The sequence below is a fragment of the Castanea sativa genome, chromosome 9 (genome assembly GCF_040712315.1).
Source record: "Castanea sativa cultivar Marrone di Chiusa Pesio chromosome 9, ASM4071231v1".
Classification (NCBI taxonomy): domain Eukaryota; kingdom Viridiplantae; phylum Streptophyta; class Magnoliopsida; order Fagales; family Fagaceae; genus Castanea; species Castanea sativa.
Genome location: NC_134021.1, coordinates 15,470,275 through 15,541,877, shown reverse-complemented (window position 1 = coordinate 15,541,877; position 71,603 = coordinate 15,470,275). Strand labels below are relative to the sequence as shown.

General features: G+C 33.6%; 5 protein-coding genes, 1 long non-coding RNA gene and 1 other non-coding gene across 9 annotated transcripts in view; 3 read left to right on the top strand and 4 right to left on the bottom strand.

Moving 5' to 3' along the window:
- Positions 1-6,543, bottom strand: part of LOC142609538 (uncharacterized) — a 9,209-nt gene extending 2,666 nt beyond the window's left edge. The window contains exons 1-3 of one of the 2 annotated variants that reach the window (XR_012839623.1): positions 6,266-6,543; positions 5,885-5,943; positions 1-3,039 (exon numbers count right to left, since the gene is read on the bottom strand). The exon at positions 1-3,039 is cut by the window's left edge and continues 2,666 nt beyond it. This is a non-coding gene — a long non-coding RNA (uncharacterized LOC142609538). The remainder of the gene's footprint in view (positions 3,040-5,884; positions 5,944-6,265) is intronic. The other variant, XR_012839624.1, reaches the window with a different exon arrangement.
- Positions 6,544-29,151: 22,608 nt separating this feature from the next.
- On the top strand, positions 29,152-30,894 carry LOC142609477 (uncharacterized). Its single transcript, XM_075781070.1, has 2 exons — positions 29,152-29,282; positions 30,246-30,894. The coding sequence occupies exon 2, from the start codon at positions 30,253-30,255 to the stop codon at positions 30,625-30,627; it is 375 nt and encodes a 124-aa protein (XP_075637185.1). The 5' UTR covers positions 29,152-29,282; positions 30,246-30,252; the 3' UTR covers positions 30,628-30,894.
- Positions 30,895-37,252: 6,358 nt separating this feature from the next.
- LOC142608612 (protein ZW2-like) lies at positions 37,253-38,564 on the top strand. The gene is made up of 2 exons (XM_075780307.1): positions 37,253-37,267; positions 37,408-38,564. Exon 2 carries the CDS (start codon positions 37,410-37,412, stop codon positions 38,142-38,144), a length of 735 nt encoding a protein of 244 aa, XP_075636422.1. The 5' UTR covers positions 37,253-37,267; positions 37,408-37,409; the 3' UTR covers positions 38,145-38,564.
- A 3,538-nt stretch (positions 38,565-42,102) lies between these two features.
- On the bottom strand, positions 42,103-48,726 carry LOC142610342 (acyl-coenzyme A oxidase 4, peroxisomal). The gene is made up of 13 exons (XM_075782148.1): positions 48,448-48,726; positions 48,201-48,305; positions 46,943-47,049; positions 46,684-46,761; positions 46,481-46,604; positions 46,266-46,339; positions 46,099-46,158; positions 45,875-45,984; positions 44,499-44,658; positions 43,383-43,459; positions 43,122-43,293; positions 42,949-43,041; positions 42,103-42,436 (listed from the first exon to the last, which is right to left on the bottom strand). Exons 1-13 carry the CDS (start codon positions 48,473-48,475, stop codon positions 42,305-42,307), a joined length of 1,320 nt encoding a protein of 439 aa, XP_075638263.1. The 5' UTR covers positions 48,476-48,726; the 3' UTR covers positions 42,103-42,304.
- A 5,653-nt stretch (positions 48,727-54,379) lies between these two features.
- Positions 54,380-54,452, bottom strand: TRNAA-AGC (transfer RNA alanine (anticodon AGC)). Its single transcript has one exon. It is a non-coding gene; the product is annotated as a tRNA-Ala (tRNA).
- Positions 54,453-54,750: 298 nt separating this feature from the next.
- Positions 54,751-67,057, top strand: LOC142611099 (lethal(2) giant larvae protein homolog SRO77-like). 2 transcript variants are annotated; one of them, XM_075783128.1, is made up of 24 exons: positions 54,751-54,895; positions 55,485-55,615; positions 56,200-56,284; positions 57,196-57,249; positions 57,755-57,846; positions 57,944-58,047; positions 59,054-59,129; positions 60,042-60,498; positions 61,124-61,456; positions 61,600-61,806; positions 61,899-61,997; positions 62,081-62,153; positions 63,221-63,348; positions 63,469-63,763; positions 63,851-64,083; positions 64,165-64,289; positions 64,507-64,624; positions 64,766-64,821; positions 64,938-65,031; positions 65,125-65,314; positions 65,539-65,610; positions 65,694-65,797; positions 65,900-65,962; positions 66,531-67,057. In XM_075783128.1, exons 1-24 carry the CDS (start codon positions 54,848-54,850, stop codon positions 66,639-66,641), a joined length of 3,348 nt encoding a protein of 1,115 aa, XP_075639243.1. In that variant the 5' UTR covers positions 54,751-54,847; the 3' UTR covers positions 66,642-67,057. The 2 variants fall into 2 exon arrangements, with proteins under 2 accessions (XP_075639243.1, XP_075639245.1); XM_075783130.1 differs by lacking the exons at positions 54,751-54,895; positions 55,485-55,615 and having other exon boundaries at positions 56,247-56,284; positions 57,168-57,249.
- Positions 67,058-68,534: 1,477 nt separating this feature from the next.
- On the bottom strand, positions 68,535-71,287 carry LOC142609875 (selT-like protein). Its single transcript, XM_075781600.1, has 4 exons — positions 70,871-71,287; positions 70,645-70,724; positions 69,176-69,494; positions 68,535-68,954 (listed from the first exon to the last, which is right to left on the bottom strand). The coding sequence occupies exons 1-4, from the start codon at positions 71,048-71,050 to the stop codon at positions 68,835-68,837; spliced, it is 699 nt and encodes a 232-aa protein (XP_075637715.1). The 5' UTR covers positions 71,051-71,287; the 3' UTR covers positions 68,535-68,834.
- Positions 71,288-71,603: the final 316 nt, after the last annotated feature.

Here is a 71,603-nt window from a genome sequence, read left to right as displayed (position 1 = left end):
ATCAAGTTACTTATAATCAATTAATAAAGGCTTCAGAAATTTCTAAATATTACTTTCAAGTTCTGTGGTTTTTCTTTTCAAAAAAAAGAAAAAGAAAATGCAATGTTCAATTGCTCTACATATTTTTATTTTCTTCTTCCCTATACTTAAAACCGGCATCCTGCTACTCTTGTAGCTAATCATACCATTACAAGACCTTTTTCCTATGAGTAGCTAGAATACATGAATGTCAACATTGTAAATATATACAATTTGAGAATACAAAGAAGAATAGAATTATTACTTAAATATATGGACCATTTCATATGCAGCAAGTTCTATGATGCAAATGAGTGACAGTGACCAGCACCACCACTTAGAGATATCTACATGGTTAGGTCAACCAACTTAGAAAAAAATAATTCTTACACACTAGGACTTTGGAAATGAGACGAAAAGGATAGATTTCTAGATATTAAATCACAAACCTAATATGACCTAAAAGACTAAAACCATCAACAGTTACAATGGCAAGTTTGGGGGATGTGCCACCCCCAGTCTTCCCCAAAGTTTTAATACTAGTATTTAAATCTCAAGCATAACCATTTTCAGCATGACTTGTATTTTCCCGTTCGAAATTGTTGTGTTTCTTGCCCCCAACCAGGGACGGAGGCATTCATTGACCAAGGGGGGCAGTGGCCCCCCCTAATTAAAAAAAAAAATTATATATATATATATATGCATTAATTTTAGCAATTTTGTTCTATAAAATTACATTTTACCCTATTAACAATATTATTGAATCTTTTTAGAGTAACGTTAAAGATACAAACTTATTTACAATATTTTTATAAACTGTTGAGGTACAAATTCTTATTGGTTCGCATCTGGGTATATTACTTGCATAACTTTTTTACTTATCAATAATTACTCACTATATCATCAATATACTTCTAGCACTTTTCTCATTTTAAAGGCCATTAAAATTTTATAGATCTAAAATCTAAAACAACATATACTAGCCCAAAAACATTTGTGCAACAACAAAAATCACCAATAGCAAAGCTAAAAAAAATTAAGTCTAATTAACCAATTTTACTCAAATAAATAATTGCCCTTTAAAAAGTTTTAAATAGAATAATTTTGTTTTTACCTAGCAAATGCACACATTAAAAATTTAAAAAAAAAAACCTCCACAACTAAGAAGCTGCCAAACTAGAGGTCAAAGTCGCCCCCCTTAACTTAAAATCTTGGCTCCGTCCCTGCCCCCAACACCCACACTTTGAAAACAAATGTTTACTATACCACGTATATGCCCTAGCAGAAAAAAAGGAAAAAGAAAAGAAATTTAAACATTGAAGATTTGTCCATAAACAATTCTATGACAGGCACAAACATGGAAAAAAAAAATCAATATAACAATAGTGGCAGTCTGGTAGTAAATATTAGGATATGGCCAAACAAAGCCTTATCTCTATTGAGAACCCTATAGGCAAGACGAAACTTACAATCTTCTCATTGTTTGCAATCCCTCATTGTCTCATGTGGTTATTTAGAGGGAAGGAAACACTCAGAACTTCAAACAATGTGAAAAAATACCAATTTTAGACCTGATATTATTCCTTAGATCCTCATCTAGATGAAGGCAACAAGACAATATTCATTTTCAAATTTACCTGAACTTCATGGGTTGTGCCCTCCCCAATTGCACTTTCTTAGTAAACCCTTAATAATAAAAATAATAAAAATTTTAAACTAGGGTGTTTGTAAACTGTACAGAGCCCCTCTAATGCTTTATAGAGTAGTTAGACATTATAATGACACAACCATTGCATGGCTAGAGAGAATGTGTGTGTGTCCTCTATAAAGTCCAACTATTAAGGAAAAACCCAAGAGATATCAGAGCCCTTTAGAGCCTCTATCAAATATTCTTTTTGAAGTTCTAAACCATAACTTACCTAAATTCTAACCCACCACAAGGACAAGTAAAAATGGATTTTTTTGGGGGGAAGAGGAGAGGGGGGGGGGGGGGGGGTTGGTGTTAAAACATCATGCATCGATCTTTCTTAAAAGGATCACCAGGTAAAATACTTTTTCTGCCTATTCAAAAATATAAAAAAGGCTATTACAAAATGCACATTAATATTTATAAAAATTATAGCCAATTAACAAGCTGTAGCCCAAAATGGGATTTCATCTTTGACAGGGGGTTCGATCAATCCCACTTGGGTGTGAGTGATCTTACATAAGCCCATATGTATATGGTAAAGATCAAATTACACCAAAGTAACATTTTGACAATGTTACACCTTAAATTGAATTGATATTTTTCAAATCCCACTATTGGATTACATGTTTAACATGTACACCAAAATTATATGGTAATCAAATATTATTTACTATCTAATATATGACCTCATTTTTTTTTATAAGTTTAAAATAATACGTGAGAGAGAGAGAGAGAGAGAGAGAGAGAGCTTGGTTAGTTAGCATATATAAACTTATATTTTGTGCGTGATTTTTAAAAAAATGTTATAGATGAAATAGTAATTGGTATTTAATCATCTTGAAACTTTGTAATATTTTGCAAGCACAAGTTTATAAGAAAACAATGTAATCCAATAATGAATTTTTTTTTTCAAAAATATCATACAATAAAAAGTGATTTAATATTAACAAAGCTAACACTAGGTATAACTTGAACTTAACACCCACATATACACATTCTTAATTGCCATATAGGCATTATAGATATAAATTTATATGTATTATATTTTTTGAATTTGTATATTCACACAAACATTCTTAATTTCCACATAGGTTCTATAGACCTAGAGTTATAAGTATTCTATATTTTGAATTTGTGTACATAAAAGATCAAACAACCTGCTACCCAAATGCCCAATAACAAGTATACAGACTAAAGAAACCTGCTGCAGTTGGGAAATTGTATGACAACGAGAAAGAGCACGCATGTACACAGTCACGACCATTTCATGAATGCTTACAAGCGTGCTCTCTCTCTTCGTCAACCAATTATATGTCAAAGGTTGAAGAAATCTGCAAAAGATAAGAGAGAACATATAATAGCAATGCATAAAAAATGACTATAGACAAAATAAATCCAACTACTATGTCATTTTTACCGAGAAAATAAGGGACAGCAGAAGATATCTACTCTAAAAACAAATAGACATGTATGTTCCATGTAATCTGTGACTAAGTTATACTCAGCTAAAAGCCTTTAGATTGTAAAGCATCTCTACAAATTTCTAACTTGACATTAACTCTCAAATTTCATCAACTAAAACTATATCATCTACAAAAGGCATACACCAAAAGACTTCATATTGATATCATCCAATGAGATAGCTAGTTAACCTACATCAAACATAAAAACTTTATTAATTCCATGGTCTTAATTAATTTAATCTAATCTAAAGGAACTCATTTCTATTTTAAAACAAACCACAAAAACTCTCATAGGTACTCTATTATACGCTTCCTCTAGGTCAATAAAACCCATATAAAGATCTTTATGGGCTTCTCTACATTTTCTCTATTTTTACATTAGACATATAATAAAATAACTTCTATGACAGATCACCTTGGAATAAAATCAAAATAAATCTCCAATATTGTTATTCTCCCAAAAGTTCATAGTGTGACTCATAAGCTTAGTTGCACATTAATTTGTACAATTTTGAATATTTTCCTTATTCTTGTATATGGATATTTGAGAGTTTTTCTCCACTCACTAGACATTTTGTTATCACTTAAAGATCTTTTCATCTCATCACCCAAGCACTTCCAAACAACAATGGTTAATTCATCAGGTCCACAATTCTTCCTGTTTCCATCGTCCTCAAAGCGTCCTTTACCCAATCATCCTAATTCTTCAAACAAACCTATGATTTCTATCCCCAGTTGGGAAAAACTAGGTGTGCTCTAATCTTTTGTGTGGCTTCCATTAAAGAATATATCAAAATAATTCTCCCATCTCTCTTTAATCTCTTATTCCTACTAACACACTTTGATCTTCATTTTTAATATATTGAACACATTCAAGTCGCTTTCATTCCCTTGTCTTAACAAATCTATATTCTTTTCTACATCTTTCGTCACTAACTTGCTCTATAATGCATAATAAGCCTTAAATCTAGCCTTTTTGACAGCTTTCTTTGCTTCTTTGCCAATTCATAATATTCACAAGCGAGTCACTATCTATATCTAGGTAGGTTTCTCTCTCTCTCTCTCTCTCTCATCTAACAACTACTTAAACCACCTCATTACACCACCAAGTCTCCTTAATCAGCTGGCTACATATTTTTCATTCTCCAAGTGCTTCTTCAGCCCCCTTTTAATGCTATTCATTCATTATGCATCTTATCAACGCCTTTGTCTAGACTCCACTTCCCTTCTTTAATTAAAAATCTATAAACACTTGTTTCTCTCCCTTCAAATCCCACCACCAAAATCCTAAGTCCCTCTAACATCTCCTATTTTCCACGTTATACTACAAATGTCTAGTACCACGAATTTGTGTTGTGGTTATTCTCTCTCATAAAATCAACTTATAATCTTTACAATATCTACTATTAACTTTTCAAGTAAAGACCAAATCTATTTGACTAACGTATGTTCCACTTCTAATAGTAATTAAGTGTGTGAATCTCGTCTTCACCATTTTAAGAAATTTCCTTAGTGAAACTAAAATTTATTGGAGTCTAGCACAATTTTTCTTTCTTTGTTTAGAAAATTGGGAGTCTAGCTAGCTATTAATGTAGAAGCTACTACAACATGAAAAAGTGCAAGTAATATTTTTCAAACATTATTAGACTTTATTAAATTTTGGGTGTTCTAAATTGAAGTTTAAAGCAATGATCATTTGAGTGTTCCTTTCCACTTAGTAAACCTCCAACGCCCTAAGCCTACAAAATTTACAACCTATAGCAGTTAACTAACTCTTTTAACCGAGCCATCAGTATAACTTTCTTTGTCATCAACTTATTCCCTCAAGTCCCCAGCTACTCTTTCAAGTTTTAACCTATTCAAACCTTATCCAATTTACAAACTCCAAGCATCTCAATATATCCCTAAACTTATTCATATCCTAACTTACAAGGTTTTCTTTTCTCTTCCCAGAATTGGCTTTTACTGTTTCTTCCCTTTGTTCCACTTTGATAACTCTTCCCTCCAACTACTGAATTATTTACTTTCATACATCAAGAACGGATCATTTCTAAGCCTGATGTTCTAACTATGTTATAATGCCAATACTCAAGTAAAAATAAACTTATTTTAAGTTTCAACTTCAAAGATTAAAGACTGAAATTTTCGTTTAGAGGGTCATAATCTGAACACTTCTTACTCTAGACTTTATCCCACGCTAGTATTCCATTCTCAACAACAACAAGATCTTTCTAACACTAAGCCACAAACATGTACAAAGAAGTATCACATGCAATTAAACCCTTAAACCTTAACCAAAACCCTTGAAACTCCAAACTAGGAGTACATCTTGAACACTAAATAACCAAAACTACCAAAAATAGAAACAACCAAAAAAGACTAGACTCCATCTTAACCTAATACATACCTTCAACTATTCATCATAAAAAAACCAACCACCAAATCAGTACCAATTCATTCCATGAACCGCATAATAAACTCAAAAACAAGGTAAAAAATGATACCCATATTGCAAAAAAGAGTATACTTACCAACTCTTCAAAAATCTAAAGATTTTGCAACCAAAAAAATAAACGATTCATTTTAAGTATACCAAAAAAAAAATCAGTGTTACATAATAAAGCCCAAAGAGATCTTAAAGTTTCTTTTGTTGGGAAGAGAGAGATTAATAGACAAATCAAAGCAAATTAAAAAAAAAAAAAAAAAATCTGACCTTTTCAAGGTAAGATTCCTGGGCTAATTAACCATTGAGACATGCAAATAGCTCCTTTACTACACATAGAAAAACAAACATTTTAAACCAAACCAAAACACCCCACATCATTTTATATGGTTTCCTTGGGATTTAACTGAAACATTTTTTGAAAAACTGATAAAAAAAAAACCCCCAAACAAATTAACAAAAAATCTACAAGAAATCCAAGAAAAGAAAACCCTTTAAAGCAAATAAAGTCACAAAGACAAGGTATGATAAAACAATAGAACTAATATTAATAATCCAAAGCATAAAACGCAAAGTAATGAAACCAGGAAAAAAAATTTGAGAGATAAAGAAAGATTCAAATTGCATTAGAAAAATATTAGCAAAAACAACCTTATATGTAACATATCCACGACCATACCAGATCTAGACCCGAATCCTCAGACGAAGTATAAACTCAACAGTCAACCCCAAGAGAAAATAAAGGGGATTTGAAGGAAGAACGAAGAAGATAGAATTATAGAAGAGTAGAAAAGGGCACCCACTTCTTCTTTTTTCTTTTTTTTTTTGGAAGAGGAAGAGAAGACTTTCTGGTTTCCATGGAGAGAGGGTTATATTACAGACTTGTTTGGGACCAAAAGTACAATAATGGGTTTAGTCCTTTGGAAATCTATACAGTGGTATTATTATACTTATCCACACACTACGAGGACAGAACAACGATAAAAAAGGACAAAAAAAATTGTGTTCAAAAACTACTTTGGGAGTCTCTCTTTTTATTTCTTTTTGCTGGGTTTGGGAGACTCTCTTGTACTTTAGTTTAGGTGTTATACATGATCATTGTTTTTGTTTTTTGTTCTTTTTTTTTACAGAGATATTACTATTAATATTGACGCCAATTAATTTGTTGTGTAGCCAAAAAAATGAACTTCAAATATATTAATTTTTTATCATTTATAAGAAACAAAAAATTTTCATTTAAATGAGAATAAAAGTCAATACATCTTGAGCAACTATACTTTTTTTTTTTTTTTTTTATACAAGATATAATTTTTACTTTAACCTAATCTAAATGTATATGTGTGTGAAATTTCCTTTTGAAAACTTGAACCCCAGCTTTTGCCTCCCACACCCCACAACTATACACTTAATAATAAGTAGAGTTTCCTTTATCTAAGTGACAAAATGGTCCTTCTGAAAAAAAAGTGACAACATAGTAAATGTCACTAGCATATTTGGGTAGAACATGAGCTAGTTTGTTTCCGTGAACATGGAATATCTAAGTACTTCAAAATTGCTAGAGTTGTATCCGAGACTTAGAGATGTTGTTTGAAATACTCAGAGGAGAATTTGCATTATTGAGCATGGAGTTAATAACCACAAATCTCTTATTCTATGGCAATAGATTTTACCAGAGTTTTATTTTTACTTTTTGGTTTTTTTTTAAAGCTTATTAAAAATTGTGTTGACATATATAACTGTAAGGACTTGATTTGATCCACAACCCAAGAGATTTGGACAATAGTCTAATAAGCTCAAAATAATAAATTTGATAGAGAGTGGGCTTGTTACTGAACGTTCAATGAGTTCGAATGTAAATCAAAATAGGATAGTTGGCGTTATAATGAGTAAGACAAACAATTTGAAAATAAAAGATATTCCTCGGTTAGGTCTGAGGATGGTATGTTCTTATATATTTCTTCTAGGCTAATACAAATATTCAAGTTCTTAGTTACACAATGATTTCTTTTCTGGATCTCTGATGCCTTTTCTATAAGGGACTCTCTTCTCTTTTATGCTTCCCCCTTCCTCTCATCTTAACCTTCCATCTGTTGATCAAATAGCTCATCCTGTTGATACTTGTCACATTGGAACCTTTTTGAAGTCATTGGTGGGTAGCTGTAAGGCTAGAAGTCACTATTCAGACATCACCTCCACATAAATGCAGCTAGGGGGTAGATGCAGAGCATTCAATGCGGTGGTAGCAACTTTCTTCCCAGATATTTCTCAATTCTCTGTTAACTCAATTCTTTCTAAAACTTATCCTCTCAGCACGATTGCCTATTGCCCAGTACTTGATGGGTGGTTGGACTTTAGGCTTCCACTCTGTTGGCCGAGGAGGGATTGCTCCTCGGGCAACGTCACCTGCTCATCATGATCAGACCTCTTCCTCGGCCTAGTAGTCTACTTGTCTTCACTAATACGGGCTAGTCATCGGGCTCTTTGATGTCCTCGGGAGCAGCCCACAGTCCAATATCCTTATCTGGGCCCTTCATCCCTACAATAACAAAACTAATTTTATATTTCCACTAAAAAATTAAATATGAATACAACCACGTAGTTGAAGTTAATTGGAAAATTTAAGATATATTAGCTACAGAATTGTAGTTGTATCAAGAGTCTTTTAATTCAACTTATACCTCCTAGTATTCTTAATGAAGGCATTCAAAGTTTAAATCTCTCCTCTCCCACCTATCAAATTATCACCCCAAAAAAATGTACTAGAATTTTACCCTTCAAAATTTAATAAATTTTTTTATCTATGAATTTAATTTGTTTATATTATAATAAGGTTATTATTATTGTTTATTTTAGTTTTTATTTTTTTCAAACCAAGCTAATTTATTGGGCATATTTTGAGTATCAATACGATTGCAATTTGAAACCCATGTAAGTTTGTCATTAGGGTGGAGTAGGGAGAATAGGACAGAAAAATTTGATTCTGAAGCTAGAGTGTTGGTTTTCAAGATTTTAAGTACAAATTCTATTAGTTTTTGGTATAAGTACAAATTGAACCTTAGATCTTTTATTCAATAACAAGAGACGTTTTCAGTTTAACTAATTGAAACCCACTTTTTTTTTTTTTTTTTAAAGATGTAGAATTAACTGAAACCCACTTGATTGGTTGAAAGTTGAATATGCTTATTTTATAAAAAATACAGCTCCTGAGGGCCTGAAATTGTATTGGTTATCTATATATGGCTAGCTTTATTGTTTTATTATTTAGAGTCATAATATACCATTTCGGTTTTAATGGTAAAAATGTAATTTAGTGTGTATGTATGTATGTATAAAAAATTTAATTTATTGTGTATGTATGTATGTATGTATGTGTGTGTGTGTGTGTGTGTGTGTGTGTGTGTGTGTGTGTGTGTGTTATATATATAAAGAGGCATAAAAATCGAATGGTATGCAAGGCAACGATATCTTTCATTCTGAAGGAAAAAAACCAAGATTCGTTGCAGGGACGGACCTAGTAGGGGGCCCGGGCTCCCCTTGGCTCAAAAAATAATAAAAAAATTTAGTTCTATATACTACTTTAAGCCCAACAAACCCTTACTGAGGCGCCCCAGCCCAACCCTGACTGGCCCTTCCAAGCCCAACCCAATTTTTTTTTAAAACCCATTAACACTTTTAACCCTAGAAACTTATTCAAAATTTTTTTTAAAAAAAAAAAAAAGTGAGAGAGAGAGAAAGTCGAGAGAGATAGAGAGTCAAAGACCGAGAGAGAGTGATTGGAGTGGAGAGTTTGAGAGAGTACTGAGTACTAATTGGAGTTAGTGGTCAGCCACAGCGCCGCACAAACCGTTAGCCTCGTACAACGTCGCCACAAGCCACCATCACTCTGCCTAGCCTCAACCGCCACAAACCCATGTCACTGCCACTACCCTTAGCGCCTCCGGCAGCTTGATTTGTCCAACCCACCATTGTCTCTAGAGGCTGTAGCCTCCAACCTCCATCCCAAAATTCCAATCTGCCCTTTTAAGTAGTTTTTCTCTCTTTAAACTTCAAAACCTAACATAACATTGATATAATGTTTGTGTTGTAAATCTGTGATTGACTGATTGTGTTTTTTTTTTTTTTTTTTTGCAAAGGATGATTGTGAATTGAATTTGAATATGTGATTGTGTTTGGGAGTCTCTGTCTGTCTCAGAATTATTATTTTTTTATTTTTTATTTTTTTTGCAACTGATGAGTGGGAGAGTCTGAGTTGAGAAAGTGAGATGTGAGTTGTGATTTATATATAGTTTTTGCTAAAGTAGTTGATTGTGAGTTGTGATTTATAAAGTGATAATATATAAAGCATCTGATTGTTTGACACTTTGACTGTTTGTTCGTAGTGGGGCAATATTGGGAATAGGCAATAGAGATAAAGAGAAAGGAGGTAAATGACATATAATGCATTATAAATTAGTAGTGGGGGTACCATTGTGTTTGGGCAATGGGTGACAAAGATAAAGAGACAAAATGACAAAGATAAAAAAAAACAAAGATAAAGAAACAAAATGAAAAAATAATATAATATATATGTGACACAACTTTATCAAATTAAAATTGCCAATGTTTGATTAGTCCTTTTTTGAGATAATAAATATAATTTTTATTCTATTTGTAGATCATGAGAAAATCAACTAAAATATTTGATTTTTTTTTGAAGAAAAGATTTAAATTCAACATATATGGATGTAGTTGTGAATTTTTTTGATTTTTTTTCCCCTTATCTTCGAGCCCCCTAGCTTTAAATCCTAAGTCTATCCCTGATTCATTGAAAGAAAAAAGGGCAAAAGGAGAAAATCATAAAAACCCTAGCTTGAATTGTTGAATTTTTTTTTTTTTTTTTTTTTTTTTTTGAGAATGAGAATTTGTTGAATTTATCAGTCTTTGTAAATAAAAATTTCATTGGAAAATTTTTAGTGCTACCATTTTAGTACATGGTTAAATATTAGTTGTATTTCCATACGATACATGGATTAATTGAAACTTTTATATTAAAAAAATTTCACTCCAATTAAAAATTTATCATAAAAAATTTCAACAAATCTAAATTAATATCTAATATATATTTTTAATAATTTATCAAAAATTTGTATTTTAATATTATAAAATTTGGACATTACATATTGTCTATGCGTCAAGTGACTCAATATATGTAATGTATCATGTTAATAAATTTAGAGTTTCAAGTGGTTCACTAATTATTATGACAGTTATAATTTGTAAAATATTTTTTTTGAAACTTAAATATCATAGTTCTACCTAAATAAAACTAACAATTAATGATATAAATTGAATTTTTCTAGAGACAAAGATTAATAGAATTTTAGTTGGACCAGAATTTTTAATTTCTTGAAACTTAGGCAATAATTATTTTGTTAAATTAAAAAAAAATTCCTAACCAATAATAATGCAACATACCAATTTGAAATTGAATTAGTTAAGTGTGTGATATTTGGGTGTGTATTAAGTCCCACATCAAGTATAATTGGGTTAATTTGGGCTTTATAAACAACAACAATAAGTCTCAATTATAACTAGACTAGTCATTTTGGAGTATAGTGCATTTATAATTAGCGTTTTTCATTAAATGTTGAAAACTATATGAATATATATATATATATATATATATATATATATATATATATATATATTTTATACAAGGTAGAATTCTACTCTAGCCTAATCTAAGTGTATATGTATGTAAAGCTTCCTCCTGGAGACTTGAACCTCGGCCCTTGCCCCCCACACCCCACAACCATTTATACTTATGGAGTGACTATATGAATATATTACTTCTTAATTTTTATTTTATATATATAAATAAAATTTAATTTTAACTCTACATCTAAAAGGAATAAATATCACAACATTAAAAGATCTCTATTCTCAAAATAAAGTTCATTTAAAAAAAATATATATCATATTGAACTATAACGTACATATTGTTCCGTTGAACTATTTGCAATGTATATTCTTATTCCTGGAAAACAATCTCTTTGTATGGAGTAATATTGAAGTGGTTATAATATATTAAAAAATAAATAAAATATACACATTTTATTGCCACTTTGATTATTTTCTAATCACATCCCATGCATCTAATGTTTTAATGTAGTTCTAGTTAGCTCAACGAGTAAAATTTCTGATAATTGAATAAAAAATCAATCCCCGCATACATCAAAAACTGTCCGACCCGTGGATGGCAATTTTTGCCCAACCCGCAGGTACCGGCCTGACCCTAATGGGTTGGGTTTTACTCGGTCCGATAAAGAATAGGGTCGGGTTTGAGTTGTTTTTTTTAAAAACCCGAAGCGGGTCCGGGTCCAGTCCGAATTTTAGTAAAAACCCGACCAGAACCCAGACCCAACCCGTTTAGAATAAAAATAAAATTACAAAAAAAAACCTATATATATATATATATATATATATATATATATATATATATATATATATATATATATATAACTTATGACCTAACCCTAACCTCTCTTAGGCTGTGTTTGGTTGGGTGTAAAATATTTTTCGGGTGTAAAATAATTCTAGGTGAAAATATTTTCGAGAAAGGAAAATATTTTTAGGTGTTTGGTGGCATTTTAAAAAATACTTTGAAAAATATTTTCAGGTGTTTGGTTGTAATCTTGAAAAGATTATAGAAAATACATTTTTCTACTTGTTGCTCACATTTTCTCAGCTCCCAAACAAATATATAACATCATTTCTCAACAGAGAAACACAAAAGAAACAAAACCCAAAAAAAAAATCATAAAATCCGGGAGGGAAGAAGGAAGGGAGAGAGGCGAGATCGCGATCGCAAAAACCAAGCACTGACGCGATTGCGAAGGCGGCGTCGATGCTGGGGTGCGATCTCGTTGGCGCGTCTGGGGTTGGGGTGCGAGCTCCTTAACTCTCTCTACTCTCTCTCTCTCTCTCTCTCTCTCTTTGCGCGTCTGTGAGCCCGAAAATGCTTTGAAGTGAAAATAACAACTGAAATGGTTTTATGGGCCAAGAGGGGTATATTGCAGTCAACGCGAAAATTGAAATCCGTTTGACCCAATTTTCAGTGCTTACCAAACACATAGAGGAGTGTAAAATAATTTCCTGAATCCCTTTTCAGCCAAAACAAACACAACCTTATTCTCACTCACTCATTTCAGCCACCCCCCCCCCCCCCCCTCCCTTGAGACCTTGGTCACAGCCCACAGATGACCTCAAAGCCTCAAAAACCCTCCATTTTTTGTCTCCAATTTTTGCTGCGAAAGGTTATGCAATATGTGATTGGAAGAGCACTTTTTTTTTTTTTTTTTTTAATTTTACCCCATTCTCCATGTGGATTTGTGTTTTCTTTTTTCTTTTTCGGTTAATTGAACTCTAAAAGCATGACAGCCACTGTATTTGTCAATGTCCTTTGTTTAATTTATATGGCATGTACTTGCCGTATCTTACTAATTTAGCCCCCAAAAATGTTTTTTATTTTTATTTTTATTATTATATGAGCAAGATCAATATACATGTGCAATGGCCTGAATTGGTTCTAGCTTCTCTCGTCATCTCTCATGTCAGTCTTTGGAAGTTTCGCATACATTGAACTCCTTGATTGAGTCATTCATTCCCATAAAATTTTTAGGACCACCTTGTTCTCTATCTTTTTTCTTCTTTTTTTTTTTTTTTTTTTTTTTCTAGGTTCATTTCGTCTCAATCATGTGAGTTGTTTGTGTTTGTGTTAGGATTTATGTTTGTGTTTGTGATTTTGAAAGGAAAAATCATAAATCAAAAATTTTGTATTTGTGTGTTTGTGTTTATGATTTTGAATGGGAAATTCATAAATCTGAATTTGTGTTTGTGATTGTGATTTTGAAAGGGAAAATTATAAATTTGAAATTTTTGTGTTTGTGTTTGTGTTAGGATTTGTGTTTGTTTTTGTGATTTTGAAAGGGAAGATCATAAAATTTTGGTCATTGTTCATCCATAATTTCCTGGTGGTTCTTTTTATTTTTCAATTTCATTTTTTGATTTTCTTTGCCGATCCTCAAATCTTTATTATTTTTCAACAATTTCTGTATGTGGGTATTTCATTCTTTGATTTCTTTGATTTTCTCTACCCAAGAATAATCTTGCTAGTATAAAAAATAAAAAAAAATAAAAAATTATGTTTGCTCAGATTCAAGGCTTCACTACAAAAAAAATGGGGCTACCGCTGGGATAGCCCCAGAAAGTGCTGGAATAGGGTCAAAATTCCTATCCCAGCGTTTTTTTTCCCAACGCTTGAAACCGCCGCTCAGTAATGTCGCCGGACCTGTACCAGTGCTTTTTAAAGCGCTAGTATAGGTCTTGAAAGAATATAATTTAAAAGGCCTATACCAGCGCTTTTGAAAGCACTGGCATAGGCAATACCTATTCCAGCGCTCTTAAAAAAGCTGGTATAGGTCTTGAATGAGCAAAATTTAAAAGGCCTACACCAGCACTTTTGAAAGCGCTGGCATAAGGACTGCCTATGCCAGCGCTCTCAAAAGCGTTAATATAGATCTTGAACGAGTAAAATTTAAAAGGCCTATACCAGCGCTTTTGAAAGTGCTGGCATAGTCAGTACCTATTCCAGCATTCTCAAAAGCACTAGTATAGGACATATGCCTATACCCCTATTACAACCCCTATTCTAGCGGTTTTCAAAACGCCAGAATGGATCCTTTTTTAAAATATATATTTTTAATATTTTTGGCACCTGTAATTTTTAGCACCTGTAAATTTTTTTTGTTAATGTACTGTGGGGACTAAAAGGACCTAAGTAAGTATTTGAGCTTCGGACTTTGTTGATGGACGCTAGTTTGTTTTAGACTAAAAGTCTCTTAGAACTGTAGCTCAGCCCATGAGTTGAGAGTCCGAGGATTCGTCCGAGGACGAATATCTCCTTGGAAAGACCCACGATGACCCTGGGATTCGCCAAAAAAATCAAGGCAGAGTTCTGGAAAAACCGTTGGTTAAGAGTGGGATTTAAGCACCCTCCAAACGCAACGGTGTGAGGGAAATATCTTAGAAAAAGGCTGCTACTTCCACATTAAAGGCCCTGCACCTACCTCCCTGACCGCATTAATGGGGAAGTGACCCCCTGAATAGTAGAAGTCAGCCTTCTTGCTATCATCTAAAGACTTCCAGAGGGTGGTGGATGGGACAGGTGTCTAGTAGAGTGATTTGCATTACACGTGGATAAAGAGGGAAGAAGGAGAAGTATTTAAGGAGGGAAGAGAGTAAAGAAAGGGGTGGCAAAACAAACACTAAGATCTGTAACCTTTGAGAGAAAACAAAGAGAAATAATATATAATTCGTCATCGGCTTACGTCCGAGGAGGCTCATTTGCCTTAATTCATCCGTTGTTCGCAAATACTATTACATGCTAGCCTGTTCATAAAGCTTCGAATATCCTTAAACTAGATTGCGAGCCCACACTCTACAAATTTCATTGTTTAAGGCTCATTGGGCCTGAGCACACGTGTGTTTTTGGGTCCAGGCGCAATTGTGCACTTACATGTACATACAATACATATTTTCCAATAACAAATAAAATACCACATTAAACCAATAAATTAAATATATATAATTATACCATATCAATAATTACATCCCAAATGTCTAAAATTTTATATACAAAATAATACATCCCAAGTGTCTAGAATGTTATGAACAAAATAATACATTCTAGCTATATAGAATGTTATAATAAAGTTTCCAACTATGTACAATGTCATACACAAAAAAATACATTCTAACTATATAGAATGTTATAATAAAGTTTCCAACTATGATGTGTATATTTATCAAAGTTTGAAACTTTATAGTAAATATGAAAATGTCACAATACTATTCCAAAATAGATGCCCAAATTATCGCCTGCTGCGTATCATCAAATGATAAGTGCTGAGCACCGGGAGACTCGATATCCACTGCAGAATCACCATCACCATCCTACGAATTAAGAAACACACAATGGATTAGTGTACTAAACAACAGAGTTAGTAGTGAATGACACAATATCACTACTATTTCAATTAAGCATATCAATTGGATGTTAGTCTCAATAAATTTGTCAAAAAGTGATTAGTGAGCAATTTATGCAAAAGATTCAATAAGCGATTACTTACAAATAAGTACGAACCAACCATCAATGCAAAGAAAATGAAAATGTTTTCCAAGCTCCTAGTCAAAAAACCACAATACAATTGATAACTAAAATAAGTTCAAATGAGGATTTAATTAGTGCATCCCAAATATGTAAATGACCCCTTGCCTAAAGAGACATTCAGGCCCTGTTTGGTTTGTGGCAAGTGTGGATTCATTTTCTATACTCAAATCTTGTTCTCATTTTTTGTTTCTAACTCTCTTTTTTTTTTTTCATCAATTTTCAGTTTTAGTCTTCCCTAACTTTTTTTTTTTTACAAACCCAATAGATACATACACAAATGAAGCTTTTTGCAGTTATCCCACTTGTTAGAAACCACTTCCTACAAACTAGTAAAAGTCATAGCAAATATGCCTGAAAACAAGCACCACACAACCATAAATCCACCATTAGATTTCAGCAAACTCACTCCTAAACTCCTCAAATCCACCTTCAGATAGAAATGGAGTGGAGAAGAGCATACTCCCACCTCCATCACTACCATAACTAATCAAAACCCACAACATCACCACCACTAAATTTGAAAACCATATACACATAGGCACCCCACAACCAACCAGATAGAGTGAAGAAGAGACAGAAAGAAATAGCCATAGTCATACCCAAAGCCAAGTTTGAATCTAGGCAAACACATTCTCAAAAATAAAGAATCTGGCAAACACATTTTTTTTTTAAATGAATCTGGGCAAACTTTTTTTTTTTTTTTTTTAATAATTGGGCCACAGTATAGGCTTTAGACAATTTTTTTTTTTTTTGGATTGGGCCATGGTTTGGGCCCATGTTGTAGCATGGCTGGCAGAGCCTGCGGGTGCCCGACGGGCGGGGTTTGAGGTTAAGAAAAAAATCCGTTTAATAAACGAGCTAGGTCCGGGTTTCTGGGGTAGACTTGCGGGTCGGGTCCAGGTATGAAAAAACCCAGCCCGTTGCAATTCCTACTTGGTCTGATGATAAAGAACTATCTTTAGAAGCAAACGTCATAGGTTGAAACTATCTAAAAAAAATTGTTTTAATCGGAATCATTTAATTTATGATTTCTTTTAATCACACAACTTTCATCCATTGATATATCAATGTACTTATAAATCAAAGTAGGCGATGTCATCATTATTATTATTTTTAGAATTATTTAAATGATTCATTTATATTTTTTTATGTTCTTATGAGATTTTTGTTTTAAATATTAAAGAGAATAATATAAGTGGATATAGTTTTTCGTAAATCACATATAATGTGGTTAATGATTTATAAGGCATGTGAATATTTTAAAATCTTCTTTATAATTTACTGATAGCATATTAAACAAAGGCTGTAATTAAAACATTCTTAACTTGTAAAAATGTGATTTAAACAATATAAGGACTTTGACATATATTTTGAGATGAAAATGACATAGTTTTGTGGGGGTATTGTCTATAAATATCCTAATACTAAGAGCATCAGCAACGGAAATGGCAAATCCCAAATGTAAGCCTATTATATAATCCAAGCCCAAAATGCCCACTCCATTAGAATGTGTAAAATGCAACTATTGCAACAAAAAAAAAAAAAAAAAAAAGGTGCTACAGTGTGATTCTAAATGTAGAATCGCACTGTAGCTCAATTGTAAAACCAAATATTAATATTTTATTATATTTACTGTTTGCTTTATCAAAGCCTCACTCTTTCACCGGTACTCTCATCTCCTCTCTCTCTCTCTCTCTCTCTCTCTCTCTCTCTCTCTCTCTCTTTTTCTTTCTTCTTTTTCAGTTCAATTCTCTCATTCAATCCTTCCCCCTCTCTCGTCCCTGTCTTCCCTTTCTTTTCTTTTCTTTTTTTCTCTACTTTACCTTGAATCAAGCCTCTGTGGGTCTCATATTTGGTGGAGCTCATGGTTTGATGTGTCAGATCGGGGTGGTGCTGTGCTTGCCATGGATCGTGGGTCTCATGGGTTGGTGGAGTTCATGGGTTTGATGTGGTGGCAAATGTGGCAGATCAAGGTGGTGCCGAGTGGTGTATCGGTGGGTGGTGGATTTATTTGGGTTTGGTGGGTTTGCTGTTAAAATTTGATGGTGAATTGATTTGGGTTTTCCTGATACCGTTAAGATTTTACTGGGTTTGCTGGGTTTGTTGGGTATTTTAATGGGTTTGCTGGTATTTTTAATGGATTTGCTGGATATGTTTGTTGGGTATGTTTAATGGATTTGCTGGGTATGTTTTATTGGGTAGATATGAAGATGGAAAATGGAAGGAGAAGGAGAAGAAGGTGAAAAGCAAAGGAATGGAGGAGTCAGGAAGAAACATACGTGTGTGGAAGGAGAAAATTGGGGAAAATATATATATATATATATATATATATATATATATATATATATATATATATATATATATATATTATAGTGTAAAATTATTATTTTAATGTGTAGAATAGGAAAATAAAAGTTGGGATGCTGGGAGTATTATAAAATGGTATGGTATAATTGATAAAGTAACTTTTTGGAATGGTAAAATAGGATAAGATGTGAAAAACTATTGTGGATGCTCTAACAAGAATATAAATATTGAAATTTTTTGAGGTGGCAAGTATTATCTTTCTTAAATATCACTTGTAAATATATCTATATTAGCATAAGTAATCTTTTCTTCTTCTTTTTTCTAAAAGTTTGGGGTCATGGCCCCAGGCATCCATGTGGATTCACCACGAAGCATAATAAAAACATTTCATATATATACATAGTAGTTGAAATCTATTGTGGGGGGTAAAAGCTATTGAATAAACGTTTTGGGCTTTAGGCCTGATCGGTTGGTACTAGTCTGTTTTGATCAGGGCCTTTAGGCCCACAAGTCAATCAGCACGGTAGTAGTCCGAGGAGGAATGTCTCCTCGAACAGGTTCAGCAATGACCCTGGGACTTACTAAATAGGTTAGAGGCAGAATTCTGGAAGAACTGATGGGTAAGAGGGTGATCCAAGCACCCTTTAGAAGCAGGAACATGTGAGAAATATCCAAGGAAAAAGCTGCTACCACCACATTAAAGGCCTTGCATCTACCTCCCTGGCTGCATTAATGGGGAAATGACCTCTGAGCAGTAGAATTTAGCCTTCCTGCTATTATTTGAAGACTTCAAGAAGGTGGTGGATGGGACAAGTATCCAAGGGGAAGATTTGTATGACACGTGGATGAACTAGTGAAGAAGAAGGAGTATATAAGGAAACGAGAGAGAAAAGAGGGGGGGGGATCTGCACTTTCTGTTGAGAAAATAGGAACTAAGAACTGTAAACTTTGGCATAGAAAGAGAATATTTATACAAATCGTTTTCGGCTTACGTTCGAGGCCTCTTTGTCATATTCGTTTATCATTTGTATAGATTGTAGCACTCTAGCCTGTTAATCAAACTTCCAACATCCCGAACCTAGATTTCAAATCCATACTCTACAAATTTTATTGTATAAGAGTCATTGGGCCTGAGCTCAACACTTGTTTTGGGTCCGGGTACAATTACGCACTTACATCTATAATATTTACTCCATAATTATTTATTTATCATCAAGTTATGACATTAATAAGATTAATTTTTTGAGGCATAAGCGGAATTTGAATCCACATCCCTTATTCAATAACATAAAAATTCACATTTGATTGGATCTACTAAGGACACTTGACCATATCGGAAAACAATTATAACGACATTTTTTCTTTACAATAAAAGTGAGGTAGCTCATCAAAACTTCTCACTTGAACAAATTGTAAGATATTGCGTGGAAAGAAAAAAAATATAAAGATACAATTTTAGTGCAACAACTTTTTGTTATAATTTGAACATGTTAAATGTAAGTGTTGAAAAATAAAAAATGAATTCATATATAAAAATGAATGTTTGTAATTCACAAAGGAACATTTGTGACAAAATTGGGACACCATGCAGCAATCAGTACCACGTGCAGCACGTGGTATTGCATGTGGAAGTCGGCAATTACTGTCTTTCACCAACCAAGGCTGCGGTGGGGTAGCTTTGTCCTTCCTTTTGATGATGATTAGGAATAGGCCGTAACACGCAGGGATCAATGCTAAGAGACTGAACCACGTAACCCAATAATAATAATATAATTGTTGCCGAAACTCATCAAGTGACAAATTATGAACATTAAAATTGTGGTAAAAATTATATAAATATTTGTGGTCATAATATTTTTCACATTGATCATAATTTTGAGTAATACCAATTGTGACATTTATTATCAATTTCCGTGTGGTCTAGACCTCTAGTGTCACGATATTATATCTATTTCTATAACTAGTGTGTGTTTGATAAAAATTAAAAAATTAACTTATTTTTGTTATTATTTATAGACCTCAGTACACTTTTTGATACTATTTATGAGTTTTATTATACTATTTTAACTAATTTTTACTTTTATTTACAGTACTTTCAGTAAAAAAATTTTAATTTTAATAAAATAAGTGAATTTCATACAGAACCCTACTCTACTACGGATGTAAGAGTGATGAAAGTGCCAATTACCTATGAGCCATGCAAGAGTACTTTTGACATGACATCGGCTATCAGTTTTGGTGATTGATATCTCTGTCATAGGCCATATCCGGTAAAATATTGCATATGGCTGGCAATTTCTTGACTTCTCTGGAGAAGTATAGCAATGAACGGTTGAGATTGAAACTTTTGATGTCTACCATTAAATAAAAAAAATTAAAAAGCTAAAAAGTTAAAAACGTATTAAAAAAATTTGTGAAAGAAGTGGTGTAATTGCATAGTGCAATGTCAATCCGAAAAGTTTTACAAAATTATAAACTGTCTCATTATTTCCAATTCAAGAGCATTTTACAATTTTACATAAGATTATTGCTAGTCATATGACAAAAATCACACCGCATCCCAATGATTCTTAGCCAGTAAATTATTATTTTTTGATAAATACAATCAAATTTTAATATATTAACAAATAAATTTGTCTAGTTAACTGAAATCTACAAAGTTTGGTTACAAAATTATTTGTAACTAGGGATGACAATTATTCAAGTTTGGTAGATTTTGTGTTGGGTCATAAATGGGTTGGGTATTGTAGGGGCTTGGGCCCGGGTGACTAAGAATGGCCCATGTGGCCAAGGCCCAACACTATGGGGACAAGATCACTCTACTGACAAAATGGGCAAGAGTCTTAGGATTAGTGTCCGGGGTGAACCATATTAAGTTAGGCCCAATACTAACTAGTAAGCTAGAGGGAAGTCGGTGAGGGGGGCGGTCAGATTAAGGTTGGCAACCGAGCACTGTCAATGCCTTTGGGAAACCCATTACTGAAAACTATTTGTCGTCTGGAACAAGTTCCAAGAGAATCCTCTGAAGGTGTGAAGATTCCTTGGGATTTTGCTGGAAGTGAAAATGCATGTGAAGTGGGAAAATGGTAACGATGCTAACCCCACTAATGAGAGACTATAAAAAGAAGAAGAAGGTAAACAAAAAGAGGGTTGGAAAAACATGGAGAGGAACATTTGGGAAGAGGAAGGAAAACACAAAGAGAGAGGGAGAGAGAGAAAACACTAGGGAAACGGAGGGTAACACTAGGGAAGAAGGGACAAAGACTAGAAAAAAGGGAATTACAGGGGAAAGGGAATGAGGGGTGAGTGAGAATATAGGGAGAAAGATACAGCTTAGACTGACCAAGTGAAGTTTGGAGCTCAACTTGTAGGATTGCAATAAAGCCGACAAATAAAATAATTGGGGGCCCAAATATTTCGGGTAGTATTACGACTTGAGGAGATTTGGGGACCACAGGTATATAATGACCCAATTAATCATTTTCTACCCAGTTGAATAAAAATTAGATACCCAATAGTCATCAAACCCATTTAATTCCCATTTAATCCATTTATTAAATTCACATATACCCTGCTTTAAAAATAAAAACTTATTTAAATTATTTTTTTAATCTAAAGCTAAAAGTGTTAACACACCAAATTAATTTCATAATAAATAAAAAAAACACATAAAATTAAAACGTGGTATCGTATTTATAAAAAAAGAAAAATTCATAAAATTTTTTTAGATTGCATTAGTTTTGAGTTTGAGAAATTAAGAAGAAAAACAAATATGAAAAAATTTATTTTCTTTTTAGGCTTTCTCAAAAACCAAGCAAAGCCCAAAGCCAAGAAAATTATTCATTGATTTACTCTCGCAATTACAACAAAATCAATCATCAACAACCACCTTGAAAATTTTTCATCTAATTTCTTATGGTTTCTCAAGAACCAAACAAGAGAGTGAGAGATTGAGAGAGCTAGGAAAGAGAGAATGATTTCATGAGGAGAAGAGAGAGGGGGAGGAGAAGAGTACTCAATAGATGAACAATGAGAGAGAGACCGATATCATAGCTATTGGAAAAGGTGGAGGTGCCAAATAAAAGAAGAAAAAAATGTTGGATAGGAAACTTAAACCAATTACATTCCTACTTGATATTTCAGTACTATCGATATACTACAAATTTATCTCAAATAAATGTGTTTCTCAAAAAAAAAAAAAAATCTCAAATAAATGTGAATCTCATCTACCAGACCTGCACTAGGGTTCACTTTTATGTGAGAGAATGTGTAGTACATTGAGTGTACCAAATAATTTTACCCAAATTTAGGATAACCGGATAAGTGTTTCTATTTAAGCTTTTACCAAATGACCTAAAATATATCATTTTTTTCCCATTTGAGGTTTGTGTTCATGAATCAAAGTTTTAATTTATGTAATTATTTGAAAATATAATAAATAGGAATTTTTTTTCTCCCCTCAAGCCAACCAACATAAAATGCATTTTAAGTCATTTTGAAGGTTGGAACCGAATACACACAAACACAAACACAAAAGAAAAAAAAAAAAAAAAAACTCGGTCTTGCAGAATATAAGTCATTTTCCAAGAAAAATTCTCTATGGAAAAAAATTGAATGGGTGGAATTGGGTGTTGGGCTTTGTGGAGCCTAGTTGTATTTGATTCGGTTGACAACCCGACCCAACCTGAATAATGTTGCGTGGTTTTTAATGAGAGATTTTCTAAGGCTTAGTCCATAGAGCGGAGATTTTGGCCCGTTTTTTAGCCTATTGTGAATCTTGTGCGCATGATATAGAAAAACGTTGTTTTGGTGATTAGGGTTTTTGTTGTTATTTTTTAGAGAGTGAAAAACTGTAGCCGCACTTTGTATTTTTTTCCTTGATAATAGTGAAATTCTTACAACTCCGTGAACGTAGACAAATTGCTCAATCATGTAAATACTGTCTTGTAAGTGTAATTATTTTTCTTTGGCGTGCATTTTCTCTATTTTTGTTTTTCACAGGTTGGGAATTTCGTGTTAATTCCCTACATTGGGATATTTGGAAGAGCAAAAATTTTCAACTAAAGAAAAATCAACTATTGTTTTATCTTTAAAAACATTAAGTAGATTATCTACCGATCATTAAGTAGATCCACTGAACCAATGAAATAGAATGCGTTTGTTTTATCTTGTGATCTTGTAGATGTGTAGATTCCATCAGATATTGAATGTCGTCTTCTAATATTACCTACCCTTAAATTAAATATCAAGTTTTCATTAATTTCACATAACATTAAAAAAAAAATCTCATTTCGTCATCTGAAAAGATCTTTTGCATTACCAAAACAAAAAGGAAAATTACTTAAAATATATATATATATTGCTCTTGTGATTTAGTGATGGGATCAAAATCCTTTGTCTCAACAACCATGCTCCACTTTATCCCAAGAAGCTGAGACTAAGAGTGAACCACATCTCTTTTTATATTTTTTTGATAATTTGATAAATGCAACGAGAGAGGAGGGATTTAAACTTGAATATCATGGAAATATTAGAAAATAGATCATTGAGTTACAAGGCTTTTGACCACATGTCTTATTATTTAACTCACTTAACATTGGTGTATTAAGTGTATGAATGATAAGTTTAACGATGTCAATTTGATGTACCTTCTGATTTTTTCTCGTTAAAATCCCCATGACAAAATTATAAAGACTTTGATAAAGACATAAATGAGAAATGTTTAGTATCCCATTTTGTCTTTATACGAGTGTTTGTGTGGGCGCGTTTTTTTCTAAAATTTTGATTTGTACTTAAAGAAATTTAGCCAAATTTCTATCAATTTGTCTCTGGTTGGCCCTTCTGCCTTCTAAGTTTTTATTTTATTTTTATTTTGATAATTGTTCAATAATTGTTTTTTTGGTAGGAGATCAATGGTTCGAAATGTGCTCATCTTACACTTGAGATTGACAGTCTTTCCCTTGCATCCACCACACTAACTTACAAGTCTGCTCAATTGATCGTGCATTTTGGGTTGGCAAAGTATTTACATTTGATGACCAAATATACATTTCCCTGTCAAGAAAATTAATGGCAAAACTTTGTTTGATAGGAATATAAATTACATACCCAAAAAAGGACTAGAAATTGGATTGCATTTAATTCCTAGAATCCCAATTCCTAACGCATTTGGCATGTAAAGTAAAGCATTTGTTGTCCGTCGTGATTATCTTTGGTCGGATTTTATTGGTTATCCAAAAACCGGAATATTTTTCATGTCCCTAACATATATCATTCAATTTGTGATGATCATGAGATTGCTAATAAGTTGTCCCTAACACAAATTGAAATGGCACCCCCTCTTATATAGGCTAAGTAATAAATTGTAATCAGCCATTCTTATCTGTTATTCTAGAATTGCAAATTCACCCAAGTGTTTCCAAAAATGCCTCACCCTGTCATGTGATTGATTTATTTTTGTCTAATGCTTGTGGTTATAAATATGCCTGGGTAAATGCGTGTTTGCAGATATCAATATTAATGTTTCTTCTCCATGTTCAGTACTCATGTTGCCGCACTCAACACTCACATTATTCTCCCAACTCTCTTCCTTTTATCAAAGTATGAGAAAGATTTTTGAGGAGACATGGAGACCACTAAATCGGATCAATGATTTACCAAAAGATTTTAGCATTTTGTTTAGAAGTATACATGCAATTGAATGGCAAGTACTTATTGCCCTATAAATTTTAGTGTCTTGTGTATCTTTTTTATCTGAATTTTTTTTATCAGCCCTTCACCCACTACAAGAGGGCTTGACATGTTCTATTTGTGATTTTCTTTAAAATAATTGGAGAAGTGTTCTTTTAGGTTATGGTATCCACCATCATTATAGCATTTAATTTATTTCAAGTATATAGTTTTTCTTCTCCTCTAAGTCAAAATTTGCTTTGTTTGTGTTAAGTGCTTTGCGTCATATATTGCCCATGATTGTTTTAAAGACTTCTTTAAAAAAAATAAAAAAATAAAAAGTTCATGTATTGTAATAGTTTAAAAGCCAACATAAAAATTAATTTCTTTGTTTTATTATGAATGGATTATTTACATATACGTTTCTCAAAAAAAAAAAAAAAAGAATATTTACATATACAAGTTCTTATAAGAACATCAAATACCAATTATGAAAATTTCAGTAGATGATTTTCTTTTCAGGAATCAGACAAACTGGGATGGCTGCCCCTGCAGATGCATACACTTGCTCCTCATGCTCGTGGCATCATGGAGCAAGATGCCTGCTTGGATTGGTATGTTCAACCTACTTCTTTCTGTGCCGCTATTTTTGCATTGCTTGAGAATTAAATTTGAAAAATGTATGCATCGTCTGTAATTCTGCAACAAGTTAATACTTCTTCATTGAATCCTATGATTTTAATTTTATTAATGTTCATATCTCTTCCAAAATCTGTTATAGAAGCCTCTATGGAATTAGGAAATATTGTGCGGCAACTTCAGTTCTTTGCAATAAAAAAGCAGAACATAAGAATGTAGAAATTGTAGTAGATACGATCAGACAAATTCATTATTGTGGCTGGAATCATTTGCAATCAATGCTTTTTTCCAATCTGCATTTTGGGTAAACAGTGCCATTTTCTGTTAATGGACCATTTTCATAATAGAGAAAATTCTAATTTCAATTTCTATCTATGGGTTTGACAGAGAACTGAAAATAGAACCAAATGTGTTGGTATTGCTTTCTTATAATTCATAATTTTCTTTATTGGCATTTGGGAATTATTTAGTTCTCATAATTCAGCATGTTGATATATATATATAAGTTTAATATTTTCCTTTGGGGATTAATCAACTATGGATATATGTTCCTCTAAAACAGCTAGTGCTTATTGAAGATTTTGAAGGCGTGATAATCCCGGAAAAATGTGGAAGGAGGGATCATATATAAGTTTAATATTTTCCTTTGGGGATTAATCAACTATGCATATATGTTCCTCTAAAATAGCTAGTGCTTATTGAAGATTTTGAAGGCGTGATAAGCCCGGATACATGTGGAAGGAGGGATCATATGTTGCCCTGAACTTAAAAGATTAGTGGAAGGAAGGATCAAGTAGTTTCATAACTCCAGAAAACACACGAAGGAGGAGAGATCTAATGTCACAGAGGGCAATGAAAACCTCAACCTTGCAACCATGTAATATTGTAAAAATGTATCAACCTCACAAATCCAGCATGACTATGAAGAAAGTATCCCAAAACATGTTTTTCTTGTGTTTGAGCCATCATCATGGTTAACAAATCTATTTATTTAGTGATGTATGGAAGATTGGAATACAAAGTTTGTATCATCCAATGTGTTTCTCCGAATATATTAGTATGCACCATCCAATGTATCTCTCCAAATTTATCATTCTACTAGCTTTTTCACGTGTAATATATGTGAAATTTTTTTTTCATTAGATGAGACGAATGTATTTTCTTTTTTTCATGTGGTAATATAATTTGTAATTGTACTGTTATGTAGGTTACTCTCTCTCTCTCTCTCTCCATGGTGGGCAATTTTTTGTTTGGAGATTATCGTGTGTGCGTAACGTGTGTTAATGATTGCATTGAAAATTCTTCTCATTCGTCTATGAGTTTGAGCCTCCTTGTGGTATATATATCTTAAGTTTTTTTTTTATCTTCGCGCCTTGGATCTCCATCACCTTGGCAGGGTTGGTGTAAGGCAAATTAGATTTTGATTGTATTAGTTAAACCCAGAAGTGGCAAACCAATATATTCAATTGCTCAATTGGTGACTTTGCAAGTTGGGAACAAATGCAAAAGAGTTGAAGTATTCAAAATATTTGTTCACTTTGCATTGAGGATTTCAAATCTCAAATATCAACTCGAGGACAAATTTTTTATTTTATTTTTTCCGGTATAGGGCTATGATGTAGGACATAATTTGCAATTTAATTTTTGTTATTTATTAATTTTGGTGTTTTCATGTAATTTTTAGAATTTTAGGTTATCAATTTCTTGATTTTAGGTGCATTTAATGTTTTTCTAATCAAATTATAGGGGGAAAATGGGCTTTTGCTCTTTTCGCGAAAAAAAAATAGTGTGTTGCCCTTTTTCTCAAACTAATTAGGGAAATGCCATTCTTTTAAAACTTAATTTTCTCAAAATCGAGTTTCAAAAAAAAAAATCTGGAGCCCTATTGCGGGTGTTTTAAGGAGCCTATAGTGACGTTTTAAAGACTTATAGTGGCATTTTGGAACTTTATTTTTACCTATAACTCGATTTCATGGAGATCGAGTTCCAAAACGTCACTATACGCTCCTTAAAACGTCACTATAGGCTTCTTAAAATGCCGCTATAGGGCTTAACTTGATTTTGAGAAAATCGAGTTTCAAAAGAAGGGCATTTCTCTAATTAGTTTGGGAAAAGGGGCAACATGTTGATTTTTTTTCCGCAAAAAGGGCAAAAGCCCATTTTCGCCCAAATTAGAATCCCATTATGGTAGGGTATCAATTATGATTAGTTTTAGAATATTTTTACTTGCTAATCAAGTTTTAGCAAGCCTTCCAAAATATGTAAACAAAAATTATGCTCAGTATTCGGTTTTATAAAATTAGAGCTTTCTCTATTATTTTCTGATAGATTCTAGTTTCTCTCTTAGTGGTTTCAAGGGGTTTTTTTTTTTTATAATTTTATTTTAAGTAAAAGTGTTCTACTTCTTTTGGCATTCTGCGGGCATCAATTTCACTTGGTGACTTACAGCCTTCGTAATGATCATGGGATCTAGACCCTATGATAGTCATCTAGAATTTTTGAAAATATGGAGGAAAAAAAGTGCTTTAAATTTTGTGCTTTGTGTTTGGATTAGCACATGTAATTGGATAATTGATCTATTTAAGATTTTGTACAAATTCTACACATTTTTACTGCAAATCAAAATTGAGAGTGTAATTATCATCGTACATCCTTGGTGCGATGGTCACTCCACAAGAATAAATGCTTATGAGGTGTGGGATGCAAGAGCCAAGGTTCAAGTCTCTCGAGGGAGCTTCACATACATATACACTTAGATTAAGTTAAATTAGAATTTCTATCTTGTATTAATAAAAAAAAATTGATAATGTAATTGTAGACTAATGTTTCCTAGAATGATATACAATATAAGTTCGGCATTGTGCAATTATTTAACAAAATTTATGACCATATATGAAATTTTTGTTATTAAATCATTAAAGTGAATGATATATTTAAGTGCGTTTTAATGTTTCTTTGCACTTAGTTTGTCTTAAAATAATATTTTTTGTCATTTTTAGTGTATATTGTCAAGATCAACATGTCTACTATTTGATCTTTTTTAAGTACTGAATATCAAAATGACTTGAGAGTGGCCACACCATCTTTAAGGCATGACGATAATCATATAAAGTTAAGTTTTATAGTACTTAATAAAAGCATATAGTGGGTTTCAATTAATTCAACCAGTAAAGTCTCTTGGATTGAATAAGAAATTTATAATTTAATTCCTATCAACACCAAAAACCAATCAGTGTTTTGTTTTTTTCTCTACACTGGTAGAATCCCATGTAACTCAGAAGCTGCTCTTTTGGAAATCACTACTGCATTTCACAACTGTTGTAAAAGTTAGCTTAGTTTGAACCTTTTTTTTTTTTTATACAAAATAGAATGTTTACTCTACCCTAATCTAAGTATATATATGTGTGAAGCTCCCTCCTAAAAACTTGAACACCGACCCTTACTCCCCACACCCTATAAGCACTTATACTTAGAAAATGACCACCACACCAAGGATGCACTGGTAGCATAGTTTGAACTTTGAAGGCAATGCAAAAACAGTGATAGACTCCATTAATAATCCAGATTAGGATGAGATTCCCATCTTTTCTCTGCTTTTATCTTTCTCTTTTTCCCCCAAGTCCCTTAATGGGCTGGCTCACAACTCGGCCCGCTGGGCCTCTTGTATAAGACTTGGGGACCCATTCCCATCACATCTATCCCCCCCTCTTGTCCTAAACGGACCGAATAATCTATACTGGATGGAAACATTTAAAAAAAAATTCGCTCATTCTCTCTCTCTGCCTTTCTCTCAAGGTTCTCTTTCTCCACAGTCTAACTACTCAGACTCTCTCACACAGTCAGGTAATCTCTCTCTCTCTCTCTCTTCGATCGGTCTCTCTATGGAGTTCAATTTTCCTCTATCCCAGGCCTCACTCATTTTTCTATTTATTCCTTTTAGGGTTTACAAAATTTTGGGCTCAATATTTCTTTTTCCCTTATAATTATTCCTGTAATTTTTTCTTTCCTATACAATTTCTCTCAGCTACTAAACATGGATTAGGTTTTACAAATTGGGTATTGAAAAATTTAGGGATTTGTTTCAATTTTAGTTTTTTCCAATAAATTTACTTTACCAAACTGGAATTGAGTTGTTTTGTGTTGTAATTGACCTAAGCATAATCATTGCTGAAATTCACTGTTTCGTTTTCAGATTGATTAATGTGACCCTGATGCAATCCTATACACACACACACACACACACCCAACTACAGTTTTCAATTTCGTCCCTATACATTTTATTGTGGCAATTATATCTATCGGCTATTTATTTGTGTCAATTTCGTCCTCAACTTTCAAAACCAGGTCAATTTTTCGAATAAAATTGACCTGATTTTGAAAGTTGACGGACAAAATTGACACCAGTAATAGTTAAGGAACTATGATTTTGAAAGTTAGGGCAAAGTCCGTCTAGTGTTCTAGTGTACGGGGCGGGATACAAGACCGAAATGTGGTCATTTTTTGGACTTATGTTGTGTCTGTGTCATGTCAAGAGCACTAGACAGAAGCCAAACCTTGAAAATTATAGGATAAAATTGAAATCGTGACATATGTACAGGACCAAAATTGTAGTTTGGTCTTTTTTTTTTAGGGGGGAGGTTTAAGGAAAATTTTGTTTCCTTGAATAATATGATATGGCTTCTGAAAATTGAAGCTTCTGATTCATTGTTTATTTTCGATGAATAAAGTTCAACTCTCTTTGTGGTGTGGTGTGGTGTGGTGTGGTATTGAAAGTTGAAGATTTTGATTCGTTGTGTTGGGGTGCAGTTTTAAAATGTCGGACCCATATGAGAAAGCAAAAGGAGGGAGATTGACCTTCAAAGGGGGAAGTCTCGCCACTCGCAGCAAATCCATTGATAAGAAGAAACAGAAGAAAAAGAAGAAGAACAAGGATAAGGACCCCACGAACGATGAACCTATTTTAGACATGGAGGCAGGGATTGAGGATGCAGTGGTTGCAGGTGGCGATGAATCTGGACAGACAGGAGGAGTAGAATACACGATTGATGCTGCCAAGCGCATGAAGTATGAGCAGCTCTTCCCAGTTGAGGCCAAGAAGTTCAGTTACGATCCAAAGGCCAAAACCAAGTCTATTGAGGACGCTCTTGATGACCGTGTCAAGAAGAAGGCTGATCGTTACTGTAAATAAAATCAATAAATATAAGATGGAGTAACGATTTCTTTCCTTGGGGATGAGGCATAATGGAATGGCTCTTGCAGAGAAGTCTAGTTTGGAAATTTTGGTTCCAGAAGTTGCTAACAATGTACTATGCTCTGTAGTTGACTCAAAGACCAACACTTTTCTAGTAAGCCCTTTTTATTCTGTAATCATTGTAAACCCTCATAAAGAGCTATTGTTTGAGGCCGAAAGAAAAAGTCCGTCTCCTTCTCTAATATGATTCCCACTTCAATTACATTACTCTCACTTTTCTCATATCTATTAATTTAGGATTCTCTGTTGTTATCTGTGCACATATCAATCTTACATGCTAATTACTTTTGCTTAGATTCTACTGGTATATTGAGCTTGGTATTGTTTTTGAGATTTGGTTAGTTGTGTGGTGATCGCTACAATTGCTGCAAGCAAGTGGATTACATGAAGTTAGTAGGGTACTTTATCGTGTGTTATGGAATATTGTCATATTTAGTTAAATCAGATTATGCCTTTGAATTGCTTGCTTATTTGATTTGCATTATGATGCTGGGAGGAGTTCTATTTTGAAAATTGTAATATTGAACTTATCATGTTATGCGTAATCTGAGTCTCCTCTAGATATTATCATCTTGGAGTTATGCTATGTGCTAGGTTTGTTTAGGCATTTGTTATGTTAATTGGTAAATGTTATGATAATAAGTTAGGGGTATTGAAGAAAATTGAACTATTTTTTCCAATAACATTATTAGTTTGAATGGAAGGGGGAAAGTGAAACATTATTGATCTGTTTTTTCCTATAACAGCATTAGTTTGAATGGAAGACATTATTAATCTTGGCATGCGTGAAAGACTTGGATAGAGAAGCTTCTAACTAAGTGGATTATGATACAACTAATCATAGCTATTATGATGCATCTACTTGAAACCATTTAGTTGAATCCTATTGCAAGGATATGTGGTTGGAGATTTACCAGTTTCCTCTTTATTATTGCCTTGAATCCAGTTTTGGAAGACCTTATGAAGATTGAGATGTTGTGATGTTCACTATTTTACCAATGACCTAGTTTCTTATTTGCTAGAATTTTTATAGAATACCAGGGGACTGGGGGTTTGTGGTGGGGTGGGGATTTCTGGTGCCCATCACTGATAAGATTGCATGCTGCTGAGGAAGACAGAGATGGGTATATATATTATATATACTACCAAATTTGTTTTATTTTTGAAAGATATATGGTTTCAAGAAATCAAAGATGAAAGTTATTAGGTGACTTTCCCCCTTTTCTTGCTTCCTAAACTCTTAAATGATTTCATTGTATTTCAGTATGAATTAAGAACAAAATTCCTGCAGTTCTGAGAGATACTTATTAGTTATTATTGATTCTATTCTTTCGCAGAGTTGACTGCTGCAGTAGGTTTGATAGGCTTACGGTATGCAAGGGCATTGTCCCCCTTTGATTATAATTACATCTTATTGTTGGTTTGTCCAGTTTAATTTAGTTTTCTTGGCTCATGTTTTTATTCCTTTTCTCCTTAATCTTTGTATTATTTTGAACCCCTGAACAGAACTTTTGGATTGATCTGTTTACTATTTTACTCAGTGTCCAAAAAAAAATCGTAATTTGTGTTCTAGTTTGAAGGGTACTGTACGAGGTCCTAGGATTATTTCCCATTTGGTATTTTGCATATTGTTTTTTCAAAAGATAGGATTTGAATTTTTTTTTTTTTTTTTTAATAAAAAACTTATAACTTTATTAAGAAGAAGATAAATTCAGTATATCATGAGTAATGACTGACTCAATCAGCAATAGATTTTCCTCTATCCAAGTTACAAAATTATCATTATTGACTATATCTTTGGCGTGTTTTGCCAAAATATGTGTCGGCCTATTACCTTGTCGCCTTACATGGGACACTTGAACTAATCTAAAATCGTGAAATTTTTGAGATGCCTCAATTAGTATATTAGAAATGCTCATATGTGGAGAGCATAACCCCAACAGAGTATCAGACACATTCTTAGAGTCACATTCAAAAATCACATCTCTTATACCAACATCCCAAGCAAATAAAACCCTAACCTCCAAGGCTTTAGCTTCAATCTCCAAAGGTCCCAACGGTTGATGGATTTTCTAACTTAAAGCTGCCGTTACCTTGCCTTTATGATCTCAAATCACTACTCGTACCCCAGACTGTCCTTGGTTAAGATATGATTTGAAATCTTAGCTTCTGTTCTATGAGTGATCATATTTTAATTTTAGTTTTTTTTTATCTATGATGTCCTGAGTGATTATCAATTGTCATTTTTCTATACATAATTGTAGACAACAAAATCCAAGTGTTGTTTTGACTAGTTGAGCAACATGATATTTTTTAGTTCATCTGAGCAACATGATATAGTCGTTCATCCAAAACAAAATAAAATAAAATAAAACAGGATAGAGTGAGCAACATTAATAGGGCGGCTCAATAACTTTGGAAGCCTTAGTCAATTAGTGGGGTCTTTTTTATATTTAAATATTAATCAAATAATATATATTAATTTTTTTTATTTAAAATCTATTTTTCTTGCTTTTTGAGATAATTAAGTTTTTGTATTTAAATTCCTTTAACATTTCTTTTTCAATTGATAATATAGCTAATTCACTTAATCTTTCTTATAACATAGTAGACCTTAAATAAGATTTTGTTAATTTTAATTTTAATATAACTAATCCACTTAATCTTTCTTTTACAAATAAAAATTAATTTATTACATGGTTCAATAAATTAGTGTCACTATAATACAAATGAGTTGATATGATACATATCAAATTATTAATTGGTATGATAATTTATAATAATTGATAAAGTAAAAAAATGTATTTTCTTGTGACTGTGGGCTACTGGGCTATGCAACTGTGCAGCCTGTGCTACTGTGCAGTGCGCAACTGTGCAGAAAACGTATTGTCTAGCCTAAATTTAATTTTGTTAGTTGAAGTTTGACTATTTTTGTTTTTTTCCTTTTTAATTTTCTTCATATTTGGATACAATCAGGTCTTTTTAATACATTTTATTGACCAATAAAAGTACTTAAATTTTTTTAATTAGAATATTTAGATAAATATATTTTATATAATTTTTTTTTACAAGTTGAGACATTCTTTTATTTGGGGGCCTTAGGCAATTACATCAATTGCATCACCTATTAAGCCAGCCTTGAATATTAAAAGCTAAGGGGTTGGGAACGCTCCAAGGATTTTGAGTGTCCTAACTCCTAAATTATTATTATTATTATTTAAGAATGCGTCAAGCTGCATTAAATTATTATTATTATTATTTAATGAAGCACAAGTTAAGGCTGCTCAATTCTGACTCTATTATTATTTTTTTCACTCTTTTGAAAAAAAAAAATAGTCAGGCTGTACATAATTTTCTTAAATTTGTTTGTACAATCAATGAAAATCTACATGATTTTTTTCTTAAAATGATAATTCGATAGTGGGAAGGGAGGAATTTAAACAATTAAACTTTTGAATGTTTTTGTTGAAAACACTCAAAAGTACCAATTTAATTACAAGACTCTTGGCATTATGCATATTTATTTATTTTGAAAAAAAAATGCATTACAAATCACAACTATTTTTCTTTTTGACAAGAACAAATATACCGATTAGATTCAAAATAAGGAAAATCAATTAAAAATAGGGACAACTCCCCTATTAATGGCAGAGCCATGAACATCCCCTCAATTTTTATTTATTTTTAATTGTATATGCATATTTTATAATTTTTCTAAAGGTTGTACCCAAAAAATAAGAGTTTTCTCCCCCCAAAACAAAAGTATTGATCAACTAAATTTTTAGTTATAAGAATGCTATATGCACTTTTTTAAAATTCTATTCTCAAGATTTTATTGAGAAATATATATATATATATATATATTATAAAATAAAAATAATAACACACAGCTCATTGCAACTTCAATTTTAACATTATGAATTTGACAAAAACATTCGCATGAAAATAATAATTGATGAAATTTATTATATGAAACTCATAACTTTGATGAAAGTTGCTAAGTTCTTTATTTTATTATATTTTTTTATGCTTGTATAAAAAACTATACAGCTTTGTATACTCAATAATGATTATAAGTTTCTTAAAAAATGTTGGAATGTGCATATATAATATCAAAGTTGATAATTTATATATAGTATCATATATTTATGGGTCAAAACTCTTTTAATATTATTCAACAAAAATACTTTTTTTAGTATTAGAAAATTAATATTCACACGTGCGAATGCTCACATATTATATAATTATTATTATTTTGCGGTTAGTGTATATATGTGATTTGGATTTGTCTTGACTCATGCATTATTTCAGTAGTCCATCTCCCAACTAATTTGATTTTTGTTAGAAATATTAAGTGGGTTTTTTTTTTTTTTTGAATTTAATTTATAGTGTCTACTTCTAATATTCTTTATTATTAGACTATAATATCAATTAATTTTTAAAATATTTTATTTAACTATAAAAAATTTTACTAATCGAAGTAATTAAAATCTACAATAAAATGCAGGTGAAGCTACAAAATGGACAACCAAATTTATAATTTTTTTTATTACGTGAGAAATTTGATTTTTGTTTTGTTGGTAAAAGCCAAGGAGTAGCAACAAAAGTTACGCAATGGCAAAGCACATAAAAAAAATAGGGATTTTTAAAGAAGCTGGTGGCTGCTATAATAAGTGGCACGGTAGCCTTGTCAGATCTAGAATAACTCTTAAGTCTTAAGTCTGAAGTCTTATCAACCACGTGAAAGGGAGACACATGCATCGTATTGCCCACCAAAAATCTAATACATCATCAACACTTGCCAACATTTCTGCACCGAATACCTGTTCCACCTTCCTGCTTTCCCAATCCAGTATGGCCAATTTTTACAGCTGTGTTTGTATGTAAGGACTCTTTTCAATTTCCATAACCGCCACCCAACAAGTTCAATCAAACCTACTTCTCTGTCTTATCCATTTGATCTTTCATCATATTTTTTCCGTTGCATTTTATGTTTCTGCTGTGCTGTCCGCCTGTCCCGTTGGCAACAGATTTTTTTTATTTTATGAAAATGATTAACGTGTGCCGTTTCTAGAAAAAATTATTATGAAAAATTTAAAAAAATTGTCAAATCAGTTAATTGTTTTTCTAATTTTCTATAAATAAAATTTTAAAAATAATTTACTAACATCTTTTTTTTATTTATATATAATTTTTTTTAACCTTTTATATATACACATTTTCAACCAATAAACTTTTAACAATTTTTTTTTTTTTTGAGAAATCTTTTAACAAAATAGTAGTACTTTCAAACACGCTTAAAAAATTGTCTCATGTTTGTAAATGATAGCCCAACATTAATGATATTTTTTATGGTCTCTTGATTTGAACTGCATCTTCCACCTCCATTATCTATCTATCATAAAAATATATATCTTATGATTTGATGTATACACGTCAAATGTGTTGCTCCATGTAATATATATATTGATTATTACAACATATGAGTGAAGCCCTTACCTTGTGAGAGAAAAGATGCATAAAATAACTATTATTTTCAATCTATTAATAATCATGTAAGACCTATATATTAGGAGAGAAATTGTACATATATCAAAATGGACAATGCGTTCTTGATTGATAGACATGTTCTTTCAATAAATTGCATGGATACACGATATACCTTCTCCCAATCGGTTGCGTCTCGTTCTAAAGTCATCACCTTGGTGACCAACGACCATTAAACCACTAGTAGACCATTTGATTTGCAGGCTGAGACCATTTCGCCACACACAAACATAGTCTCCATTAACAGCGCTGCTGCCACTCTTAGCTCAAATCCATTGGAGACGCATGTCCCTCAACCTACTCATACTCTCACTTCTCCTAATTGGGCCAACCTTATTTGACTTGACTTACAATTTTAGCCCCTTCACCCACCATTCATAGCCCAGAATCCTGCCAAACTTTCTAAAAGCCCTCTCTTTCTCTCTCTCTCCTATTGGTAAGTTAAAGTAGAAGTGATGACATGGCTTTCTTGTCCATCTCCATCTGGGCAATGTAATACGTGTCACCCAGTCAACCAATTGACTAGGAAGGAGAGCAGCCAAACCCAAATAAGTACTTCAGCCATGCCTTCCTAGAAATGCACACACCACATTCCTTAACTCCTTTCCTTTAATGACCATTTCCAGAATTCTCATTTGTATCCCATAAAAATCTTGCTCTCTTTTTTTTTTTCTTTTTTCTTTTTTTATTATTATCTTCACGATGTCTTTTCCACTTGGCGACAAATTGCACCGAGTCTCCTTAAAACTCTCTCAGATATGAGATATCTCTCTCTCTCTCTCTCTCTCTGTCGGTGGTCTTAGAGACTGTGTGAAACACCGTTCATCCTCTCTTTGCATTCTTCCCTACCGACTCCAAATTTAAAACCCTCTTATCATGGCTTTGCTAAACTGACCTGTCCACACGTCTCTACTCTCGAGGAGTTTGGTTTCTATTTTTTCCTCACAATCTCTCTCTGTCCATTCCTCCAATCCCATTAAAAATCAAGCACCAACCTTGCTCTCGAAGTATTACACACAATACTTACTTGGTAAGAAAAAAATAAAAATAAAAATCTTTTCCCCTCACATTCTCATAACCAACTCATATATATATATATATATATACACACACACATTGCATTGCTGCTTGTCTTTCACAATATCACTCACTCACTCTTTCTTTCACTAGCTATGCCTGATAGATCAGCCACAGGTACACAAACCAATAATGCTGATTCATTGAGAACCTTCCTGGAAGGCTGGATGGTCCGCCAAGAACACTACCTTGATGAGCTTCTCTCAGCTCAGCAACACTGCCATGACATGCAAGACGAGGACATCAAAGAACTATGTTCACGTATGCTCGCCCATTACCAAGAATACTTCGAAGCCAAGTCAAGAATAGCTCAAAGGGATGTCTTCCTTGCTTTCTCTCCCACATGGCTAACCTCGTTGGAGCGAACCTTCCTCTGGATAGCTGGGTTTAAGCCCGGAATGGTCTTCAGAATCGTCACCAACTCGGTGCTTGACATGTCCGAAGACCAAACACAGAGAATGAATAGGTTGATGGAGGAGACCAAGTTGGAGGAACGTGCACTTAAAGATGAGCTAGCGAAGGTTCATGAAAGCGTGGCGGGTCCAACAATGTTGGAGGCCGCGAGACGTAGCGGGAGGTTAGTGGCCGGTGAAGCCAGTGAAGAGGAAACGGCTATGGCTACGTTGAGAGTGGCATTGGAGAGTGTGGTGGCCAATGCTGATTCGTTGAGGATGAGGACGGCGGTGAAAGTGGTGGAGATACTGAGGCCAGCTCAGAAGGTGAGGTTTTTTGCTGGGGCGGCTCAGCTTCAGCTAAAGATCAGGAGCTGGGGATTGCAGAGACAAGAAGGTGAAAGACAAAATCAAGTGGGGATGAATGGTAGGTTTTAAATTGATTAACGCTGGTAACACATAATTTGGCACAATTTTGTGTCACAACACTACGTGGCAAGTTGTAGTTGGTAAAAGTGTAACCTACCGTCATACTTTTATCAATCAGAACTTGCTACGTGACGAATTGTGACACAAAATTATGCTAAATTATGTGTTTTTAGCATTACTTCCGATGAGTGAAGGTACTAGCTAGCTAGGTAGTATTTGATATTATTGATAAATGTTGACAGTGGAGTTCTATGATCTATGGTGGTCTGGTTGGCGCTGCATTTTTGTCAATCAACGGTGATCTATCATCTAAGACAACCATATGCTTTATCCACTATGGTTAAAGAAATAAATAAAAAGAAAGGAAGAAGAAGACAATGAAGCTTAAATCATATAGGACTCTAGGATCAATGTTATTTGGGATTTGGAAAGACAATCTGTTATTTTCTACCATGCAAGTGTATTAATTTGATGGCAGATAAGAAAGAAACTCATTGGCATGAGGCTGCAGATTTGTGAGTTGGTGTGTGAAGGTTTCTATATTTTAAGGTTCCGTTTGGAATCCATTTATTTTGTTGAAACTAAAAATTTTATGCTGAAAGTACTATAGATTAAGATAAAAGTTAGTTGAAATAGTATAGTGTGATCCATGAATAACACCAAAAAGTGCAGTAAGACTTACGAATAGCAGCAAAAATAAGCTAAATAGTAAAATAAGTTGGCAAAAAATAATCTATGGTAAATGGACACTAAGTTCAAATTTCTTTCATAGATACCAAGTGTCTATTTAGAACAGCTTATTTAGTTGAAACTGAAATTTTTTTACTAAAAGTGTAGAAAAAATGTTAAAAAATAAGCTAATAGTACAGTGAGATCCATAAATAATATAAAAAGGTACAATAAGACTTATAAATAATAACAAAAATAAACTAAAAATTAAAATATGTTAAAAAATTAAGCTCATTCCAAACGCACACTAGACTTTGGGCTTTGGGCTTTGGGCTTTGGTAGTTGGTTGTCTTACCCTCTTTTGCGCACTCTTCATTCACATCATGTGTTAAGCGTGAATAATCTTGAAAAATGTGAATAATTTATCTTTGAATACCTTATCTGAAAGTGAGACATTGTGCATACAGAGTATTCTTGAAAAATGTGAATACCTTGTGCAAACATTGTGTATACGGAGTATTCTTGAAAAATGTAAATACCGAATATGAAAGTGCAGACATTATTGTGTATTATTGTATATCCGGAGCGCGAAATTATAATTTTCTAATTTAAATATAAGAATAACACAAAAAGTAAGTAAAAACTTTAAGTATAAATAGTTATTATGAAGGATGAGAAAAAAAAAAAAAGATATTTAAATGTATCACTAAAAATAGTGTTGAGTCTTGTGACCATTTTTTTAAAATATAATTTAATTGTTATAATGAGTGGGAGAAGAATTCCATTGTTAGAATGCGTAATATGTGAGAGAAGAATTCACTCGTCATGAAAGAGACCATGTAATATACTGACTTACAAGACTTTTTAGCATCTTTTTTTTTTTCTTTTACAAGTGAGTTACAAGACTTTTTAGCATCAACCCAGTGGAGTTGGCCAAGTGGTTGAGCACTTGGTCTCAAAGTGGCTGTCTGGGGTTTGACTAGGAGCTCCCTAGTTCAAGTCCCGGCAACAGCACTTTGAAACAAACTCCCTGGGCCAGCGATTTACCCCGTTATGGGCTCACCCGTCGCGAACAGTGATTAGTCTCTGGTTGAAAGCTTTGAGGATACACTGTGGGCAACCAAAAAAAAAAAAAAAGACTTTTTAGCATCCTCCCATCAGATGTATGAAAATGACATCCGAAACAAAGTCCAACAGAGTTGCTAAATATTGTTTTTTTAAGCAAAACTAATGTGGCTTATTTTTCTTTTTATGAGAACTAATGCGGCTTATTAGTTCTGCATTACAACCATATGACTCATTAGTTTATTGGTCAATGCACTTCTTTTTGTATTACAATTTCCAAATTTTAATACCACATGACTGGATTTAATTTAGAATCTAAATACAACTAAGGAACGAAGCTTTATCCTAAAATGTGACAGTACTCAAGTAGGTACCTATACTACCAAGAAACAGCAGCAGCTAAACCTAAGACATCAGAGGACAAGTTCTGTTCTACCAAATTATGCTTGTAGTTAAAGATGCTGTCAAAAAATTAATTAGTACACCGAACGTTTCTAGAACATTTCTTTTTGCGTTCTTTTTCTACACATGGGTGTCCAGAACTCTTTTAGTACCTGAGTAATGTCTCAATATATTATTCTTACACTGATTAATTACAAGGAGGAATAAAGAATCCCTTGGACCACTCCCAAAGCCTTAGCTAGGAAACTTAAATCCAAAAACTTAGATTACACGAGGCCGGAAAGCCACTAAACCAATCCCTTATAGCCTGTTTGGAAGTTTAGAGAGGGAGGAGAGTAGAGGAGAATGGATATACTCTACCTTGTTTGGATGTTTTTAAAATTAGTAAAGGAAAAAGGAGTAATTAGCCCTTACTCTTGTTTGGACGTTTTAAAAATTATGATGGAAAAGAGTTAAAACTAGGATGGAAAGGAGAGGAAATAATTTAAATAGTCAAATTTACCTCTATTTGAAAATGGACTTGCAACATTGGTCTATGATTAATTTGTTAGATTAAATAATTATGACTATAGCATGTAATAATTTTTTTGATAATTTTTTTTTCTGATGTGAATTAAATAATCAACATTGATCTATGATTAAATATTTTTTCTGCTTTTTTATTATACTAAAAAACCATCCTTAATTGATAATAATTAAAATAAGAAAAAAGAAAACTTCGTATGTGTATGTGTATGTGCATGTGCATGTGCATAAAGAAGCTCCGCTTTGATTTTCGTAAGATTTCATTTATATTTTACTATCTCTGTTTTCTCAGCAGCCAAACAGTGATATAATTGTACTCTATATGTAATTTTTACTCTTTCAAAGTAGGTGATTTGATGACCATATTGTCCTTGTAATCATTGTTTTTCCCTTCTCGAGTTGTTCATCTTGTAGTGGCTAGTTTGTAGCTATGTTTTTTGAAGTGTTTGGTTTGTAAACTCTGCTTTAAGTTTTTATAGTATTGCCTTTCTTATGCCAAAAAAAAAAAGTTTTTCCCTTCCCCTGTTCTATATATGTTAAAACAGGGTATCCTTAGCTTATATACCGTTTGATATTATTAATACAATACCTATCTTTTATCTCAAAAAAAAAAAAAAAAAGGTGATCTGATTGGTTTGTTTCTATTCAAAGTAGGTGATATTAATTTCCGTCAACTTCAGATAGATGAGATTTTTTTTTTTTGGCTTTATCTGTTTTCTCAGCAAGCAAACGGGAGATAGGTGTACTAGATTTGTGAATTTTACTCTGTTCCATTGGATTGTTTAAGTTCCTATTCTTGGATTCTGAAAATTGATCAAAAGGGTCTATGTTAATTTTTTGGTTTGTAATTTTGTTAATTTAACAAAGGTAAATTGAAGAATTCATTTAGTTAATAATTTATCTACTCTACTCTCCCTCCAAATCTCTCCAATTTGGGGGAATTAAAAATGAGGGGTTAGAAGTAGTTGAAACCCCTACAAACTCCATTCCCTCATTCCTTAAAAAACTTCCAAACAAGGTAATTGAATTACTCTCATTCCCTTTACTCTACTCCCCCTCCTTTTTTAAACATCCAAACAAGCCATTAGGGTTGAGTGGATCTAGAATATACTTGCTGCGTCTCCTTGGTACTTTTATGAGTATAACATGGTGACCTCTAAAAACTAAAAAGGGACCACTGACCTGAGCAACTTCAAGAGGTAAATTGAATCCTTGATTATGGGAGCACCCTTAATCCTGGTATGGGTCATTGAGACTGATATAGTAACTTTAGTTGTCTAGTAATGTCTACTATTACTCCAGTAGATTTAAGAAAGCCAAAAGAAAATTTTGCATTTTATTTCATTTCCATCAACATATTCTATACACCATTTGTATACATTATTCAATTATTATGGGCATCAAGACTTTTTCTCATTGGAAACATTGCCTCAAGCAGCACAGCTAACACAATAAGAGAAGGGATAATAAGTTTCCAACCAGAGGGTTGAGGAAGAAAGTATACATTTCTAGAGACGGCTTCTTCGGCTCGATACAGCTGGCTTGAAGCTAGCAATGCCAGTGACTTCCCTACCTGTTACCAAGCTGTTGATGTCATAGGTGCCTTCATATGTGTAGATCGGCTCCAAATCGCAGAATGCCTGAAATGAAACACCCAAAATTGAAAAAGGAGAAATAGGTAAATAACTGTATGGGGGTGGGTTATCGCAGCTCAATTTTCTCAAAAGAAACAGTCTCAATTCTTCTATGACTGCAAACTTTGCCACAACTTTTGTCACAATTTGCACATATGTCAACTTGTGATTGAATTACATCCCTTACACATGAGGTGAAAAGTAATCCAATCACCACTTAACACGTGTAAGTTGTGGCAAAGTGTGTGTCCCTAGACTTTTTCGTCAGCCCATCAATTGCATGTCTAAAATCTTAATCCTATCAGATTCCATTTATCTATCTAGTCATGTAAATAAGCAATGGTTCTATCTATTGTTGGGCATCCGATAGCTAGCAAGTTCAATTAATAATTGTGCTTCAAGTGATCTCTCACTTGGATTATGTCTCATAAAATCACATTCTAATTTAGACCCTTCACAAACCAACCCTTCGCAATTGTTAATTTAAACTTTTTCTTATAAAATTACAGCATTAATACCTTTGCAACTAGAAAATCAGCCAAAATTCCATTACCACCAAGTAACTCCCGCCCAATTGCGGCAGTTTCTCTTGCCTTCAAGGTGATCCATGACTGAAGAATTATGGGGAAAAAAAATGTCAGCACAAGGAACTTACAGCACCTATCACAAATTTAAAGATTTCTAATTGTACCTTTCCCAAGCTTGCTTGACCTGGAGTCATTTTACCATGCTCATACAACTTGCAAAGTCGCCAACCAACAAGAATCATTGCTTGAACATTACCGAGCATCTGAACAAGTTTCAGTTGATTGATTTGGAAAGCTGCTAGCGGTGCTCCAAACTGTTTCCTCTCCTTCAGATATCTTTAAATCAATTGGAAATATAATCACGTTACTTCCAAAAGCTTAAAATGAAATAGCACAGTGCAGAAGAACAGAATTTACTCTGGTACCTGTGACACATATCATAGATGCCCATTGATATGCCAATTGGTTGCCAGGCAACCATAACACGTGAAACTGCAAGAATCTTTTTTGAGGCAGCAATTGCATATAAGCAACATGAAAAAACAGGAACACACATGAATACTATAAATCATGGAACTACACGGAAAAAGAAATTGAAAACCAGCAAAGTATATGCAGAAAACTCATGTACAAAAGCACTGCAGGTATTTCTAAAAAAGACTACCATTGGCAGCATCATATATTTGAAGGAATAAATGCTTTATGGACACAACAAACACATTTTGATCGCTCTCTCTTGCTGGGACTCTGCAATTTCATGTGTGTATGCTTGAATGAACTACTACTGATTGATTTGGTTGAAGTTGATGCCCCGACATTCCAGATGGTGAGCAATGAACACGTTAGTAATGCCATGAGGTCATAAGAACACATAAAAGTGGCGTGTTTGCACAATGGTGGCTAGCATTCTGTTTTGGTGCACTCAAGTCTAATGGCTTGAAACCCAAGGTGTTCAAACTCTCTCTCTCTCTCTCTCTCTCTCATCTGGCTGAAAAGAAAAAAACCAAACTATTGCAGAACCTACAAGACTAAAGTTGAAGTTCTATATATAGCACATACTATGTGTTGTTTTCAAAGGAATAAGGTATTGATTTTTTCATTAGATTACTCTGCACAAGGACTAAGAAAGTTGTTCACACAAGAAAAAGATATTAAAAGCAATCATTTTGTGTTGATATGATATTAGGGGTAAGGCTACCTACCAATCACCTCTCCCAAACCAGGCAAAAGTGGGAGCTTTGTGTATTGGGTACTACCTCTATATTATTACCATTTTTTTTTCTTTTTTTATAAGTATAATGTTACCATGTTTCCAATACTGACATGTAAAAAAGATAAAATCTGACCAAAGTAGATGATACATGATATATGATAGTCATTGGGTTTTCTTCGCACAATAAATGGTGTATTATCACAACCGAAGATGCCATTCTGCCCACTTATAGATGATAGTCAGCCAAAAAAAAAAAACCCATACACAGCAGGAAGTATACAAATGATTAAGGACAAGCAACATTTAAGACAACTCATCACACCCATACCTTGTTTGTATCCTGAAAAGAATCGACACCAGGTATCCTGTCCTCGTCAGGAATAAAAACTTTCTTTAAGAGAATATCTCCATTTTGAACAATCCGTAGGCCAATTTTATTTTCTATCTTTGATACTGTTAATCCAGGCGCATCCTTCTTTACAATAAATCTGAAACAGAAAGCAGAAATATCACACATGAAGAGGATGCCAATACAGAAAACCAACTATCTGCCTTTTCAAACAAAAGCCAGTAAAATTGTACCACTTAAATGTACAAGTTTAGGATGACAATCCGCCAGCAATGCAGGGAATCCTACAAAAGATCATCTAATTGAGCAATGATGGGCAATTGATGAAGGTTTCAAGGTTTGCTTTGGCCCTTAAAGTTTGGGGCTGTTTTCATTTTGGTCCTTTACGTTTCAAAATATTAATTTTGGCCCTTCATGTTTGATTTGGTTTACATATTGAGTATGCAGTCCATTTTCGTTACTAATCTAACCATTAACTCATTAAGCTCCCTTCATATCTAACTATTTCATAAAATACTAACTCTAAAGTCTAAAATCCTGTGGAATGTAAGAATTATATTGTTGTACAGAAAAGCATATTATGGACAGTCATATTTCTAACAGAAATAGACAGCATTGAATAGGGAATCAAACCTGAAGAGCTAAAATGAAAATTTTGAAATTTCAAGGGCCAAAATGAAAACAAAAGTGTACTTTAATCTAATTTTTACTTTCATATAGGGTCTCCAATACTAACTTTTGTGGGTTGTTGGTCTCTGCTTTTCTCAGATGAAAGGATTGATCCTTACGCTCTAATGAGTATATATTGAGGCATCACTTGGTGCAAATTATGTTTAGATATCACATGAACTGCTTTGTGAATGTTAATTTGATGTTCATCTAGTTATCAAGGGAGAATTTTTAAAAAGAAGAATGGATGTTATAATAGGTCTGACATGGGTAGAAAAGAGGATGATAAATAACAGAAAATCCACAGGCATGGATATACCGTGTCCAACATGACAGCCATCCAAAACCTCAATAGAGGGCCAGGGCATAAGTGCATGTTTACCAACAAACTACAAGGAACAAGCATATAAATTTGTACATAAGTCCTTTTGTCTCTATGAACAATAGAGAACAATGTAAAGAGGAAAGTAGCACTATACAACGCATGACAAGTTTCACAGGGAAATATAAAAGATATGTTTGTAAGTAGAACAAAAGAAAGAGGAAAGGAGCACTATACAATATAGAGACCAATTAGGCTCTTTTAAGGACCCACACATATGTTTGAATAGGTTTCCATCCCGTAAATTTCCAGCATGTCAATGCTAGGGTAAAGCATCCTGCATATCATAGAGCAGATCACCTACCCATTTATCTGATTTGTTGTGGTGTTCCTTGCAAAAATAACCAACAAATCTGCAAAGGTACTGTTTCCAATCCAGCGCTTTTGGCCCTCAAGTATCCAACCTCCTTCCACCTGATCATCCCAATACAACAGCAAAAACATAAAGTTCCAGATATGAATGTATGTATGAAAACTGGTTTTATTTGCTATAGATAAATAAATAGAAAAGAAGTTGAGTGCAAGAACCTTTGTTGCTATCGTTTTCAATCCACTAGCATCACTTCCATATTCAGGCTCGGTCAAAGCCTTAAGATGTGGAAATAACATATTTCAGTAACTAAAGTTTGACAGAAACTCATATTAAACATGTTTTTGGAATCCCATATGGTAATACAATGCCAAGGGCTTCTTACCCAACACGCTACAGTTTTTAACTCTGCCAAAGAAGGTAGATATTTTTGTTTCTGTGCCTCCGATCCACACAATGCTATAATTGGCAGTCCAGACAAGTAATATTAAGATTTGTTAACAGCATCTTGTTTTTCTTAATTAAAAAATTAAAATAAATAAAACTCTTCCACTACTTTTATCAGGTCAAGACAATTGAAAGGTAATATGGAGATCTCACCAATAGTAAGCATTGCCAGAGATGAATGCACCAGTATGAAAGTAGAGCAGCTTGCATCAACTCTAGCAACTTCTGCTGCAGCAACAGCGCTTCCAGTAATGGAGTGACCAGGACACCCATAACCCTGAGAATCAGAACTGGCTAAACATCCCATTCACCACATCTAACAGCTCAAAAGGGAAAGGAAAAAAAAATGCATATACCTTGATTGTGCCACCAGCAATACGCAAGGCACCAAGTTTTGGAATAACATGAAAGGGAAACTTGGCCTTCTCCCAATACTGGAAAGAAAAAAAAGTATAACTATTTATTTGCATTTGAACATCTATCGTCTTCAAAGACAAAGCATCACTTTTCCAATGCCTAAATACCATTCCAGAATTTTACCATTGTATTCACAAACTATAGTTTCCATCTTCTGAAAATAAAAATAATGATAAGAGTAATGTGATAAAAATATACCTCTGTCATTATTGGGGCTATTTCTTTTTCCATACACTCTCTTACTTTCTTCCTCACAGTCTGCTCCTCAGGACTCAATAGATCATCAAGTTGATAATAGTCTGACTCTGTAAATTTTATATACCATGAGACAAAGATAAGAAAGTGACCCACCAAAGAAAATTTTGGTTACTCTCATATAGTGCAACATGCCAAGGCAACTACAGGGGAAATACTCAAAGTACAAAACATACGTTACCAGTTATAGGAAATAAACTATCATATGCACCAAATCTTATAATTGGGGAAACAACAAACAGAACAATGAAAGAGAAGGAAAAATATAAGATGATGACTTTGACAACTACGAAATGTGAATAGAAATAGTTGCGGTATAAATTCCTGAACAATCTCTTATTTGAAAAAAGGAAGAGAAATCGCAACAATCTACGTTAGAACAGACAAGACCAAGAGATTGTTGGTGAAGCCTGTGGCACATGTAGAATGATAAACTAGCAAAAGACACTCAACTTCGATTGGTAAAAGGGATAGAAAAGTGAAGTGAAAACAAAGCATCTTGTCTTAAATTCGAATTATATCCTTGTATTGAATTGTTTTTAACTAAACTAGAAACATAAGAATCTCAAATTACCTAGATAAGACATTTCTCTCCCATTTCAAAAGATTAATAATATTGGTTCAGGATATAAATTAATCACCCCTCACTTTTTTCTTTCCATCCCACTTTTCTACTCTACCAAACAGGAGAAAATATCAAATCCATCTTCCATTTTCTCTCCACTTGGTTCAAAATGCACCTTATCAGACTCCTCATATAATCACTTAACCGAGCTACAACACAAAATGCAAATCGCATCTTCACTAATTTTGATTCCGAAAACTAATAGTAAACAGCAAACATACATACATATAGAAATCACAAGCAATAAGTCCGCAGACACATAATTTTTCACAACTGTTAACGCGACTCGTTGAGTTAGTAGTGGGACCACGTGAAAGTGAGTTACGATTAGTAGATAATAAAAGTTGGGTTGTGTTAACGGTGCCCGTTAACAACACACTTTTGGATAATTTTTTGGTAACTTTTTCAGCTTTTTGGCATTTTGGCAATTTTTTTTATTTCTTTTGGAAATTTTTTTGTCATGAAACACAAAAAAGGAGACGTTAACATTTCCCATAAAAGTTATATCAGGAGTGAGACCTTGTGAAAGTAACCGCGAAAATCACAAAAGCTAAAAATTAAATTTATCAATCTTACTGCAAGGAGGGAAAATGGAAGCTGGAGTTGCTTGTGGGAACGCAACAGAGATATCCAACGGTGGTGAATTAAAATAAGAGGTCCTTGGATTTTGGTCACGATCATCTGCAAATCATTGAAATTAAACCATTCATCAGACTAAATTGATCAAATCGAAAAGAAAAAAAAAATAAGGCAATTAAGATGCAGTTACATCAAAAATTGATCATTAATGAGTTCAACCAAAGGCTTCAAATTGAGAACAAACCTTGCTTTGTGGAAGAGAAAACTGTCATCGTGGAGAGCTGCGATAAGATTAGGTTTCTGAAACCCAAAAAAACAAAAAGAACTAGCAGCAGAGGTGGAAGAAATGAAAGAAATGTACAAATATAGTAGTAATATTATTTTAAGTGTGATAGTGATGGCGTTGAATTGATTTGTGGATGATAGGATAAAGTTGGCACGCAAGTTTAGGTTGGTTAATATTTTAACGCTAAAATGGTAGTATTTATATCAAAGAAAAGAAGACTGAAAATTTAATAAGTATGGGTGTAAAAGGCTACTTTCCGCTAATTTTGTGCCACATTAGATTTGTGTAAATAAAATATTAGAATTAATCTCACACAATAACACTCTCTAATACCTAATGGAACAATAAAATATTAGACACAGCAAACTAAAAGTACCCTAAATACCAGGCCTCCATCAAAGCCGACTAAAAAATCTGTTGGAGCCGCTGGGTTTGGCCTAGGCTAAATTTTCAAGCTTTGGTTTTTTTTTTTTCTTTTTTATGTTATCCTTTAAATGGTCAAAATTTTAAGCACGATATTTGTTCATTCTATGGGCGTGTGTTATAATCAAGTAATACCAACATTCTAATTATGATTGTTAGCAAGTTCTTGCTACTAGGAATCTTGAATTTAAGTTCTAGTAAAAGAGAAGGGTGGGTTCGATTTTGTTAGATACTTTGATTATTTAGATCTATTTGCTAAATTTTTAATCTTTTAGTGATGATGACATGAGATAGTTTTTTTTTTTTTTTTGAGATGTTATCAAGTGGTGTAAATCAAAGGATTTATACCCCGTTTTTATTGAATTTATTCTCATCAAAGAAAGGGGATAAAAATAGCTACAAATCAAGACATTACCCAACAGTGGTGATGGGGTTTTTTGCATATTTGTGAAGCTGGCCTTATCTAGCACTCGTAGTACTTCAAATAGGATAGACCCAATAGGCCCAAGGTTATTTACTATATTTTTCATTTTTGTGGTGGTTTCTGTCTTAAAAAATCTTAGGCTCCTTTCTCTCTAATAAGTTTAGCCCAATTAGTAACTATCTAACTAAAAAAATTAAGGTATTAGCATTCAGAGATTAAAAAAAAAAAGTATATATTATACATCCTCAAAACTTATCTTATCTATTTTACCATATTATTTTACAACTCATATAATATTTTAGTTTCTATTTTTAAATTTAACTCATTAAAATAGTATAAACTATACTAACAAATAATATAAACAAATCGATTTTCTCTTCTTTTCTTTTTTTTTTGGGTTAAAAGGAAATATTATTTACATAAACTAACCAAGTACAGAAGCCATATTGGCAGTTACAACTTACAAGTCTACAATAATACAAACCATTAATATCCATAGCTAGTAAGGAGGCAAAATCAGCAGAAAGGGGATAATAATAATAAATAAATAAATAACAAACAAACAAAGTCTTCCCACTCAGAGCAACCCTTCTTTGCCAATAAGTTGACGCATTTGTTAGCTTCCCTAAACACGTAAGCCACCCTGGCTTGAGGAATACAGGCTAGAAGAGACCTGCAATCAGATAGGAGAGGAGAATAAGCTGTGTTAGGATTATTATTAGAGCTAATCAAGTCCACAATCACCTTGGCATCAAGTTCAACTTCTAACTAATGTAATCCCAACTAGATGGCTAAACTTAGCCCATCTCTCAATGCCCATAGCTTAGCAATAATGCTAGCAGTAAAACCAATTGATCTCGAATAGCCCCTAACCAAATTCCCTTGGTTGTCTCTAATGATACCCCCATCCCCGGCATTCCCTGGGTTCCCCAAAGACACACCATTAGTGTTGAGTTTATACCAACCCTCTAGTGGTTTAATCCATCTAACCGGAATAGCAACTTTTGGGGCTGTGAGCTTGGCTTTGCTCACACGGATGGAATATTCAAGGGTTTGGTTCAGGCATATTTTATGGAGAGTGGGATTAGGGATGGCGTTATCAAAGACCAGGGACGGAGCCAGAACTTGGAGTTAGGGGGGGCAACTTTGCTGCTAGCTGTGTGCGGTGGCTCCAACCCTTGAGTCTATTTTTTTACTACTAAGGATTTTTGTTAAAAATTTTTTAAATGGCCAAGTAGTTTGTTCTGGGTAAAATATATTGATTGGACTTAATTTTTTTAGTTTTATTATATTGGTAATTTTTATTGTTGAGCTAATTTTTTTGAGTTTTTATATTTTGTTTTAGATTTAATCTATTAATTTTTTATGTCCTTTAAAAGTTGAAAAATGCTAAAACTACAAAATTTTTACAAATTGCTAATGTGATAAGTGGTTATTGATATATAAAAAGTTATGCAAGTGTACGAACTAATAAGAATTTGCTACCTTAATAGTTTGTATAAATATTGTAAAAACGTTTTTGGCTATAAGATTACTTTCAAAAAGAATTAATGGCATTATTAAGGGGGGCAAAGTGTAATTTTATTGAACAAAATTGTTAAACTTAGTACCTATTAATATAATAATATTTTTATAAAAAAAATTAGGGAGGGCCATTGCCCCCCCTAGTCCAATAACAGCTCCGCCCATGTCAAAGACAATCTTATTTCTGTTCTTCCAAAGAGACCATATGGTAAACAAGAATAGTGTGCTCTATAAGGTGACAGTTTTATGCCCAACAGCACTTAAGCAATTTGTTTGTAGCCAATCTTCTAGATTTTCGAAAAAATAGGCGAACCTCAAGCTTTCTCCAACAGTCACGGGCCAGCTCACAATCTTTGAGGAGATGTACAATGGTTTCGTCTTGAGATTTACATATAGGGCAGACTTTTATCACATGATGCCCCTTGTAGCCAGCACATCTCTTACAAGAATGCTATTATGAAGGCATAGCCATAGGAATGTAGCAATCTTTGGTAAAATGTCAAGCTTCCATATCCATTGTCCCTTGAAGGGGGGGGGGGTGGTTGGGCTTTCTCCCTTGATAGCTAGCAGATAAGCTGAGTTAGTTGAGAACTCCCCATCTTTTGTATGCTTCCACATAATGGTGTCCTTCCTATGGCTATAGTTTTGGATTAAAACTGCTTTGATTTTATCCTTGATGATTTTTGGAAGATTAAAGGATATGGATTCTCATTTCCAGCCATATTCCCCACAAATATCATCCACAGTTAGCATGTAATCTTCCTGGCTTAAAGGTCCTTCAATGATTTCCCTTAATGATTCACCTTTTATTTAGCTTTCCGACCAAACCCTAACCCTTAAACCATTTCCAACTCCCCAACAAACTCATTTTGAGAAGGTGGGGAAGCCCACTTTAATGGCCTTCCAATTAGGGGATGAAGGGAGTTTATTTGGGTCCCTAGATCTTACTCTTAAGGTGGAGCAATATTTTTTCAGAATTATCTTAGCCCATGGTGCATCTTGGTCTTGGTACATCCTCCAATTCAATTTAGCGAGTAGAGCTATATTTTTATCTATGGCTGCATGTATCCCAAGTCCCTTATCTTCTCTGGGCTTAACAATTTTGTTCCAGCCAACAAGATGCATTTTTTTCTTTCCACTCGTGGACCCCTATAAAAAATTCCCTGTTTATATTATCCAATCTATTGCACACATGGACTGAAAGTGCCACCTCTTACATCATGTGGTTTGGAATGACAGACATGATAGACTTAGTTAGGACAGCCCGTCCAACAAAGATCAAGAACCTCGCCTTCTAATCCACTAGCTTATTCATTACTCTTTTAGCGATGAAATTGTATTGCACTGCCTTCTACTTGCTCCTCTATGGCTTAAAGGAAAGCCAATGTATTTCCCAATGTTTCGGTTTGCCTAGATGCCCAATTTCTCACACACTTCCACTTTCACATTTTCACTTACATTAGATAAGAAGTATATGCTAGATTTTTCTGCACTAATTTTTTGGCTGGACTCAAAGCAAAACTTCTCTAATACTTCTGACATGGCTTCACATGTTGATTCTCTCTTCCCTCTTTTTCTTTCTTCTTCTTTCACTCCATTAAAATATTAGTTTTATTTTTACAACCCATGAACAGTAGGGGTTGCATATATAACCTTACTACTGACAGATGGTATAAATTTGAAGATACTCTCCTCTGGATGTAATATGTTTTTAAGGGTCTAGGTGGTAAAATAGCAACTGAGAGGTTTTTAGACCTCAATGCTAGTGTTCTTAACAAAAACATTTTTAAAAATATGTGTTATTGGAGAAGCTAAAGCAAGATTTTTTGTAACTATAGTAAACTGATATAAATATCAATTGACTGTAGTAAGTTGTTAAAAACAAAATACAATATTTTATTAAGATTATCTCTCTTCTTTCAATTAAAATGCTCAAATTGTCTTTTTTTTTTTAAATTTTAATGAGTAGTTTATATTATTTAAAATAAAGTGATAAAAAAAATAAAACATTTGATGTTAAATAAATTGTAAAGTGAGGTGGTAAAATAGATAAAATAAATAAAATTGCTTTTTAATGTGTTAAAAGTTAAATCTTTTAGTACCATTACTGTGAATGCTTTAACTTTAAAAAAAAAAAAAATCCTCAGGTTAGTATTAAAAAAAAAAATATTTTGTATGTGTGTGTGTGTTTTTTTTTTTTGGGTACATAATTGCATCTTAATGTATTAAGAACAAATGATTTTGTGTATTTATAATTTGTTAATACTATATAGATGCCTATTTGGAATAATAATTTTTTTTTTTTTTGCTTATACTCTGGTCCCTTGTAGCTTGAAATCCTAGGTCTATTTCTACTTTAGAGAGGGTGTATATATCTTATATAGGGTATATTTTTCCATTTATAGATATAATAATTTTTTTTTCTTATAATTTGTTGTAAAAATATTATGGACATAATATTTCTTTTTAGTAAATGATGATTGCTAGGCATTCAAGTTAACAACAGTTTTAAAGCTAACTAAATTGGAATCTTAAATGGATTTTGTTAGACGATCCTAAGGGCATTTATTTATAAAATATTTATAATTTTTTTTTTGAAAAGAAAAAAACGATTTTTTGACTTTTTTTTTATTTTAAATTTAGTATCAAAACTTTCAAAAAATTGTTTACTAAAAAATATCCTAAATCATCCATTAACTGATCCATTTTAAAATCATAGTAATTTATTAGTATTAAAATATAATGAATTATTTGACAATAATGGAGTAGTTGGCTCAAGTAAACTATACTTGGGTCCTTGGACAATTTACAAAGTTTCAATTTGGTCCTTAAAATTTTTTAAAGTCAATTTGATCCTTCTATTCTCAAAATAGATCAATATATTTTGAATATTTTGAGGTTTTTTTATTTTATTTTTTAGAAGGTGAATATTTTGAGTTAGTTGTCTAGTTTTACTATGAGTTTGGACCTTTGGGGTAATATCTCTTGCATCCAAAATTTTGTTGTCAAGATTTGGATGTGGCACATCGCAGTGATGTCAGCTCGGTTCGAGGGGATAGATTTTTCTAATTCCGATTTAAGGCCTTTTGCTTTCTAATAAAATTTTATTTAATAAAAAAACAGAATAAAAAGCTGTTAGCATGGAACCATGCCAAGCCAATGAGATGACATGATCTATCTAGCTCAAGTCTGATTTGAGTGTGTTTAGCGCCATAAAATTTTTTACAATTTTGTCACAGCTTTGCTATGTGGTGACTCGTGGGTAGTGGAAATAAAATAATAAGTCAATGATGTAACCACTCACGAGTCGTTAGGTAACAAAATTGTGGCAAAATTATAGAAAATTTTGTGGCATCAGACTTACTTGTCTGATTTTGATGATCTGTGGTACGTGCCCAAGAAACACAAGTAGAATTCATGCACCATTGCCCAAGAAAGAAAGGTACCCAAAGGCTAATCAATGAAAAAAAAAAAAAAAGTAGTTAAAAACAAATGAAAAAGAAAAAAAAGATAACCAGATGGAGAAGTGGGGTATCGATCCCCATACCTCTCGCATGCTAAGCGAGCGCTCTACCATCTGAGCTACATCCCCTTTGTGCTACTCAGCTGTGCAATATTATATCAAACACTTCCTTCCAAGTTTTCAAAAAGTTGCACTTGTCCATTAAGTTACAACACAGAGAAAGCTAGAAATCAACGAGCACACGAAAAAGACAAAAGCAAGAATCACATAGGACATCACAAATTAAAAACAACGGCTCAATAAAAAATGACTATTCCATTGACTACAAAACAAAGAAATTCAAAAATAAAGAAATTAAAAAAAAAAATGATAAAAAAGCAAAAATAGTGTGTACAAACTATAAAGCTCCAAAAAACTTTGCATCGATATATTCACTAAAAAAAAAAAAAGAAAAAAAGACCGAAGAAACAAAAAAAGTCTCCGGCGAAACCAAAAAATTTCAAAATCTTTGAAACTGAATCGTCATGTTAGCCGCAAAGCGATTGATACAGAAAGCTGTGCAGCACCATCAGGTAATGATATTCCAGCAAACTCACTGTGCACTGTGCACTGTTTCTCACTCTCTGCCGCTTTTGCTTTTCGAAATTCACTTTCCATTTCCAAACAATCCGCGTTTTACTTGAAATGCGATTGATCTAGGGTTTCATTTCTCGCTGAAAATTTCCATAACTGTCAAATCAAATGCTAGGTGTTCCTCTTTTCATTGTGATTCCTAAGCTATAGTTCTCGAACCTACTAGAAAATTAAAGAAAAAAAGAAGAAGAAGAAAGAGTTCGATGAAGCTCAAGCTTAGTTATATATTGCTAGTTGTTACAAATAGAGTCCAATTTAGTAACGATCGGAAATGTGTGTGTGTGTGTGTGTGTGTGTGTGTGTGTGTATTATTTTCATGGTGCTGTGTTCTTAGCTGAAGAACTTGCTAGATGTACATTAGGAGTTTCACTGATCATTGAAATATTTTCAATTTCTTTTAATTTTTTTTTTTTTTTTGTTGATCTTAAATGTGCTCAATGTGTGATGTTATATATTGTATATGTATAAGAACTTTTTAGAGTGTCACTGATTATCGAGAAATTTGTTTGTTTGTTTGTTTTAATTTAGCGTAAAGTGCAACATGGTGATTTGACAACGGAAGACTTGGATCCGAGGATTGCTGTTCACTATGGCGTTCCATCTACGGCTTCGGTTCTTGCATTTGACCCCATTCAGCGCCTTTTGGCCATTGGGACTCTGTGAGTTGAAATATGTAGTCTTTGTTTCTGGTATTGGTAGAAGTTTAAGCTAGAAGCTAGGTTTTATATTGTTCATTAGTTATTTGCAAGTATCCGTTTGATACTAATATTAGAATATATGATATATTCTGTATTACTCAGGTTTTTTTTTTTTTTGGCAAATGTGATTTATCTATTGATAAATTTTGGGATTTTAGCAAGGTGATCCTCGTGATGTCAAATGATATATCAACATCTATATATTGTGGCACATATAATTGACAATAGTGAAGTGGAATTGACTAGGTTCATATGCTGCCCGTTTGGTTCAACTTATTTTTCAGCCTGTTGAAAAGGTTGTACCTAGAAAAAAGTGAAGTTTCAAACCGCAGTGCCAAGCAGGCCTTTGTTGGTTGGTGGGATTGGTATCGCTATCAGGCAATTTAACCTTGCTGCACAAAAGTTCCCTTGGGCAAAGTGATAACCTTGTGCACGACATTTATCATGACATTAGAACTCTTAATTACATCATTTAGTGACTTAAATTAACAAATGGAGAATGCAGGGCACAAAATGGTGTCCTTATTACTTTGATTCTACTGCAGGGATGGAAGAATTAAAGTTGTTGGTGGAGATGGTATTGAAGGACTTTTGATATCCCCAAACCAATTGCCTTACAAACACATAGAGGTAAGTACATTTAGTATTCAGTTGATTTTAATGTTTGCAAGTACTTTTGATAGAGTCAAGGGAGAATACCGCTGCCATCTTGACAAAAAAGAAAATGTCAATCTTAATATGAATATTCTCAAGTTAATGCTTGCAGTTTATCCTTAAAAAGGAAAAAGAAACCTATTTCAGCAGTACTTTTCTTTTATGAAGTCTCTCATATTTGACAGAGAAGCAGCTAGAAGCTTGATGCCATTTAGAATCAAATATTTGCAGGAAGTCAAGAAACATATCCGAATATGATACAAATAATCATACCTTAACTTCTGATGCTGATTTTTGAACGATTCATTTAAAAACTTTTATATATCAGTAAAAAGTAAGTAGTTCATTAAAAGATGAAAAATGAGTCACAGTATACAGGAATTATACTACAGTACAAATCAAAAAAAGAAAAAGAAAATAAGATTCAGCATATGGTGATACTATCTATCAAGGGCAATAAATCTGAAGGACAATCAGGGGATATGGAATGAGCTTAATGCCATGAAAGTAGCATTCCCAGAAACTGCTATTTAAGCATTCCTTCCTGTCATAGAAACATACTGGTAACATGAGTGATGTTGTTCTGGTCGACTTAGGCAAAATAGGATAGGTTCTCTTTGCACCTGTAAAGGTTTTTAAATGTGAGTGTTTGGGAATACTACAAGATAAAAGTTATAACAATGTTGATTTTGTTACTGATATGCTATACATAGCTTGGACAATTGGATAAACCATGTTGAGTTTTAGAATGCTGTTATTTAGAACCAGTAGGCAATGCTAGTTGATGAGAGCATTATCAACCATTTATCTTTACAAAATCCTGAGGATATTCTCTCTTTCCTTTTTTTGTTTTTAGCAGCAGATTGATTCTTAGTATCTTTTGGCAGTTTCTACAAAACAAGGCATATATAGTCAGCATTTCAAATGACAATGATATTCAGGTATTGGATCTTAATCATTTGCAAATTTCATATTTCTTATCATTATCCAAAAAAAAATTCTATTTCCTATCTACCATGTCTTTAGCTTTTGGCATTTTGGAAGAATTACAAGATAACCTTGTTGAATTTTCATATTTTGTGTCTTCTTAAGATTGTTGTCAATGGTCATCCACATCAAATGTCTCTTCATTAATCATTTACTGCAGTTAGTGATCTTTTGGTATTTTTATTTCAAGTTCAATATTCCTTTCGGAGGGATACAATTTGAAAGTTCATTATTTGGTTCTCATCCATATGCATTGTTTTGGGTAATCATGTATCAGAACAATTAAAACATTGCATGAACCCTTCGATATGGGTGGGTGATATTTAATTACAGCAACACAGTTGACTTGGCAATCTATGTCTTTCATCAGGTGCTTTAGTTTTTAATGTTACGAAGGTGCTTACACATAAAAATGTGTTTATTTATTCAATTGTTTGATAGCTAATTTATTTTTGGCAGGTTTGGGATCTTGAGAGCAGGAGTATAGCTGATTCTTTACAGTGGGCATCCAATATAACTGCTTTTTCTGTGATCAGTGGCTCCCACTTCATGTATGTCACTGGCAGAAATTTAAAATTGGTAACAGATCATATTAATCAGGTATTTGTCAATAACTTTGTGATATGTTTACTCTATTACAACATGCAGGTACGTTGGTGATGAGCATGGTTTGATGTCTGTGATAAAGTTTGAGGCCGAAGATGGAAAACTTTTCCAGTTGCAATATCATATTTCTGCAGATTCTATAAGTGGTAATTTCTCCTTCTTCTTTTTAATGGTTGATAAGAATAACGATGTGGTGATGTGACATTTGCTAGCAATTTTCTACCAATTTACCAAGTCAAATATTACTTTCCTTGTACAAACTTGTTCTTAGATGCCTCAAAGATGCAAGTGGATGTGAATTCTGCAACTTGATGTGGACAAATAAATTCAAGCCAAAGAAACTTTCTTTCCCAATCCCTCCATTGCTGAGTTCAGCAATGTAATTCCTTTTTATTTTTTGTTAATTACAATCTCTTTAGGGTAGTATCTTTTGTTTAACACATGGTATAATGGTATCATACTATCATGTGCTGAGAAATTCTTTTTGGCCTCAAATACCCCAACCTGATAATTGATACATATTCCTTCTCCTTGCTGGTGCAGTCAGTGGTCTTTGATGTATGTGCCAAACTCAATAGGTCATGGATTGGAATTCGATGAGTATTAACATGTGTATTTTTTACTTTCATTTTGAGTTGAGATACTACTATTTGTTATCTTAGGACTGACATGGAAGATTGCCAAACAAGCTATTGCTCAAATGACATTTCCTCCTTCCATAATGATGGGATGGAGAGGAAGGTCATGAGTTCAAGACCCATGGGGTGCATGCGTAACTCACCAATAAAAACAAAAGAAACTAACATGTAAGATCAATTTAGCATGCATATTTATATGATAACCCATCGAATACTTATGTAATTGAGAGCATTATATCTTAGGAAAGGCTTAGCCACCTTGAGGACAAGTTCCTTGGATTTCATTTTAATTGAACTTTACATAAAATATATAAATATAACAACAGACTGGTTTAGTTCTGTTGGTATGCACCTATTGCTTTGAGTTTATATCACTAATTTTTTTAGGCAAGTGGGTTACATGCTTTTATGATTAGCTACTCGACCTATATGTCTTGTATTTAGTTATTGAACATATGTGGTTCTAATTTGCTTCAATCTTTATTTACTGCATCTGTTTTGTGCTATTTAACAGAAGCCGCTGGGTTCCCCCTTCCTAATGACCAACCTATCATTGGCGTTCTTCCTCAACTGTGTTCTTCTGGGAATAGGCAAGATGCAAGCAACATTAAGGCTTTCCACTTTACTTTCCTGCTTTTGATTCTGAAACAGGAAGGGTTTACAATTATTTTTAATGTTGCCAAATATGTAACCTATTCTGGAATCTTTTGTTTTTAGATTAACGTACTAAATTGTTAATGGTTCAAACTAATATAAGCAGAAATTATGCTTAAATAATGTCCAGCCATGGCTCTCCTAAAGTTATTCTTTAAGTGTAACAAAAAAGATTAGAGAATCTGTTTGTTTGAAACCCATGATTAAAGTTCCAAGTTTCTCACTAAGCAATGAGTGATGTTTTCAAGTCTTTTTCTCTCCTCTGTATAATTACTTTCATTCATTTCTTATTAAGGCAAGTATTAGTGTCATGTTTGCAGCAAAAACCACTGTCTCTCTTAGAATGTCTTATGATGAAAGGATGTCATCAAATTACCTCAAACTCGTGTATACACTCCCCATTAGAGGGTAGTCTTGGTGATCATTAGATTTCAAAAGGCATATCAACTTTTTTTAATGTCATGGTAGGAATTGAAGAAGCATTGGACATTGTAGGGGATAATCTTATTAAATATTGGAGGTGGAGGGATTATTGTGATATTCATTAGGTGGACAGGCTATAGTGATATGGGTAGTAGTAAATAACTTCAGATTCAGTCCTTTCCTTCTTTTGTGTAAACTGATTAATGTTAGTTGTTCTATGTCCCAAGAACATATCTAGTCATTGATTTTGTTTGGCATGCAATATAGCTATTTACTAACATTAGTCTACATGATGGAGTTATAATGTTATATCCTTGTCAATTGAGACAATAAGATAGATGACAAAAAATATTACAGTATATTTTGTCTTTTTGGACTTATTGCAGTTCCTTTTTCATTCCTTTCTTTTTTCTTTTCTTTTTCAGAGTATTGCTTGCATATCAGAATGGATTGATTATTCTTTGGGATATTTCTGAAGGTCAAATTCTCTTTGTTGGAGGTGGTAAGGATCTCCAATTGAAGGATGGAGTAGTTGATTCTTCAAGTGAAGTGGATGCTAATCTTCCTGATGCTACATTGGAACATCATCTTGAAGAGAAAGAGATAAGTGCTCTTTGTTGGGCATCTTCCAATGGGTCCATTCTGGCTGTGGGATACATTGATGGGGATATTTTTTTTTGGAACACATCGTGTGCTGCATCTAGTAAAAGTCAACAAGCTTCATCATCTAACAATATTGTTAAGCTACAATTGTCATCTGCAGAAAGGAGACTCCCTGTCATCGTCTTACAGTGGTCCAAAAACCAAAAATCCCATAATGATTGTGATGGCCAACTTTTTATCTATGGTGGTGATGAAATAGGATCTGAAGAAGTTTTGACGGTGTGTTATTCGTCTCTAGCTATTTAGCATTCTCTTTAATATATTTAATTTCATACAGTTGTATTAAAGATTTGATGTAAATGCTAAAACACCTAAGCTTTCTTGGAAGATATATATATTTTTTATAGAATATTTCGATGTATTTATAACTGTTGTGAGCTTGTCATAAACAAATAAACAGTTTCAATGAAAAGTTGCTTTCAAAGCAAATTCTTTCTTTTTCTTTCTTCAGAGAGAGAGAGAGAGAGAGGGAGAGAGAAGAAGAAGAAAAGAATAGAAAAATAGGTGAAAAAACCAAAAAAATACTCGGGGTGACAATGCTGGTTAAGATGATAGTATGGCTGTAATTAAAAGTAAAGCATGCAAACTTTTGTACGTTTTTCATCTCATGTAGATTTAATCTCTGTACTTCTACCCTGGGATTCAGAAAGAATTTCTGGTCTCTACAATGTTTCAGCTTGACCACTTTCAAATAGTAAATATGATTCCTTTGGCCCAATTAGTAACAATGCTGACGTTTTCATAGTTTGTTGTCAGTTGAAACGGGTAGCTGAAATGGTTTTCTACTAGTTTGAATTTCTCCTAGCATCCAAAATCTGCTCTTTATAATTTCTCAATGTTGCAGGTTGTATCTCTTGAATGGTTAACAGGGACATTAAGATGTGTTGGTCGTGCAGAGCTTAAACTTAGTGGCTCTTTCGCAGACATGATTTTATTACCAAATGCTGGGGCGATGGGGGGTAACCAAAAAGCTGATCTCTTTGTGTTGACAAACCCTGGGCAATTACATTTCTATGATGATGCTAGCCTATCTGCCTTAATATCTCAGCGTGAGAGAAGACCATCCATCTCTGCGATAGAGTTTCCTGCAGTGGTACCTTCATCTAATCCTTCCATGACTGTGGCAAAGCTCAGTAAGATACCCACTGGGGGGGACTCATCAAAGGCTTTGTTAGAGGTATTCATTCAATTATCTATCTCTAAAGACAATAAGGTTGAAACTGTGAATCTAGTAGGTTATCCTGTTATGAGAAACTAGTAGCTCATATATTTTCCAGCTCATTCTATATTATTATCTTGTCTTCTTTTCTGTTCTCTCAGGTGGCCTCAGTTATGAAACTTGCCTCAACAGTGACTGCAGTTAGTGCTGCCAAGTGGCCCTTGACTGGAGGTTTACCTAGTGAATTGTCTATTACTAAAAATGATGGGGTTGGGAGAATTTATTTAGCAGGTTATTCTGATGGGTCAATTCGGATATGGGATGCCACGTATCCTGTCTTATCTTTAATCTGTCTTTTAGAAGGCGAGGTTAGAGTTCCATCAAATATTTCTGTCATATACTGTCCCTTAATGAATGGAGGATATATGTTTAATATTGAATGATCTCATCCGATTGGTAGGTACAAGGTGTGAAAGTGGCTGGTTCAAGTGCTCCAGTAACAAAGTTGGACTTCTGCTCCATCAGTTTAAGGTTGGCTGTTGGCAACGGATATGGTCTGGTGAGATTTCTTACTGGATGCTTCATTCAAGGCCACGAGACATTGCACTATATTATTGCTTATTGTATTATTGATTTTTCTAGGTTCGTCTCTATGACCTCAAAGGCTGTTCAGATGGGACACACTTCCACTTTGTCACAGAAACTAAAAATGAAGGTGATCTAGATGCCATTTATCCATAATGGGGTACACCTCCATGTTTTCCTGAAGTGTTGCACTGTTTTTCTTTTATCAAGACAACGCGAGTTTTGGCTTTAGTTGTGACTTCCTGTCAAAGGGAAAAAATCAGAAATAATGCGTATAAAAAATTCAATAGGATGGAATTTGGAACTTCAATATTTCCAATGGCCTACATCAACATAGATCTTAAAAATCTATAATTTTTTTGGGAAAGGAAAATTTTGTTTAATGCTGATTGGAGAAAGATTGGTTGTCCAAAATTTGAGTGGTTAAACTTCTAAATTAAACTTTCAAAATTTGCAGAATGTGATATGTAGTTATGATATTGAAAATTAACTTATTTACAGATGATGCCTGTATTTGATTACGAAGTTTAGAAGAACCTTTAGCTGAATATGAACAGATTAAAAAGTTAGGTGATTAAATGACGTGTATGTGAGTTGTTAAATCAGAAAAGTCATGCTTGTGACTAGGTAATCGAGGAGTTTCTGCAAGCAAGAGTGGACCAGTTTCCTTTGCAAATCTCTGAACTAAGACTAGGACTCTTTTGCTTACCTTGCTTGATTTTCTAGCAAGCCAAATTGTAGACAGTTGAAGACAAGCTAGCTTTTTTTATTATGAAGTTTAGAATAACCATTAGCTGAATATGAACAGATCAAAAAGTTAGATGATTAAATGACGTGTATGTGAGTTGTTAAAGAAGAAAAGTCATGCTTGTGACTAGGTAATCAATGAGTTTCTGTGAGCAAGAGTGGACCCGTTTCCTTTGCAGATCTCTGAACTAAGACTAGGACACTTTTGTTTACCTTGCTTGATTTGCTAGCCAGCCAAATTGTAGACAGTTGAAGACAAGCTAGCTTTTTAATAATACCACCTTGATTCCTTTAAAACGATAATGAGATTATTCTGAATCTGTTTTTTATTTTAGTACTGCAATATCTTGATATTGTTTCTGTATCTGGATATCTTTTGCTCCTTTATCTTGAAATACAACAATAAAATCCTTATGTTCCCAAATTATGATTGTTCAACTTGCTTCACAGTTCACATTTTGCCTCAAGGAAAAGGACCTCAATGTAGAGCCATTTTTTGCCTTCTTAATTCCCCAATACAAGCACTACAGTTTGCAAATTGTGGAGCTAAACTTGCTGTGGGATTTGAATCTGGTCGTGTGAGTGATGTCATCTAGTTGTTTTATTTCACCTCTTTATTGTTGTAATGAGTTTGGTGATTAGCCAGTAATTTCAGCCTTCTTTATTCAGGACTTCTGAACATATTGCCCCTGTTACAGGTTGCAGTGCTTGACACAAGTTCATCATTGCTTTTGTTCTGGATAGATGGTGTGTCTTGCTCTAGCTTTCCAATAATTTCAATTACTTGGAAAGAACTTACATATACTCATAGCCTTGTCAAAAGCCCTAAGCACTCTGAAACAAAAGTCCCAGCCTACTCTTCAGAGGAAGTAATATTTGTATTAACCAAGGATGCAAGGATTAATTTGTTTGAAGGTGGTACTGGTAAAATTATAGGCACTCAGCCATGGCACTTGAAAAAGCCATCAGTTGCAATTTCAATGTATGTTATAGGCAAGTACAATTTCCTTCTAGGAGAAATTAGATAATTTTAAGTTTGGTTTCACTTATTATAAAATTCTAAGATATTTTGCACTCCAGCTGTCAGTATCTCTGTCTCTGAATCATCAAATGAGCAGCCGGAGTCCCATGAGGATAGTGCTACCAAGAAAGAACCTGTGTCCAATAGTACCACAGTTAGCATAAATTCGCATGAAGGTGTACAACAGCCTTCTTCAGAAACTGCATGTTCTGAGGAAAGATTGTTGGATTCAATTCTTTTGCTTTGTTGTGAGGATTCATTGCGCTTGTACTCTACGAAATCTGTGATTCAGGTCCTCTATCTGCCTTATATATTTAAACTTACAGTATTATAAATTTTCCATTTGCAAGCTAATTTGATATAATTTTATTAGGGAAACAATAAATCCATTCGTAAAGTGAAACATGCAAAACCTTGCTGTTGGACAGCAACTTTAAGGAAAGATGAAAAAGTTTGCGGACTGGTCCTGCTGTTTCAGACAGGTGTAATTGAAATCAGGTAAGTGCCGTTTTTTCTTCGCTTTTATGCTTACCTCAGTAGAATAATCAACAAAATAATATCTACAGTTGTAGGACACCAACCATTCTTTTGATGTATCATGCAATTCCAATGGTTTTGATGGAAATTTCTCTCTTACTCTTGTTATGATAGCATGTTCAGCTAGCATCAGTAATGTTTGAAATAATTGGTACTGGTGATAACTTTCTTTTGGCAGATCCTTGCCAGATTTAGAATTGGTGAAAGAAAGCTCCTTAGTGTCAATTTTGAGGTGGAATTTTAAGGCAAACATGGACAAGACGATGAGCTCTTCTGATAATGGGCAGATTACACTGGTATTGCTTTTGTGAATGGGGATGTGTGCATTTTTCAGCCAAAGACACGTGTTCACTTAATCTTCTTAGGTCTTGCAGCCTGCAAGTTTTGTATTTTTTTATTATTATTTTGACTTGTCTGATGTTGAGGAACTTCCATAGGCAAGTGGGTGTGAATTGGCGTTCATCTCTTTATTAGCTGGTGAAAATGATTTCAGGTATATTTCAGAAGCTAATGTGGCAATATATTCATGAAGTCAGGCATGAAGATCATTTTATAATTTTTAAATAAACAAGATAAGATTTTACAAGGGACTATGCTGTGGTTTTATAGGATTCCAGAAACTTTGCCTCGTCTCCATGATGAAGTTCTTGCAGCTGCTGCAGATGCTGCCCTTAGTTTCTCTTTAAATCCAAAGAATAAGCAGGTTCAAAGAATAATACCCTTTTTTCTTTAAGTTTTTATTCTGAAGACTGTTGATGTTTTTTTACATAGCTTTTCTGACTTTGTGTTGCTACAGGGTACCAAACCTGGCATTCTAGGTGGTATCATCAAAGGTTTTAAAGGGAGAAAAGTTCCCCATACTGAAGATCTTATTCTAAATCCTAAAGTAAATTTTTCTCATTTAGAGGGCATATTTTTGAAGTCCCCATTCTCAGACTCGTCTCCAGCTGTTACGGATAATCAGGAAGCTGAGGAGCTTAATATAGGTTTTGATCTGTCCACCTGCCTGTACACTGTCTTCCTTTTTGTTGTCTTCTTGTTTTTACCAGTCTTCGAACCTTTGGGCTTGGACAACAAAACTTGCTACCCAACCACCAAGGCAACAAAGAAGGCTGGTTTTGTTGTCTTCTTTTGTTTGGTTCTTTGCTGTGGAATCTTTTTCTTGGCTAAGCTTTTCTGTTGATTTTTTCTCACTCTGTTTTTGGTACAGATGACATTGAGATAGATGAGCCTCTACCAGTGGCGTCATCTTCATCTTATGATTTTCAAAATATAAAGACAGGTAAATCTGAATTTTTAATCTTCATCTAATGCATGTTTTGACTTGATCAGGTTGGTATTAAAAATATTGTTTTCCTCCTGCAGAGAAGGGGACAGAGAGGGAAAGATTATTTCAAGGGGGGACTGATGATACCAAACCCAGACTTAGAACACCGGAAGAAATCATAGCTACATATAGAAAAGCTGGGGTAATTTCATATGATGGTTTTAGTTTAACTTGTTCTGTTTTCCATAATTTAACAGCTCACTTAATGGATTGTCTTATTATCTAATGTGGTAATTAATTTAAGGACGCTTCTTCTGTGGCTGCACATGCAAGAGACAAGCTTGTACAGAGGCAGGAAAAATTGGAGGTAGGTTATTCATTGGATATTTCCATAAGAATTCATTTGGTCTGGATTGACTGTGTTGCTTTACCCTTGGTTACTTTCCTAGAGAGAGAAAAAATGAAGAGAAAAGTGTGACAGTTTATATGACTACTATATTGATGTCAAGATTGAATTTACAGTTTAATCATATCCAAGTTAATGAATATTTTATCGATGACCTTGTAGCCCAGTAGCACTCCTTCCTTTCAAGAAGGTACTAGGGTTAAACCTATTAAAGATATGGATTTGTGGCTGTGGAGATTACAGATGATTCCATCCTTTGGAAAGACAAAAAATTGTACTCCCATCTCACCTCGTCCTGGGAATTTTATTAACTTTTCTACTAAAACAACTTCTTTACTGAGGTGGAAAATTCTTGTGTGTTGGGCTATCACTTCCACATAGGGTTTACCGCTAACACCATTTTTATTTGAAGTTGTGAAAAAGAAGAGAAAAAATTTGCAATGACACTAAGCTTATTTGAATTCAATTCCAGTAAGTAGCACTTCTTGACCGGCCCCTCTGAACTAGCTTTTCTTGTTACGTGCATCAGAAAATTAGCAGGCGCACTGAAGAGCTGCAAAGTGGAGCTGAAGACTTTGCATCATTAGCAAATGAGCTTGTGAAGACCCTAGAGGCTCGAAAAAAATGGTGGCATATATGAAAAGAAAGTCCGGCTTATCTGTGTGTGCTTTAATATTTAAGAGGCAGGAGGATTACCATGATACCAGAAATATTCTTAGAAACCTGCAATCGGCTTTCAATAAAGAGAGTGATTTGTAGCTTGTAATCAAGCTGACAAGCAAAAGTCCTGGCCTTATATGGTTTATCTGAGTCTTCAAAAGCCTTTCATGTAAATTATGTAACTACGGCGTAAATATCATTTTTGGAGAGATTAAAACAAGACAGATTTATATTTGTTTTATTTATTGTACAAGATTGAGAAAATGGCAGGTGACTGTCAAATTATTGTACAGAATTGAGAAAAATGAAAGTGATTGTCTAATTATTATTATTTTTTGATAGATAACATAAAAATATTATTAATAAAAGTGTCAAATTGAGCATATTGAGGATGTACTATGGGAGCACAAATCAATAACTAAAATTACAATGATTAAGAAAAACATGAAGGGAAGTACAAGAAAAATGAAGAAAGACCACACTCTACTCAGAGAATATACAAAAAAAAAGACTTAATCTCTAGTAAATAGCGTTCACAACCTTTAAAGTTTCTAGCATTCATTCATGCCAAATGCGCCAAATGCACCATATCAAACAATGAGGCACTAATCTCCACACATCTATGCTACGATATCGCCTAAACTTTTCTTGCCAAGAGTCAAACAACTCAATATATGTATGAGGCATAACCCAATGAATACCAAACAATGAGCAAACTAGTGACCACAACTCTCAAGCTATGGGGCAATGAAACAAAAGGTGATCCATTGGCTCCTTGCATCTCTTACGCATATAACACTAATCAAGTACAAGCACATGTCTTTTACGACGATTGTCTGTTGTTAAGATCTTACCTAAGGTCTAAGGAAGTAGACCATGAAAAGAAAGCTACCATTGGAGGATTGAGAAAAAATGAAGGCGATATTACCTAAGAAAGTAGACCACGAAAAGAAGGCTACCCTTGGAGGATTGAGAAAAAAATGAAGGTGATTGTCTAATTATTGTACAAGATTGAGAAAAATGAAGGTAATTATCGAATTGATAATTGATTTCACAGCACAGAAGAAGCCAACGGTGTCATTGATTTTGCATTGGTGTGGGCCTGAGTGCATGGTGGCTCAGCAAGTCTGATGTGTACATGTATCTGATTACCACCAATAACGAAACCAAAGTTTGTAGCTTCAACTCTTCAAATGAAGAATTAATCAATCTAATAGAATCTATAGCTTCAACTCTTCAATGAAGAATTAATCAAACGAAAAGACTACATCAGTAGGTCCTTTGATGAGATTTGAAGCTCACCCCCTTCCAAGATGATCTCTTACCAACACCAAGGCAATGTTTTTTTGAGCACTACAAGCCACCAAGTTCTTAAGGAGGCGTTTGGTTCGCCGTGATGTTACATTACGCTGTAATATTAAGCTATTGTAATCTTACATTAATGTAATTTTAATACAAGAGTACAACATTAAACTGTTTAGGAAAATGATGAGATTAAGATGATGTGATATAATTTGTAATTTTACAGTATGATAATGTTAGAAAAAATAAAATAAACCAAAAATTTTAATACCACATCAAAAGCACATCATTGTAAGTGATCTCTCACCAACACCTTCATAGCACCAAACTTTCTCTTGCCCAAAGCATGGTGATTGGCAAAACAATTACTTAGTTAATGCTTAATGTTGCGTTATGCTAGATTCTTGTTCATCTATTTGAAGAAAAGAGGCCATGGTGTGATGTATTCAGCAATCAAAGTTCTCCAACTTGACTACTCAGGTTCCTGAGAATAATCCCATGTGAATTAGCTTTTCACTTTTCACTATTCTAGAGAGAGAGAGAGAGAGAGAGAGAGAGAGAGAGAGCCTGATTCACAAAGAAATGTATAATTCAATTGGAAGAATTTTGGGGGAACTGTTAAAGAGTGGTCTTTTAATAAATAAGGAAAAAAAAAAAATAGAAGTGCCTGATTAACAAAGGATTTTTCTCTCTTCTATCTCTTTTGCAAAGCATATCAGACACAGGGAGATGCCAAAATTAAAGGGTATGTAACCATTGTTCAGTACATGATTAATGAGAAACGTTACAGGGGTTAAAAATTCACTATGACAGCAATTTCCTCAGTATCTCACTGCAAATTTGTGTAATAAACTTCTGCCTCCACTGGGCACTAGGACCAGACACCTCCTCCAATACCATCCACAACTCTTGAGCTACTAAGTTTCCTGCCAACAAGATCTCTCAGCTCAATTTCGCTAGGGAATCTATTCTCCTTCAGCTTAGAGAAAACCTACAAGTCCAAAGAGGTAAAAGTGATGAGAACCAAGCAAAATTGAAGAGTTTTTCACATGTCACATTAACTTCCCTTAAAATCAACCAAGAAGAGTTCAAAAATATCCCAAACTGGTATCTGACATTGAGTTTACTACTAAAGCAGGATCAACAAAAATACGTTAACTGGACCTAAAAAGTGAGCAAAATCTATGTATTGCAAGAAGATATGGAGTTTACCAGTTCACCATTACAATATACTTCAAAAGCACCAGAACTCTGCAGGAAGGATTGGATGAAGTTTCCTAAAAGCCAAGTGCTTGCAATACTTCGAAATTTATTGGCACGCAAGGAGTAGAACCAAGGAGGAGGTGCCGCAAATCCCAACCTTGGAAAAATCTGTTCACCTGCCATTATTGTCCCAATAATTCCAAATTGAACAACAGGTACAGCTTTGCTCAGTAGGCGTTTTGGAAGTGGAGGTGGGTGGTTTGCCAGAACAACATTGATCCCAGGAAATGATGTGTCTAGCATGTTCTTCATTGTTACTGCATTTCCTCTGCCACAAGAAACATAATTGTGAGAACAGATAGAACAACTGCCACCGCCACTAAGCCTTAGTCTCAAAATTTTGGGGTCAGCTATGGATCCTCAACAAACTACTCATGGTCAGCCACATGTATTCACATTTAAGAGAGAACACCAATGATCTTACAAAGTATATGTCCAAAATTTTAAAAATGAACCTACATATAGATTGATGTAATTCGAAACAGTTTCCAATTACAACAGCAAAGTTCTGATGGAAACAAGTAATTTGACCTAGTTATTATTAACAACCACAATGGAGCTGACATCATGGATTTAAATTATACAACTGTGACAAGTAATAGTTTGGACAATATTTAGAGTTAAGACAATATCAAAATTATAGAAACTACTACGATGACAATTAAGTTATATTCGTGATCAAAACTGTCAAAATAGGACGGAGGACGAAGTAAAACATTTCACAGAAAGAAGAATTGACAAAATTAGTCGGCATAAACTTACATATTTTAGAACATATTTCATTGACAAAGCAATTCTAATTTTCTAACTAACGTCAAAATGCAAGCCCATGACTCGTAACAGTAAGAGTTGCCAATCCACACAATACACATGTAGAATTTAAAGACAAAAAGTACATATCATAACACCATTTCTTCATCAATCAGTTTCACCCTTTTTTCTTTTCTTACATTTCCTTTTTGAAATGGACTGACTTGGATATAAAAATCACACAAGTAGTGTGCACACATCATGACAGCTAAACAAAACACGATTAATTAATCAATTACTTGCTGATCAGAATGATCTCAACACAATAGTTTGGTCTTGTTACCGACTAACCTAAGACCGGAGTTCACGGAATACTTAATCTTCTATTATGAACTGTAAACCCACAATTTGATAGCAATTATGTAATTTTCTTAAAATTTAGGATAAATTATACGTTTTGTCCCTGAAATTTAAAATCAGAAACATTTTGATCCCTCCATAACACACCCAATTTATGAAATTTATGTGCCTAACAATAAAATTTCTGTTTAAATACATACATATATGTACACTTTTTATTTTATTTGTTGAAACAGTAAAAAAAAAAAAAAAAATCATCTAATGTCAGGCACACTTGCTAATAAAACCCATAAAAAATTTGGGATAACCTGTAAGAACAGGAAGAGCAAAAGTTGATGTAGACAGTGCTGCCCAGACCAATTCCACCACCAACAATGCCACTTGGTTTCTGCATTTTCACCCAAAAAAACAAACAAAAATGTTAGGTACATAAATTTTTGTCTCACATGTAAAATATCAATATGGGCAGAACCCATTATACTATATGTTAAAAAAAAAAAAAAGTGATAAGAAATGTAGAATTGAGAGGAGGACCTGTGTGGGAAAATCAAGAGGTTGGTTGAGGATTGGTTGTTGGGGAATTGGTTTTGGAGGCTTGTAATGAAATTGATTAGGAGTGGGTACTTTTGGAGGTGGGGGTATGAAGAGGTTTACAATGTCTGTACAAAACAGAAACATTGGTATACCCAACAGAAATAACTGGGCTCGATCCATTGGATTTGGAATTACTGGGAATTTGAAATCCCAATCAATCAGAATCAAGGATGGAAACTGCGACAAGACCAGAGGGAAAAAGAGAGAAATGGACTTTTGGGGTAATGATTAATGTAAATTTCAGGTGAAGTGAAGGGTAAAATTGACCCCAAAAAAAAAAAAAAACCACAATCTTGGTCTCTCCGGTCGTGACGTAGCGCGAACCAATCGGTTGATCCGGATGCGGTTGAATTCGACACGTTTCTCGCCTTGTTTGGCCTGAATTTTTAGTGGGTGTTGTTTAGTCTTGAAAAAAAAACAATGTCGTTTAGGAATGGACTAAAATGCAACTAAAAAATCTTATTTAAAAAATAAAAAATTTATAATTCTTGATTAATTCATCCTTACAACTAGTTTTTTGATAAACTAGTCAAAAAATGACATTAAAAATGTAATTTTTTTTTTGGCTCTGTTAAGACAGAGTTGCGGGACAATCTAACTAATTGAATGGAAGTATAAACATTAAAGTTTGACGTTAAAAAGTGAAATTAATAACAACAGCAAATCTTGATTC

Coding starts and splice junctions, on each gene's coding strand:
- LOC142609477 (XM_075781070.1), top strand. CDS start 30,253: ATGTCGGACCCATATGAGAAAGCAAAAGGAGGGAGATTGACCTTCAAA.
- LOC142608612 (XM_075780307.1), top strand. CDS start 37,410: ATGCCTGATAGATCAGCCACAGGTACACAAACCAATAATGCTGATTCA.
- LOC142610342 (XM_075782148.1), bottom strand. CDS start 48,475: ATGACAGTTTTCTCTTCCACAAAGCAAG. Junction 48,306..48,447: donor TTTCTCTTCCACAAAGCAAG/GTTTGTTCTCAA, acceptor AATGATTTGCAG/ATGATCGTGACCAAAATCCA. Junction 43,294..43,382: donor ATCTATGATATGTGTCACAG/GTACCAGAGTAA, acceptor ATTGATTTAAAG/ATATCTGAAGGAGAGGAAAC.
- LOC142611099 (XM_075783128.1), top strand. CDS start 54,848: ATGTTAGCCGCAAAGCGATTGATACAGAAAGCTGTGCAGCACCATCAG. Junction 55,616..56,199: donor CTTTTGGCCATTGGGACTCT/GTGAGTTGAAAT, acceptor ATTCTACTGCAG/GGATGGAAGAATTAAAGTTG. Junction 65,611..65,693: donor TTTTCAAAATATAAAGACAG/GTAAATCTGAAT, acceptor TTCCTCCTGCAG/AGAAGGGGACAGAGAGGGAA.
- LOC142609875 (XM_075781600.1), bottom strand. CDS start 71,050: ATGGATCGAGCCCAGTTATTTCTGTTGGGTATACCAATGTTTCTGTTT. Junction 70,725..70,870: donor CTCTTGATTTTCCCACACAG/GTCCTCCTCTCA, acceptor GTGAAAATGCAG/AAACCAAGTGGCATTGTTGG. Junction 69,495..70,644: donor TGCTCTTCCTGTTCTTACAG/GTTATCCCAAAT, acceptor TTCTTGTGGCAG/AGGAAATGCAGTAACAATGA.